The sequence below is a fragment of the Cyanistes caeruleus genome, unplaced genomic scaffold, assembly GCF_971803275.1.
Source record: "Cyanistes caeruleus unplaced genomic scaffold, bCyaCae1.hap1.1 HAP1_SCAFFOLD_140, whole genome shotgun sequence".
NCBI classification, from domain to species: Eukaryota; Metazoa; Chordata; class Aves; order Passeriformes; family Paridae; genus Cyanistes; species Cyanistes caeruleus.
In genome coordinates, this window is record NW_028255934.1 from 334,592 (window position 1) to 388,000 (window position 53,409).

Here is a 53,409-nt window from a genome sequence, read left to right on the forward strand (position 1 = left end):
CTCCAGTGGCCCATGGTGTGTCCATTCAACCATTGTTAGATTGTCCAGTTGGAGCTCAGCGCGGTGCAGCCCGGGCACAGGCACCAGGCTGGTCCATTTCAGCATCCCAAAGTCTTGGTGGCTCCCTGTGCACCCACTGTCTCCTGAATCCATTCTTGAATTCCCAGTTACTGCTGTGCAGGACATGAGAACACAGGAGCAGCTTGTTTGGCTCATTCTTGCCTTTGCTGCTCCTGCCTAAAGGAATCATCAGGACTATATGCTGATGGAATGGGATCGCCGAACAGCAGGGACTTTGTCTGTAGTGTCTGAAACTAAAACCTTGTCTGACTGTTCAGACACTCTAAAATCCAGGGTGAGAATGACAGCTTTGGTATGGAAGAATCCTAGAAATCTTGACTTGTGATTTTTCTAGTCAAGGATTTGAATGCCAATGTGGAAACTATGAAAGTATTCAAACTTGTTTTCATTGGCAACCCCTTTGAAATGGCATCATCAGACCTCCAGGGGACAGGGTATGACAGTGGGGACAGTACTTGGCAGCTCATGGCTTCAGATGTGGGAGGCAGATATTTTGCCTGGGTAGAGATCGAAGTTCAAGTTTTCCCATGGTTTGGATTGACTGGTCATTGCAGGTAACTTTAATCAATGCAAAAGGATGTAAAAGCACAGTTTCTGGAGAATGTGCACTAGGGAGGAAATAGGGAGAAAACCTTGAACACAGCCAGCAGGCTCTAAAAAAAATCTAAAAGTTAAAATTAAAAATAGATGTAGCTGTCTGACTGTTCAGGCAGGCCTCTTTGTATCACTCTGGAGGTGATAGTAAAACATTTTAAAATCTTAGGAAATTCGGGAACTCAGAAAGAAAGTTAGGTTTGGCAATCCCGGGGAAAGTAGGCCCTGAGAAATGTTAGGCCTTGTGCTTGCTAAAGATCATGTGAAACTGCACCTGTGTAATCAATATATGATAAATGATAGAATTGTTAGATGTGATTAGATATAATTTTTGTTTAAAGAACATGAGGAGCAATGTTAGGGGGCTGGGGTGGGATCACGAGAAATCCATGCTTGGGTAAAAACAATGCATACAATAGAACAATGTAAGTTTAATAATTAATATGTAAGTTGTATAACGATAGAGTATAAAACATGTTCAACTCAAAAACAAATCGGGTCAGATTTGGGTCTGTGTACCCCTGACACCCAGAGCTCTTCAATAAAGCACCTGCATATAATCATTGTGTGATGATGTGTGTTCCTGAACTCTAACATTTTGGTGACCCAGATGGGACCTTGTGAGTGCTGCTGAGTGAGCTCGTGACCCGATCCTGCTCCAGCCGGCACCGAGGGATTCTCGGGGAGCCCATCGGCCGCGACCGTCTGCGCTGCTCACAGCGTCCCCAGGAGAAGAGGTAAGGTGCTTTCACTTTGGTTTGGGTGCCTGCCAATAAGACGCAGCAAAAGCTGCGCTTGGTTGGGCTAAAGGAATTCCTGTTGGGATTGCCTGGGCGCCGTCCGTCAGACGACTGCGAAAGCGTTGCAGGTTCGGCATTTGTGGTGTATTGTAGTTGTGACATGGAGAAGCTTAAAGGGGTTTTGGGCAGCAATGCTCTCATAGCAGGTACTTCTCCTTTGGGGTGCTTATTAGCACATTGGAAACAAGGTCACTTTGGGGAAGAATTACATAAGGCTAAATTAATTTTGGTGAGATCTCCCCACGGAAAAAGACCCCTGTGACACTGTCTCATCTGTTGGTAGCTATAGTAGCTATAACCTCTCTCTTTCTTTACTTTGTTTTCTTTCTCCTCTCTCTCTCTCTCACTCCCTCTCCTCTATCACATAACACTTGTTATCACTAAAATAAAGGCACATTATTGGTGTTGTGATTTAAACTGAAATCCCTTTGTGTTCTTTTTGTCCTCTGAGATCAAAGAAACTTCTCGCGACTCCCACTGGCGTTAGCGAATCGTGACATTTAAACTGGAGTCACGGACAGGATTTGTGACAGACAGAAGGGGCTGCAGGTTTGTTGTGCAGTCTGTATTAGGGGAAAGATGTTATGCTCCAGCCGCACCCAGCCCAACACTCCCAAGAGAGTGAGCGGTGTCTAGAAAGCAAGGGGGGCAACTCGAATTTCCCACAAACTGCACACGCCGAGGTGAAAAGCACCCCACACTCACTTGAGGGCTCTGTCTGCAGAATTTCACAAATGATCTCTTAGTGCAAAAGGGTGGGAATGTTTTTGCTGTTGTTGTGTGTGTGAATTTTGAGTGCTTGGTGTAGCGAAGAGACAGTCAGAATTTTAAACTGAAAGAGTGCCTCCCGAGCAGATTTGGTCTTTTTACCCACACAGGGAAGCAAAAAGCAGTGTGTGTGTGTGTGTGTGTGTGTGTGTGTGTGTGTGTGTGTATAATTGAAGTTTATACCTCCCTGTAGTGGTTTTCCCTTTGTAAAAATGACTGAAAAGGGCAGTGCAGAAGTTAAAGCTGCATTTTATGCTCTTTATGTTAGCAAAACACAATGCCAGACCTTCTCCAAGAGGGGAAAAGTGGGCGCTTAGTTACTGGTTTAATTTGGAAAATGTGATTGATAGAGTGTGTTCTTTACAAGATGAAAGAAAATTTAAACTGGGCAAAAATCAAACTCTACTCTGCTCAGTTTTGGGAGCTTGTTTTACAGCAGATCCAAAAACTGGCTTTAAGCAAAGAAGTGAGGAAAGAACTAGAATAGACTCCTTCTAAAGCTTAGTTGAAATTTTGCAAAAACAATTCAATGAAGAAAAGAGTAAGATCCATCTGTTGCGAGCAGCCCTCCAGGATGAAAATTCAAAAATGCTGACTTGCTAAAAGAAACAGAAGAGGGGGAAACCCCTCTCCTGAATCAAATTTACCCTCCAAAAGAGCTAATTCATTCCAGTAGAAATGATGGACCTGTAAAAATGGCAGAAGAAAAATCAGAGAAAGCAAAGGTGTTAGATGCATTGGTTCTCTTAAGGAAAACCCAGACAAGAGAAAAGAAATCTCTCCCTGCCAGTATTGGTGGTCACTGGAGATAAAGAAGGGGGTCCCCAGGAAGGTAATAGATGGCTTCTCACTTCAAAGTTGAGTGAAGTTGTTTCTAATTGGCACTGTCCCAAGTTCATTGTATGGAATGCCCCATTGGATAACCCAGCACAGCTCCACGGGCTCTGGGCTGTGAGCCAAAGCCGTCTCCTTCTCAGCTTCTGGGAGTGGAGCCCAAAGAGCCTCAGAATCAGGGAAACTGGGAACTCTGCTTCTCCTGGGTGAGCAGAGAGGCAGAGGTTGCTTTTATTTCAAATGCTCACGAGAAATAACAAAACTGGAGACATACTGATTACAGCAATAGTGTGTAGAGAATATTTGAACAGAAGGTGGGCATGATATTTTAGTAAAGGCCTGTCTGCACAAACCAGCCTTTGGTATAAGTTGTGATATTAAAGGCTCATGTCCTTGAAACTTTCCTGAAGCAGAGAGAATGAAGCAAAACAATATCCTTGTGTATAAGAGAAAAACATAAACCTGTGTGGATTAACCAAGAGTAACTTGCTTAGCCCAGGGACCCTGTAAAACCCTATAAAAGTGTGCTGAAGTTAGAAATAAATGGTGTTCTCCATACTTCTGTGAAGGCTAGGCTGAATAGTCTGAGCGGTTTCTCCATAATAGCGGGTCCTATACATCCACTTTTTACTTTTGTAGTTCACACTGGAGCCCAAATTTCTGTGTTGACCAATAAAGACTAGTGCAGAATTTGAGAACAATAAATGGAACAACTAAAGATATTTACCCAGTGGTAGCTAATCCTTGCACATTGTTAACATCTATAAAAGAGAAAGAGAAATGGTTTACTGTACTTGATTTAAAAGATGCCTTTTTCTGCATACCCCTTGAGAAAGAAAGCAGGAAACTGTTTGTCTTTGAATGGGAAAATCCAGAAAATGGAAGGAAAACTCAGCTCACCTGAACACGACTCTGACAAGGATACAAGAACAGTCCAACCCTATTTGGAAGCCAGCTGGGGAAGGAGCTGGAGATTTGGACCAAGAACAGGCAAGTAGTGAGAAAACAATACCTGCTGTTACAGTATGTTGATGATATACTGATAGCTACAGAAGGGAAAACACCCTGCATAAAGGTAACAATTGAAATTTGAAATCAGCTGGGAATGGGAGGATATAAGGAGTCTAAAGAAAAGGCACAAATTGCCTGGCAGACTGTGATTTCCCTGGGATGTGAAATCTCACCAGGGCAATGTAAGCTGGGTACTAATTGTATTCAAGCTATTTGTGCTATTGCAGAACCCCAGAACGTGCATGAGCTGCGAGTCTTCCTTGGGATGACAGGGTGGTGCTGCCTGTGGATCATGGACTATGGACTAATTGCAAAAGCCCTGGATGAGGCCCAGAAGACGCAGCCATTTACCTGGGGCAGAGCACAGAAGGAGGCCTTCCTCAAACTGAAGGAGGCATTGACAACTGCTCCGGCGTTCGGATTGCCAGACTTGTCCAAAGATTTCCAGCTGTTTGTGCATGAAAGACTACACCTAGCACTGGGAGTGCTGAGCCAAGGTTTGGGAAGCTGGGAAGGGCCGGTAGGCTGCTTTTCCAAACAGCTTGACAAGGGGAGTGCTGGATGGCCTTCATGCCTGCGGGTAGTTGCAGCCAACGTGATGCTGACACAAGAAGCCAGGAAACTCACCATGGGTAGACACATAGATGTCTCTGTGCCACACATGGTGAGCACTGTTTTAGAACAAAAGAGGGGCCATTGGCTATCTCCAAGCAGGATGATGAAATTCCAGGTAATCCTGACTGAGCAGGATGATGTCACACTAAAGACAACTGACCTCTTGAATGCAGCTCTGTTCCTGGGTACCACAACTGAAGAAGGCCCATTAGAGCATGACTGTGTAGAAGTTATAGAGGACACCTATTTGGCAAGAGAAGACCTGAAAGACATCCCACTGGAGCAAGCAGAGTGAGAGCTATTCACAGATGGAAGCAGCTTGGTGGAGAACGGGACCAGATACGCTGGATATGCGGTAACAACAGTCAGTGCAATAGTGGAGGCAAAAGCATTATCAGCAAATGCATCTGCCCAGAGGGCAGAACTGGTTGCCTTAAGCAGAGCACTAGAATTGAGTAAAGGGAAAAGGGGAAACATCTGGACTGGCTCAGAGTATGCTTTGGAGTAGTGCATGTCCACAGAGTGCTGTGGAAAGAAAGAAGACTGCTGTCTGCTCAAGGTACACACATTAAACATCAAGATGCAGTCCTGCAATTGATAAAAGCAATACAAAACCTGAACAAGTAGCAATTATGCACTGCAAAGGACACCCATCAGGAAACTCCAAAATTGGTGAAGAAAATCGGAAAGCAGACTGGACAGCTTGACGGATTGCTTGAAAAGGGCAAAGAACAATGGCATTGATATCTTTAAAAGTTAATGTATCTCAATTTAATTTGCCTCCAAAACAAATATATTCAATAGGAGATGAGAAATTGGGGCATTTGCTAAATGTTTTGAGTTTTGAGACAATTTAGGAAATTTGGTGGGATTTTAATGGAATTTTTTGGGAAATTGAGGAGATTTAGGGAATTTCGTGTGATTTTTCTGGAATTTTGTGGACCTTTGTGTAGATTTTGTGGGATGTTTCTGGAATTTGTTAAGGTTTTGAGGAGATTTAGGGAATTTTGTGGGATTTTTAATGAATTTTTTTTATATTTGAGAACATTTTGTAGGATGTTGCTGAAATTTGGTAGGGTTTTGAAAAAAGTTAGGGATTTTTGTGAAATTTTCTGGGATTTTGAGGTAACTTGAAGAATTTTGAGGGATTTTTCTTAGATTTTCTGTGAACTGATGGAGATTTTGTGGGATGTTTCAGGAATTTGGTTGGGTTTTGAGAAGATTTAGGGGATTTGTGAGATTTCTCTGGAAATTTGTGAGGCTTATAAATTTCGTGGGATTTTTCTTAAATTGTGTGGACAATTGTGGAGATTTTGTGAGATGGTCCTGGAATTTTGTGGGATATTGAGGAAATTTAGTGATTTTTGAGGGATTTTTCTTGAATTTTTTGGACATTCGTGTAGATTTTGTGGGATGTTGCAGGAATTTGGTAGAAATTTGAGAAGATTTAGGGAATTGTGTGGGGCTTTTCCAGAATTTTGTGCGATTTGGAGGAGACTTGAAGAATTTTGAGGGATTTTTGTGGAGATTTTGTGGAAATTGGTGGAGATTTTGTGAGATGTTGCAGGAATTTGGTTGGGTTTTGAGAAGATTCAGGGAATTTTGTGGGATGTTGCTGGAATTTTGTGGAATTTCTCTAGAATTTTGTGGGATATTGAGGAGATTTTGTGGGATGTTTGTGGGATTTTGAGGAGACTTGAAGAATTTTGTGGGATTTTTCTTGAATTCTGTGGACATTTGTGGACATTTTGTGGGATGTGGCTGGAGTTTGGTAGGGTTTTGAGAAGATTGAAGGAATTTTGTAGCATTTTCCTGGAATTTTGAGGATTTCTCTTGAATTTTGTGAGATTTGGAGGAGACTTGAAGAATTTTGAGGGAATTTTCTTAGATTTTGTGGGACATTTGTGGAGATTTTGTGAGATGCCTGTGGAATTTTGTGGGATATTGAGGAAATTTAGTGATTTTTGAGGGATTTTTCTTGAATTTTGTGGACATTTGTGAAGATTTTGTGGGATGGTGCAGGAATTTGGTTGTGTTTTGAGAAGATTTATGGAATTTTGTGGGATTTTTCTGGAATTTTGTGAAAATTCTCTAGAATATTTTGTGATATTGAGGAGATTTTGTGGGATGTTTGTGGGATGTTTGTGGAATTTGGAGGAGACTTGAAGAATTTTGAGGGATTTTTAGTAGATTTTGTGGAAATGGTTGGACATTTTGTGGGATGTGGCTGGAGTTTGGTAGGATTTTGAGAAGATTGAAGGAATTTTGTAACATTTTCCTGGAATTTTGAGGATTTCTCTTGAATTTCTTGGAATCTGGAGGAGACTTGAAGAATTTTGAGGGAATTTTCTTAGATTTGGTGGAAATTTGTGGGGATTTTGTGAGATGTCTTTGGAATTTTGTAATGTTTTGAGAAGATTTAGGGAATTCTGTGAGGATTTTCCAGAATTTTGAGGGGCTTTCAAGAATTTTGTGGGAGTTTTCTTGAATTTTGTGGAAATTTGTTGAGATTTTTGTGAGATGGTTCTGGAATTTTGTGGGATATTGAGGAAATTTAGTGATTTTAGTGGGATTTTTCTTGAATTTTGTGGGCATTCGTGGAGATTTTGTGAGATGTTGCAGGAATTTGGTAGGAATTTGAGAAGATTTAGAGAATTGTGTGGGGCTTTTCCAGAATTTTGTGCGATTTGGAGGAGACTTGAAGAATTTTGAGGGATTTTTCTTAGATTTTTCTGGAAATTGTTGGAGATTTTGTGAGATGGTGCAGGAATTTGGTTGTGTTTTGAGAAGATTGAGGGAATTTTGTGGGATTTTTCCTGGAATTTTGTGGAATTTCTCTAGAATTTTGTGGGATATTGAGGAGATTTTGTGAGATGTTTGTGGGATTTTGAGGAGACTTGAAGAATTTTGTGGTATTTTTCTGGAATTTTGTGGCAATTTGTAGACATTTTGTGGGATGTGGCTGGAGTTTGGTCAGGTTTTGAGAAGATTCAAGGAATTTTGTAGCATTTTCCTGGAATTTTGAGGATTTCTCTCGAATTCTGTGAGATTTGGAGGAGACTTGAAGAATTTTGAGGGAATTTTCTCAGATTTTGTGGGACATTTGTGGAGATTTTGTGAGATGCCTGTGGAATTTTGTGGGATATTGAGGAAATTTAGTGATTTTTGTGGGATTTTTCTTGAATTTTGTGGACATTTGTGGAGATTTTGTAGGATGGTGCAGGAATTTGGTTGTGTTTTGAGAAGATTCAGGGAATTTTGTGGGATTTTTCTTGAATTTTGTGGACATTTGTGGACATTTTGTGGGATGTGGCTGGAGTTTGGTAGGGTTTTGAGAAGATTGAAGGAATTTTGTAACATTTTCCTGGAATTTTGAGGATTTCTCTTGAATTTTGTGGGATTTGGAGGAGACTTGAAGAATTTTGAGGGAATTTTCTTAGATTTGGTGGAAATTTGTAGACATTTTGTGAGATGTCTGTGGAATTTTGTAATGTTTGGAGAAGGTTTAGGGAATTTTGTGGGATTTTTTTAGAATTTTGAGGAGCTTTTCAAGAATTTTGTGGCAGTTTTCTTGAATTTTGTGGAAATTGGTGGAGACTTGAAGAATTTTGAGGGAATTTTCTTAGATTTTATGGAAATTTGTGGGGATTTTGTGAGATGTCTTTGGAATTTTGTAATGTTTTGAGAAGATTTAGGGAATTTTGTGAGGATTTTCCAGAATTTTGAGGGGCTTTCAAGAATTTTGTGGGAGTTTTCTTGAATTTTGTGGAAATTTGTTTAGATTTTGTGAGATGGTTCTGGAATTTTGTGGGATATTGAGGAAATTTAGTTAATTTTGTGGGATTTTTCTTGAATTATGTGGACATTCATGGACATTTTGTGGGATGTTACAGGAATTTGGTTGGGTTTTGAGAAGATTTAGGGAATTGTGTGGGGCTTTTCCAGAATTTTGTGGGATATTTCTTTGATAATGTGAAAATTGGTGGAGATTTTGTGAGACGTCTCTGGAATTTTGTAATGTTTGGATAAGATTTAGGGAATTTTGTGGCATTTTTCTGCAATTTTGTGGACTTTCTCTAGAATTTTCTGTGATATTGAGGAGATTTTGTGGGATGTTTCTGGAATTTTGTGGGATTTTTCTAGGGTTTGGAGGAGACTTGAAGAATTTTGTGGGATTTTTCCTAGATTTTGTGGAAATTGGTGGAGATTTTGTAGGATGTTGCAGGAATTTGGTTGGGTTTTGAGAAGATTCAGGGAATTTTGTGGGGTGTTGCTGCAATTTTGTGGAATTTCTGTAGAATTTTGTGGGATATTGAGGAGATTTTGTGGGATTTTGTGGGATGTTTGTGGGATTTTGAGGAGACTTGAAGAATTATGGGGGAATTTTTTTAGATTTTCTAGACATTTGTGGAGATTTTGTGGGATATTGCAGGAATATGGTTGGGTTTTGAGTAAATTTGGGGAATTTTTGAGATTTTTCTGCAATTTTGTGGGATTTTGTGGGATGTTTGTGGGATTTTGAGGAGACTTGAAGAATTTTGTGGGATTTTTCTTGAATTTTGTGGACATTTGTGGACATTTTGTGGGATGTGGCTGGAGTTTGGTAGGGTTTTGAGAAGATCCAAGGAATTTTAAACCATTTTCCTGTAATTTTGAGGATTTCTCTTGAATTTTGTGGGATTTCGAGGAGACTTGAAGAATTTTGAGGGAATTTTCTTAGATTTGGTGGAAATTTGTAGACATTTTGTGAGATGTCTGTGGAATTTTGTAATGTTTGGAGAAGGTTTAGGGAATTTTGTGGGATTTTTTTAGAATTTTGAGGAGCTTTTCAAGAATTTTGTGGCAGTTTTCTTGAATTTTCTGGAAATTGGTGGAGACCTGAAGAATTTTGAGGGAATTTTCATAGATTTTGCGGAAATGTGTGGAGATTTTTTGAGATGTCTGGTATTTTGTAATGTTTTGAGAAGATTTAGGGAATTGTGTGGGATTTTTCTGGAATTTTGAGAGGCTTTCAAGAATTTTGTGGGAGTTTTCTTGAATTTTGTGGAAATTTGTTGAGATTTTTGTGAGATGGTTCTGGAATTTTGTGGGATATTGAGGAAATTTAGTGATTTTTGACTGATTTTTCTTGAATTTTGTGGTCATTTGTGGAGATTTTGTGAGATGTTGCAGGAATTTGGTAGAAATTTGAGGAGATTGAGGGGATTGTGAGGGGCTTTTCCAGAATTTTGTGGGATTTCGAGGTGACTTGAAGAAGTTTGAGGGATTTTTCTTTGATAATGTGAAAATTGGTGGAGAGTTTGTGGGACGTCTCTGGAATTTTGTAATGTTTTGAGAAGATTTAGGGAAGTTTGTGGTTTTTTCTGTAATTGTGTGGGGCTTTTCCATAATTTTCTTTGATATTGAGGAGATTTTGTGGGATGTTGCTGGAATTTTGTGGGATTTTTGTGGGATTTTGTGGAGAGTTTAAGAATTTATGAGATTTTTCGTAGATTTTTTGGAAATTGGTGGATATTTTGTGAGATGTTACAGGAATCTGGTTGGGTTTTGAGAAGATGGATGGAATTTTGTGGGATTTTCATGGAATTTTGTGGAATTTCTCTAGAATTTTGTGGGATATTGAGGAGATTTTGTGGGATGTTTGTGGCATTTTGAGGAGACTTGAAGAATTTTGTGAGAGTTTTCTTGAAATTTCTGGGAATTTGTTTAGATTTTGTGAGATGGTTCTGGAAATTTTTGGGATATTGAAGAAATTTGGGGATTTTTTTGGCATTTCTGTGAACATTTGTGGAGATTTTGTGGGATATTGCAGGAATTTGGTTGGGTTTTGAGAATATTTAGGGAATTGCGTGGGGCTTTTCCAGAATTTTGTGGGATTTGGAGGAGACTTGAAGAATTTTGAGGGATTTTTCCTAGATTTTGAGGAAATTGGTGGAGATTTTGGGAGACGTCTCTGGAATTTTGTAATGTTTGGAGAAGATTTAGGGAATTTTGTGGCATTTTTCTGCAATTTTGTGGAATTTCTCTAGAATTTTCTGTGATATTGAGGAGATTTTGTGGTATGTTTCTTGAATTTTGTGGGATTTTTGTGGGATTTGAAGGAGACTTGAGGAATTTTGAGGGATTTTTCCTAGATTTTGTGGAAATTGGTGGAGATTTTGGGACATCTTGCAGGAATTTGGAAGGGTTTTGAGAAAATTTAGAGAATTTTGTGGGATTTTTCTGGAATTTTGTGGGAAGTTTGTGGGATTTTGAGGAGACTTGATGAATTTTGGGGGATTTTCCTTAGTTTTTTTTGTAAATTGTTGGAGATTTTGTGAGTTGCTGCAGGAATTTGGTTGGGTTTTGAGAAAATTTAGGGAATTGTGTGGGGCTTTTCTAGAATATTTTGGGATTTGGTGGAGACCTGAAGAATTTTGATGGAATTTTCCTAGATTTTGTGGAAATGTGTGGAGATTTTTTGAGATGTCTGTGGAATTTTGTAATGTTTTGAGAAGATTCAGGGAATTGTGTGGGATTTTTTTCTGGAATTTTGAGGGGTTTTCAAGAATTTTGTGGGAGTTTTCTTGAAGTTTGTGGAAATTTGTGGAGATTTTTTGAGATGTCTGTAGAATTTTGTGGGATTTGAGACGATTTAGGGAATTTTGTTGGGTTTTTCTGGAATTTTGTGTGTGTTTTCTTGAATTTTGTGGAAATTTTTGGAAATTTTGGGCGATTGTTCGGGAATTTTGTGGAATTTCTCTAAAATTTCCTTGGATTTAGAGGAGACTTGAAGAGTTTTGAGGGATTTTTCTTGTTTTTTGTGGACATTTGTGGACATTTTGTGGGATGTTACTGGAGTTTGGTAGGGTTTTAAGAAGATTGTGGGAATTTTGTAACATTTTCCTGGAATTTTGAGGATTTCTCTTGAATTTCTGGGAATTTGTAAGAGACTTGAAAAATTTTGAGCGATTCTTCTTGAATTTTGTGGACATTTGTGGAGATTTTGTGTGATATTTCTGGAATTTGTTGGGATTTTTGTGCGATTTTGTGAAATTTTTGGGAGACTCGAAGAATTTTATGGGATATTTCTTAAATTTTTTGGGAATTTGTGGAGATTTTATCAAATGTTTCTGGAATTTGGTAGGGTTTTGAGAAGTATCAGGGAATTGTGTGGGTTTTTTCTGCAATTTCCTGGGATTTTTCTTGGATCTTGTGGATGTTGAGAAAATGTGGAGAATTTTGTGGTGTTTCACTTGATTTTTTTCTGGAATATTTCTGGAATTTTTGAGAATTAGAGTAGGTTTTGTGGGATGTTTTTTGAATTTTCTAGGATTTTGTGTAATTGCATCAGATTTTTCTGTAATTTTCTGGGGGTTTTGTGGAATTTTGTGCATTTTTTGAAGAATTTTGGGGATATTCAAAAGCTTTAGGGATTTTTGTGGGATATTTCTATAATTTTGTGAGGTATTTCTGGAATTTTCAGGATTTTGAGTCTGGTGAATTTGGTGGTATTTTTCTGGAATTTTGTGGGAATTTCAGGAGGTTTTGTGGGATTTTTGTGGAATTTTGTGGAGTTTTTCTGGAATTTTGTAGGATTTTGAGAACAATTGGGGCATTTTTTATGAAGATTTTGATAAAAAAGCTGGGAAAAAAAGTGTTAAAATTGCTGAAATTTCAATAAACAAAGGAGAAAAGCAAAATCATATAAAGGGACCTAAACTGAGCGCTAAGTCCGCATGGTTTGGCCTAACATCAGCCAAATGGGGTTAAAATCATCCCAAGGGGTCCCAAGTGCAACCACCAGGGCATAAAAATGCCCAAAGAGGTGTCAAACCCACTCCAAATGGCCTAAAATCACCCTGGGATCTCCCAAATGGGTGCAAAGTCCACCCTGAAAGTCGCTGGTTTTGCCTCAAATCACCCAAAGGGCCCCAACATCAGCCAAAGTGGCCTGAAACGCCCAAAAGGGACCTGAAATCACCCGAAAAGGGCTCGGTTCGAGCGGCACCGGGACTGGGAGCGAGACCCAGATGGAGACCGAGACCGAGACTGAGGCCTAGAGCGGGCCTGAGACTGGGACTGAATCCGGCACCGGCACCGAGAGCGGCACCGCTCCGGGACCGGGACTGAGACCGGGACCGGCACCGCTGCGCCATTGAGATCGACACCGGGACCGGAATCGGCTCCGGGAGTGCCCCGGGACTGCTCCGAGACTGAGAGCGAGGCCAGCACAGGGACTGGGATCAACACCAGGAGCACTCCCAGAGCAGAACAGGGATCTCCGAGTGTTCTCAGTGTGGGAAGAGGTTTCCCAACAGATCCATTCCTTTCCGGCACTATCGGATTCACAGGGATGAGAGGCCTTTCCGCTGCCCCGACTGCGGGAAGGGCTTCAAGCACAACAGCAACCTGGTCAAACAGCGGCGCATCCACAGCGGGGAGAGGCCCCACGAGTGTTCCCAGTGTGGGAAGAGCTTCTCACAGAGCTCTCACTTGACCCGACACCAACGGAAGGGAAGCCCTGCGAGTGCCCCGAGTGCGGGAAGAGCTTCGTGCGCTGCTGCAGCTCCATCCCCCACTGGAGGAGCCACCTTGGGCACATTCCTGGGATCCACCTTGGCAATACACCTGGCTGCTTATCCTTCTCCTTTGGCCACAGTTTGCTTCTCATCTCCATCTCTTTGCACTCCAAAAGCCAGGAGGGATCCATCTGTCACCTCAAAACAACTCAATCCCACGCAAAACAGCTCCATTTGACCCCAAAAGGGCTCAATCCCAACTCCAAAGGGCTTGTTCCACCTCAGAAAATCTCAATCCCAGGCTAAAAGAATGGATCCGGAGAAATGCACAATGTCATTTATGACCTACACAACAGTAAGTGAGTAGAATTTTGCCCCTTGGAAGAAATGCTCCAGAGTATATAAAAATACAATATTGGGTTTCAATTACTTATGCTGAACAGCACTGGAAGAAATCCAGGCTGGAATTCTAATACCATTTCAGAGTGTCTTCGTTCTTGCTCCTCTAAGAACGTAAAAGCAATGATGCATTGACAGTCAAGGCAATGCAATATAAATGCAGTCTTAGGAAAAACCTAGAGATAATCCAAGTAAATTTGGAGAGCACACATTTCTCTGTATGTTGTACAGTTCCATACATATTGTTGTAATAAATATCTTTCTCATGGCATCAGTAATTACAGGAGCATGCAAGTAAAATGATCATTGCCTTCTCCCCCACCAGTTTTACTCTTTAAATAGATCTTTTAGAGATCAATATACTTATCCAAAAGAGGACTGAGGGGTTATTTGATCATAGTTTCTAACTGCCTTCTCAGGGTAAAAGTACAGGATATGAAATAACTCTTTCATCTAGCAGCAAACAATACTATGGGTACAAAAGATACAAAAATTCAGGAGAAAATACTTATCAAACTTTTTTTTTTTTTTTTTTTTTTTTTTAATATGGAGTGAATGGCCAGTAACTCAAAACATGAAGAAAAGAGTAGATGCCTCATAACTCAATGTCATCAAAGCCAGACTGAATGCTTCTGTGGAAAATCCCAAGCACTAGGTCTAAGTTGTGGCCTTGCAATCAAAACTAACCGATGTGACTGGCCCTAATCGCTTGTGTCTTTAAAACCAACTTCTCCCTCTAATTTGCATTTCTACCTTGCCTTGTATAATGCTGATAGTTTTCATTCACCTATTGAAATACTTCTTCCATTCAAAGCAATGGATGTACTTGACCGTGAGAAATGCACAAACAAGGCTGGGAAATATTTTCATATGTATCCTCTGATTTGGACAAGTAGATACACGGATAAAAGCTGAGATGGGCCAAATAAATTTAGCAGAAGCATGTGAGGACATGATCAGCAGAGTCTGCTGGTGATGCAGAATTGTAGAGGTCAACACTAAGAAAAAAGTCAAGCTGGACACAAGTATAGGTTTGGACAGAAGTGGGGGGAGAGCAGCCCTACAGAAAAGGATCTGGGGGTGTTGGCTAAAGAGGAGTCAGCAGTGTGCCCCCAGGGAACGTCATGCTGGGGCAAATGAAACACAGCATCATTAATTGGTCAAAAGGGGGAATTACCCAGCAGTGCTGGCAGCTGGGGGAAATGAGGCTGAGCAGCAAACTCTTTGCTCTCTCCAAACACCTGAGGAAGGCAAGGTGCTGATCTCTTCTCCCCGGTATCCAGTGATAAGACAGATGGGAATGGTTCCAAACTGAGCTAGATGAGGTTTAGCAAGCATTTTTATCAATAGACATGGGTCAAACACTTCCTAACAGGCTTCCTAAAGAGATGATTGATGGTTCCAAGCCTGTCTGTCTGAGAGGTACTTGGACAATGAGCTGAATAACATTCTTAACATTTTGCTCAGCCCTGAATTGATTCAAGCAGCTGAAGGAGGCCATGGGACTGCTGGAGACCATGGATAGGATCAGAGGGCTGGAATACCTCTCCTACGATGACAAGCTGAGAGAGTTTGGTTTGTTCAGCCTGGAGAACAGAAGGCTCTGGGCAACCTTAAAGCACCTTAAAGGGGGGCTCCAAGAAAGCTGGAGAGACTTTTAAAGGACATGTAGTGATAGGATAAGGGGAAATGGCTTGAAACCAAAAGAAAGTACATTTAGATGAAATGTTAGAAATTCTTTAGGGTGAGGCTGGTGAGGCACTGGAACAGGTTGCCCAGAGAAGCCGTGGGTGCTCCGTGCCTGAAAGTGTTCAAGAGCAGGCTGGACAAGGCTTGGAGTAACCTGCTCTAGAGGAAGGTGTCCCTGCCCGTGGCAGCGTGATTGGAACTAGATGATCTTCAAAGTCCCTTCCAACCCAAGCCATTCTATGATTCTGTCATTCTATGACTGGTGTAGGACTCTTCCAACTGAAATAGTTTTTTCCACTTTTTTTTGTTGTGTGACCTTCATGACTCACTGCTCAGCTCACTGAGGCAATCTGCCTTCCCAACAGGAACAGAAATGGAAAGCCCCATGAAACACTCATCTTAGATGATTTCACACAGCTCAGTCTCCTGGGAAAATACGGCTAAACAGCTTTTCCAGTCCGTGCACAGTTCTTCATTGACATAATGCATGAATTTGAAGCAGGGCCATCACCTCAGGGTTACTGTAAACTTCCAGACATGGGTGTCACAAGAAACATCGGACTCATATTTGTATTCCAAGTCCATCAGTCTAAGAAAACAGATCTCCTTGCAGAACCACTCTATATCTCAAATATTGAGCTGCCTGCCTTTGCAGGAATAGCTCAAATTGTTCCTGTGTGAAGAAATGCCCTCATACGTAACTTAAATATATACTTTTACAGGAACTTGATCTCAAAGTATGGCTGAGTGGAGCACTTGGTGCTTAAAATGGCAGCAAACTTGTGTTAGTGCTATTCACAGATAGATCCATCCCGAGCAATTCCTTTGATCCTTAACTCTTTCACACTCCCATCCTTGTCATCTCCCTACTTAGCTGCCTACAGACACTCCATCTTAAAATTCAAATAGTTATGTTATTGGAGACACCTTTAATTTTCTGACACCTCTACTTCTCTGACACCTCTCAATATTTTTCTTTACTGTTTGCCACAGACCCTGGAGCACTGTCCCATTCCTGCCCCTCCTTCCTCTCCTCCCCCCAATCCCAGACGAAAAATCCTATTTTAAGAAAAATCCTATTAAGAAAAAATCCTATTTTTTCTTACCTTCTATCCTCTTGTCTTTTTCCACCTCCAGATATGCATCTAGAGACATACACACTATTTTTGTTTGGCTGTGGAAAGTTTGTCTTTTCAGTTCCTTACAAAGTATTTGAAAAGGTAGCATTTTTTTACATTTTTTACATTTTATATTTAATTAAAGGCCATAAAATATCCCAAATGATGCCTTAGAGAAAAAGGCAGCAAACACTGTTGAAAGTCCTGGCTTGTGGTCACTGATGGAAATCCAGCCCCTTAGCCCAAGTGGAAGGGGCATAGCCCATGTATTTGGAATGACAGTTCTGTGTTCTCTTGGTTAGATTGTGCTCCTGTTATGGAATAAACTGATGAAGTCCTCCAAGAAAGATGAAGCTGTGGTTGGTTGTTTGGGCTTTTAAAAATGATGATTTTTAAATGACACATTGTGGCATCTCCCTATGGCCACAGACTTGCAGCCAGAAGTTACACAGAAAAAAAGGACTGTAGTCTGTCTGCTTTCAAATGTCACACCTGCACTGTGTGAAGAACTCCTGGTGACATTGAGGCCATTTAATTTTGGACCATCTATTCCTGTTATATGGCAGAGACTAATAACTTTGAACAGTAGCACAGGTCCCGGCAGGTGCCTTGTTTTCCTTGGGCAGCCTTGGCGAGGGGCAGGAGCTTGTGGGCACAGGTGGCTGGTGTGCTCTGTGTGCCTTGTGTGCCTGGCCTGGTGTGGGTTTTGTGCTTTGTGTGGCCTGTGTGCTGCTGGCTGTGGCTCCGAGTCCGCTGTGGCCATAGGCAGCCCTGGTGGCCGGGCTGTGTGCTCTGCGTGTCTGGGCTGTGTTGGTGAGGCTGCGGGGCACGGCAGGAAGGTGAGCGCTCCTGAGAGGGGAAGCAGCGCCTACGGCCAGAGCGCCCTGAGAGCGCCCGATCCCGCCTGATCTCGGAAGCTCAGCAGGGTCATGTAAATCATGTAGGACTTTTCTCCTAACATGAGTATCCTGGGGATTTCTCAGAGCTGTTTTAAAGGAAAATACAGGACAATGTCCTGGATTCCTTCTTTATGTTCCTAGAAAACCTTCTGCTAAGCTGCTTGCCTGTGTCTTCACTATCTAGCCTGAGACTTGGGTGACTAATCCTATTAATTAAGGCAGCATTATGATTAATAGCTCCTTGGATCAGTCAAAGGTAGATAACATGTTGGAGTCTGAGTGTGTCCCCTTGTTTTTAATACTTACTTCTAGGATTCAAAGAAACACTGAATTTCATATAATACGAAATTCATGAGCATGTTTTCATGGTGATACATGAAAACAAATGTTAAAGTTAGATAGGAAAAGTGTGAGTGTGTAGATTAGAAAGTTTTCTAAATCACTGGGTGAAAAAGTAGTTTAGAGAACAAGAGACAAGATGGAGGATTTAGGGTTTTTCTCTTGTCCTTCTTCTTTCTTCTTCATGTTCTTCTCCTAGGGGTTTTTGGGTAGTAGGAGGTGATTGGAGAGAAAATACCGTAGTGCAGCACACAGGTGTTGGGTCGTTGGGTCACTAAGAAAAATAACTCCCTGCAAAAGCTTACTAAATCTCCACCATTTCCCACTAAATCCAAGAAAAATCCCTCAAAATTCTTCAAGTCTCCTCCAAATCCCACAAAAATCCCACAAAATTCCAGAAACATTCCACAAAATCTCCTCAATATCCCACAAAATTCTGGAAAAGCCTCAAAAAATTCCAGAAAAATGCCACAACATTCCCTATAACTTCTCAAAATTCTACCAAATTCCAGCAACATCCACAACATATCCAAAAATGTCCACAAAATTTCACAAAATCCCACAAAATTCCAGTAAAATCTGATGAAATTGTTAGCGTTCAGGAACACACATCATCACAGAATGATTATATGAAGGTGCTTTATTGAACAGCTCCGGGTGTCAGGGGTACACAGACCCAAATCTGACCCATCTTGCTTTTGAGCTGAACATGTTTTATACTCTATCGTTATATAACTTACATATTAATTATTAAACTTACATTGTTCTATTGTATGCATTGTTTTTACCCAAGCATGGATTTCTCGTGTTCCCCTCTCAACCCCCTAGCATTGTTCCTCATGTTCTTTAAACAATAATTATATCTAATCACATCTAACAATTCTATCATTTATCATATATTGATTACACAGGTGCAGTTTCACATGATCTTTAGCAAGCACAAGGCCTAACATTTCCCAGGGCCTACTCATCTTGAGCTTTCCAAGCCTAATTTTCTTTGTGAGTTCCCAAATTTTCTATGATTTTAGAACCTTTTACTATCATTCCCCTCTTTGAAAGCATTTTCACTTCACTATAAGTGCAAATGTTTTCACTTGACACAGTCCTTTGTTTCTGAGTTTACACTCGATGTTCTTCGAATCCTTGAATGATGTAAACGTTGTCCTGGATGCCATCAGGAACTGGAGAACCAGAAGATGGTGGGGGTGGATCTCGTGTCAGTGCCTTTATTATTTTCTGGTTCCAGGATGTTTTCTTCTGTATTTCTCCCTTGAAGATGCTGTAAATTAACCAAATTGCTAAGAATACAATTAGTAAGATTATCACACTCTCAATGATAGATTTAATCCATGAACTCACATTCCATCCTAACCCTTGGAAGATTTTGCCTAACCAATTTATACTCAAATCCTTTTGCTCTTCCTGTGCTTGGTGCTCTATTTGTTGCAACTGATTGTTGTCATATTCTACATCTGCAGTCCCATTTGGGATGTGGACACAGCAATGATCAATCCATCCATTTAAAAACCCACACACTCCATGCTCTTTCAGGAGTAATAAATTGTAATTGTACATTTAGTTCTTTAAATCTTTCCCAGCTCACTCTTGCCAATTTATCTACCTGACCTGTAGGTTTGTACAACATTTCTTTATTCTGATACTTTGCTCTAGGACCAAGCAAAGACTCTAGGGCCTAGCCAAATTTCACTCTACAAGAGGGTTCTTGCCAAGTGTCATCCTGATTCTGTTCCTATCCTAATCTTCCCTGGCTATGCCTGTGTCTAGCCACTGAGTTGTTTTTAAGCACATTTCACATTTTGACATTACTGATTTTACCATTGTTAGCATCCGTACCGAGATTAATTTTTGTTTCATCCATTTTACCAATGCCTCTGCACACCAATGACATTTGTTATGTTTCATTTATAGAACTTCTCTCATTATCAAGAGGGTTAACACTATTTGTCTTTGTGCAGTTACATACCACTCTTCTGAATTCTTTTGTGCATTTAGCAAATGTCCCAATTTCTCATCTCCTACTGAATATTTCGGTTTTGGAGGCAAATTAAATTGAGATACATTAACTTTTAAAGACATCAATGCCATTGTTCTTTGCCCTTTTTGAGCAATCTGTCGAGCTCAAGTCTGCTTTTCCATTTTCTTCACAAATTTTGGAGCTTCCTGATTGGTGTCCTTTGCAGTGCATAATTGCTACTTGTTCAGGTTTTTGTATTGCTTTTATCAATTGCAGGACTGCATCTTGATGTTTAATGTGTGTGCCTTGAGCAGACAGCAGTCTTCTTTCTTTCCACAGCACTCTGTGGACATGCACTACTCCAAAGCATACTCTGAGCCAGTCCAGATGTTTCCCCTTTTCCCTTTACTCAATTCTAGTGCTCTGCTTAAGGCAACCAGTTCTGCCCTCTGGGCAGATGCATTTGCTGATAATGCTTTTGCCTCCACTATTGCACTGACTGTTGTTACCGCATATCCAGCGTATCTGGTCCCATTCTCCACCAAGCTGCTTCCATCTGTGAATAGCTCTCACTCTGGGTGCTCCAGTGGGATGTCTTTCAGGTCTTCTCTTGCCAAATAGGTGTCCTCTATTACTTCTACACAGTCATGCTCTAATGGGCCTTCTTCAGTTGTGGTACCCAGGAACAGAGCTGCATTCAAGAGGTCAGTTGTCTTTAGTGTGACATCATCCTGCTCAGTCAGGATTACCTGGAATTTCATCATCCTGCTTGGAGATAGCCAATGGCCCCTCTTTTGTTCTAAAACAGTGCTCACCATGTGTGGCACAGAGACATCTATGTGTCTACCCATGGTGAGTTTCCTGGCTTCTTGTGGCAGCATCACGCTGGCTGCAACTGCCCGCAGGCATGAAGGCCATCCAGCACTCCCCTTGTCAAGCTGTTTGGAAAAGCAGCCGACCGGCCTTTCCCAGCTTCCCAAACCTTGGCTCAGCACTCCCAGTGCTAGGTGTAGTCTTTCATGCACAAACAGCTGGAAATCTTTGGACAAATCTGGCAATCCGAACGCCGGAGCAGTTGTCAATGCCTCCTTCAGTTTGAGGAAGGCCTCCTTCTGTGCTCTGCCCCAGGTAAACGGCTGCGTCTTCTGGGCCTCATCCAGGGCTTTTGCAATTAGTCCATAGTCCATGATCCACAGGCAGCACCACCCTGTCATCCCAAGGAAGACTCGCAGCTCATGCACGTTCTGGGGTTCTGGAATAGCACAAATAGCTTGAATACAATTAGTACCCAGCTTACATTGCCCTGGTGAGATTTCACATCCCAGGGAAATCACACTCTGCCAGGCAATTTGTGCCTTTTCTTTAGACTCCTTATATCCTCCCATTCCCAGCTGATTTCAAATTTCAATTGGTACCTTTATGCAGGTTGTTTTCTCTTCTGTAGCTATCAGTATATCCTCAACATACTGTAACAGCAGGTATTGTTTTCTCACTACTTGCACGTTCTCGGTCCAAATCTCCAGCTCCTTCCCCAGCTGGCTTCCAAATAGGGTTGGACTGTTCTTGTATCCTTGTGGGAGTCGTGTTCAGGTGAGCTGAGTTTTCCTTCTATTTTCTGGACTTTCCCACTCAAAGACAAACAGTTTCCTACTTTTTTTGTCAAGGGGTGTGCAGAAAAAGGCATCTTTTAAATCAAGTACAGTAAACCATTTCTATTTCTCTTTTATAGATGTTAACAATGTGCAAGGATTAGCTACCACTGGGTAAATATCTTTAGTTATTCCATATATTGCTCTCAAATCCTGTACTAGTCTTTATTGGTCAACACAGAAATTTGGACTCCAGTGTTAACTACAAAAGTAAAAAGTGGATGTATAGGACCCACTATTATTGAGAAACCGCTCAGACTATTCAGCCTAGTCTTCACAGAAGTATGGAGAACACCATTTATTTCTATCTTCAGCACACATTTATAGGGTTTTACAGGGTTCCCGGGCTAAGCAAGTTACTCTTGGTTAATCCACACAGGTTTACATTTTTGCTCTTATACACAAGGATATTGTTTTGCTTCATTCTCTCTGCTTCAGGAAAGTTTCAAGGACATGAGCCTTTAATATCACAACTTATACCAAAAGCTGGTTTGTGCAGACAGGCCTTTACTAAAATATCATGCCCACCTTCTGTTCAAATATTCTCTACACACTATTGCTGTAATCAGTATGCCTCCAGTTTTGTTATTTCTAGTGAGCATTTGAAATAAAAGCAACCTCTGCCTCTCTGCTCACACAGGAGAAGCAGAGTTCCCAGTTTCCCTGATTCTGAGGCTCTTTGGGCTCCACTCCCAGAAGCTGAGAAGGAGACGGCTTTGGCTCACAGCCCAGAGCCCATGGAGCTGTGCTGGGTTATCCAATGGGGCATTCCATACAATGAACTTGGGACAGTGCCAATTAGAAACAACTTCACTCAACTTTGAAGTGAGAAGCCATCTATTACCTTCCTGGGGACCCCCTTCTTTATCTCCAGTGACCACCAATACTGGCAGTGAGAGATTTCTTTTCTCTTGTCTGGGTTTTCCTTAAGAGAACCAATGCATCTAACACCTTTGCTTTCTCTGATTTTTCTTCAGCCATTTTTACAAGTCCATCATTTCTACTGGAATGAATTAGCTCTTTTGGAGGGTAAATTTGATTCAGGAGAGGGGTTTCCCCCTCTTCTGTTTCCTTTAGTGAGTCAGCATTTTTGAATTTTCATCATGGAGGGCTGCTCGCTGCAGATGGATCTTACTCTTTTCTTCATTGAATTGTTTTTGCAAAATTTCAACTAGGTTCTGGAGGGAGTCTATTCTAGTTCTTTCCTCACTTCCTTGCTTAAAGCCAGTTTTTAGAGCTGCTGTAAAACAAGCTCCCAAAACTGAGCAGAGTAGAGTTTGATTTTTGCCCAGTTTAAATTTTCTTTCACCTTGTAAAGAACACACTCTATCAATCACATTTTCCAAATTAAACCAGTAACTAAGGGCCCACTTTTCCCTTCTTGGAGAAGGTCTGGCATTGTGTTTTGCTAACAGAGCATAAAATGCAGCTTTAACTTCTGCACTGCCCTTTTCAGTCATTTTTACAAAGGGAAAACCACTACAGGGAGGTATAAACTTCAATTATACACACACACACACACACACACAGACACACACACACACACACTGCTTTTTGCTTCCCTGTGTGGGTAAAAAGACCAAATCTGCTCGGGAGGCACTCTTTCAGTTTAAAATTCTGATTGTCTCTTCGCTACACCAAGCACTCAAAATTCACACACACAACAACAACAAAAACATTCCCACCCTTTTGCTCTAAGAGATCTTTTGTGAAATTCTGCAGACAGAGCCCTCAAGTGAGTGTGGGGTGCTTTTCACCTCAGCGTGTGCAGTTTGCGGGAAATTCGAGTTGCCCCCCTTGCTTTCTAGACACCGCTCACTCTCTTGGGAGTGTCGGGCTGGGTGCGGCTGGAGCAAAACATCTTTCCCCTAATACAGACTGCACAACAAACCTGCAGCCCCTTCTGTCTGTCAGAAATCCTGTCCGTGACTCCAGTTTAAATGTCACGATTCGCTAACGCCAGTGGGAGTCACGAGAAGTTTCTTTGATCTCAGAGGGCAAAAAGAACACAAAGGGATTTCAGTTGAAATCACAACAACAATAATGTACATTTATTTTAGCGATAACGAGGGCTATGCGATAGAGGAGAGTGCGGGAGAGAGAGAGATAAAGAAAACAAAGTAAAGAAAGAGAGGAGAGGAGGTTATAGCTACCAACAGGTGAGACAGTGTCACAGGGGTCTTTTTCCGTGGGGAGATCTCACCAAAATTAATTCAGCCTTATGTAATTCTTCCCCAAAGTGACCTTGTTTCCAATGTGCTAATAAGCACCCCAAAGGAGAAGTACCTGCTATGAGAGCATTGCTGCCCAAAACCCCTTTAAGCTTCTCCATGTCACAACTACAATACACCACAAATGCCAAACCTGCAACGCTTTCATAGTCGTCTGACGGACGGCGCCCAGGCAATCCCAACAGGAATTCCTTTAGCCCAACCAAGCGCAGCTTTTGCTGCGTCTTATTGGCAGGCACCCAAACCAAAGTGAAAGCACCTTACCTCTTCTCCTGGGGACGCTGTGAGCAGCGCAGACAGTCGCGGCCGATGGGCTCCCCGAGAATCCCTCGGTGCCGGCTGGAGCAGGATCGGGTCGCGAGCTCGCTCGGCAGCACTCACAAGGTCCCATCTGGGTCACCAAAATGTTAGAGTTCAGGAACACACATCATCACACAATGATTATATGCAGGTGCTTTATTGAAGAGCTCTGGGTGTCAGGGGTACACAGACCCAAATCTGACTGTTGAGGGTTAGGTGTCCTTTTTTTTTTGTTTTGTCCTTCTGGCCTGCCCAGGGAATTTTTACCCATTAAAAGGTTGTGCTGGGACAACCTAACTACCGGTACTTAGGGGTGCTCACAACGGACAATGAGTGGCCGGGCCCAGGGCGGGGAAGGGGGCAGAAAAGGAGGGTGGGGACAGTTTTTGGGCTGGTTCTTCTTTGGTTTTTCGGGGAAGGACGTTTGTGTGCTGGGTTGCAGAGCTGCTGCGGTGGAGAGAAGGGAACTTTACCATCACCCAGACAGAGCGGCTGCTTCTTCTCCTTCTCCCCTCTTTGTTGGTGGCCTTGCACCCCCTGTCCTGCCGGGACGTGTAGCAGTGCCAGCCACCGCCGCAGAGCTGCTGATACACCTCATCCACCAGCCCAGGATCTCAGCTCATCCCTGCTGTTCCAGCCGACTGTTCCTCGGAGCCCTGCAAGAGCACCGGGACTGACTGCCCGAGGAGTTTGTGAAAACAAAGCCTCTCCTCCATCCCATCTCAGCCGAGAAGGCTGTCCCGGGGTCCCTGTTTCTGTCTTCTTGTTATTGCTGTAGTTATTGTTTGTTTGTTTGCCTGGTTATACTAGTAAAGAACTGTTATTCCTATCCCCAGATCTCTGCCTGAAAGCCCCCTTGATTTCAAATTTATAATAATTTGGAGAGAGAGGGTCTACATTCTTTCATCCCAAAGGAGGCTCCTGCTCTCCCTAGCGGACACCTGTCTTCTAGAACCAAGACAGATTTTGGCGCCCAACGTGGGGCACTGAGAAGAAAAGGGCAATAAAGGAATAACAGTTCTTAAATAACCTAACTTTTGTGTGCTGGATTTAGAAATCTTGTTAGGTAGAACCATGCTGTTGAGCTTACCCAGGTTCGCGGGGCATGTGGTCACATCTATATTTCTCCCATTTTCTGTACCTTACCTAAATATGGGTCCTATAACTAAGGCTACTGTGGCTATTATCCAGCTTGTTTTGTGGAATGATAAGGTGAGGAATTCATGGATGTTTAACGTCCTCTGGACGGCGGGCTCATGGATTCAGAGCTGTCACACACTAACTGGATGGTTTTGGGGTTACTTTAATAATGGTACCTACTGGGAGAAAAAGACAGTTGGGGAAATTTTCTCCCAACCTTTCACCCAGTTCCTTGGGCCTACACAGCCAGTTTTCGAAGGGTTAAAATCTTCTCTGAATGCTAATGACATCGTACAGTGGCTGGTGTTGCTGATAGGCCTGTTCTACTTAGCCTTCAGAGACAAAGGGAAAGAGACAGGGGGTAATGTCCCAGAGCCTGGCACAGCCCCAGAGACAGGGGGTAATGTCCCAGAGCCTAGCACAGCCCCAGAGACAGCGAGTGCTGCCCCAGAGCCTGGCACAGCCCCAGAGACAGGGGGTGCTGCACCAGAGCCTGCCCCTACCCCACAGCCCACCTCAGAAATGAACCATCCAGAGTGGGTGGGGGTTCTGGTCAAGGAGATACGTGAGATGCTAAAGGGATGCATTTCCTCAGCTGCTGGGAAACCCTCCCCCTGCCTCGAAGAGAGAGAGTCTGATAGTGCTGCAGTGGAACCCACAGATGTTACAACCGTCCAGGTTCCAGCTGAACCACAAGAGCAGTCACAGCCAGCAGCTGTTGCTCCTGTGGAAACGAGGAAGTCTAAGATGAAATCACAGCACCCTGTTGATAAGGATAAGAAAGGAGGGTCCTCACAACCCACGGGGGAACCAGAAGTTGAAATCATCACTGAGTCTCTGACATATGACAGTCTCCGTAAGTTACAAAAAGACATTGTGAGGCGGGGGCTTGAGCCTTATACAACCTGGTTACTTCGGGTCTGGGACCTTATGGGTACAGGCGTGCAGCTGGATGGTGGTGAGGCAAGGAATGTGGGACCCTTGACGCAGGACTCAGGTGTGAATCAGATATTCGTCAGGGAGCAAGGGCCCCTTTCCCTCTGGGAGCGGCTTTTGATGAGTGTAAGAGAGAGGTTTGTCCACAGAGAGAGAATGGAAGAGCACTATCGTAGAAGAGAATGGAAAACCATTGAGGAAGAGATCCAACAGCTGAGAGAAGTGGCAATATTAGAGGTCCTTTTTGGGAAGGGTGGACAGCATGATAATGACCCCGACAAAGTCAGGTGCACTGGGCAGATGTTGTGGAGTCTGGCAAATCTAGGGCCACGTGACTACACCACCTATATTGCAACGATTAATGCCGATAACAGCCGAGAGACGGTGAGTTCTGTCTCCACCAGGCTTAGACATTTCGCCAGTATGGTCCATGGCCCACATCAGGCTAAGATTTCTGCTGTGATTAAGGAACTCAAAGAAGAGATGAGGGAAATGAGGGAAGAGATGAGAAAGAACAGTTCCCATATAGCACCAGTGCGAGTCACAAGCCCAAAACTCCAAGCCCCACGTCCCCCAGCTAGAGAGAGAGGGTACACCTCACGAACTGAGCTGTGGCTCTTTCTACGTGACCATGGGGAAGACATGGGAAAGTGGGATGGGAAACCCACTTCTGCCCTGGCAGCACAAGTGCGTCAACTCAGGCAGAGAACCAGTAACCAGAAAGGTTCCACTAAAGTGAAAGTAGCCTCAACCTCCCGTCACCAAACTGGCAGATATTACAGAAAAGAAGATGATCCCCTTGAAAGAACCTCTAGCATGTATGCCCAAAAAAGAGAAGATGACCAGTGCTAGAGAGGCCCTGCCTCTAGCCAGGAAGAAGCACGGGAAAACCGGGTCTTTTGGACGGTGTAGATCCAATGGCCTGGCACATCAGAGCCACAAAAATATGAAGCTTTAGTTGATACTGGTGCACAGTGTACCCTAATGCCATCAGGACATGTGGAGGCAGAACCTGTTTCCATTGCTAGAGTGACGGGGAGATCGCAGCAATTGACTCTGTTGGAAGCTGAGGTGAGCCTGACTGGGAAGGAGTGGCAGAAACATCCCATTGTGACTGGCCCAGAGGCCCTGTGTATTCTGGGCATAGACTTCCTTAGAAATGGCTATTACAAAGACCCAAAGAGACTCAGGTGGGCTTTTGGAATAGCTGCTGTGGAGGCAGAAGACATTAAGCAATTGAACACCTTGCCTGGACTATCAGAGAACCCATCTGCAGTAAGACTCCTGAAGGTGGAAGAACAGCGGGTACCAATTACCACCTCGACAGTGCACCGCCGGCAGTATAAGACAAATCGAAATGCTGTGATCCCCATCCACAAGATGATCAGAGAGCTGGAGAGCCAAAGAGTGGTCAACAAAACCCACTCACCCTTCAGCAGCCCCATCTGGCCTGTGCACAAGTCTGACAGAGAATAGAGATTAACTGTGGACTATCGTGCATTGAATGAAGTGACTCCACCGCTGAGCGCTGCCGTGCCGGACATGCTGGAGCTCCAGTACGAGCTGGAGTCCAAAGCAGCGAAGTGGTACGCCACAATTGATATTGCTAATGCATTTTTCTCCATTCCCCTGGCAGCAGAATGCAGGCCTCAGTTTGCCTTCACCTGGAGGGGAGTGCAGTACACCTGGAACCGACTGCCCCAGGGGTGGAAGCACAGCCCCACCATCTGCCATAGACTGATCCAGGCTGCCCTGGAAAAAGGTGAGGCTCCAGAACATCTGCAGTACATTGATGACATCATTGTGTGAGGGAACACAGCAGTGGAAGTATTTGAGAAAGGAGAAAAGATTATCCAGATTCTGCTACAAGCCGGCTTTGCCATCAAGAAGAACAAAGTCAAAGGACCTGCTCGAGAGATCCAGTTCCTGGGAGTAAAGTGGTAAGACGGACAGCGTCAGATTCCCACTGAGGTCATCAATAAGATCACTGCAATGTCTCCACCCACCAGCAAGAAGGAAACGTAAGCTTTCCTAGGTGCCATAGGTTTTTAGAAGATGCACATTCCTGAGTACAGCCAGATCGTGAACCCTCTCTACCTGGTTACCCGAAAAAAGAATGATTTCCACTGGGGCCCTGAACAACAACAAGCCTTTGCTCAGATCAAACAAGAAATCGTTCATGCAGTAGCCCTTGGCCCAGTCAGAACCGGACCGGATGTGAAGAACGTGCTCTGCTCTGCAGCCGGGAACAATGGCTTGTCCTGGAGCCTTTGGCAGAAAGTGCCTGGGGAGACTCGAGGCCGACCACTGAGATTCTGGAGCCGAAGCTACAGAAGGTCTGAAGCCAACTACCCTCCCACAGAGAAGGAAATCTTAGCTGCCTATGAAAGAGTTCAAGCCGCCTCAGAAGTGATTGGCACAGAAGCACAACTCCTCCTGGCACCCCGACTGCCAGTGCTGGGGTGGATGTTTAAAGGAAAGGTTCCTGCTACCCACCACGCCACCGACGCTACATGGAGCACGTGGATCACCCTCATCACACAGCGCGCCCGTATTGGAAACCCGAATCGCCCTGAGATTTTAGAGATAATTACAAACTGGCCGGAAAGTGAAAACTTTGGTCTCACTGATGAAGAGGAGCAGGAACAAGTGACACGGGCTGAAGAAGCTCCACTGTACAACCAACTGCCAGCAGAAGAAGCACGCTATGCTCTGTTCACTGATGGTTCCTGTCGCATCGTAGGGATGAACCGGAAGTGAAAAGCAGCCGTATGGAGCCCCACACGACAGGTCGCAGAAGCCACTGAAAGAGAAGGTGGATCAAGCCAACTTGCTGAACTCAAAGCTGTTCAACTAGCCCTGAACATTGCTGAAAGAGAGAAGTGGCCAAAGCTCTACCTCTACACGGATTCATGGATGGTAGCCAATGCTCTGTGGGGATGGCTGGAAAGATGGAAAAAGGCCAACTGGCAACGCAGAGGAAAGCCAATCTGAGCTGCTGATGAGTAGAAAGACATCGCCACCAGGGTAGAGAAACTGTCTGTGAGGGTCCGTCATGTAGATGCCCATGTCCCCAAGAGTAGGGCTAATGAAGAGCACCAAAACAATGAGCAGGTAGATCAGGCTGCAAAGATAGAGGTGTCAAAGATAGACTTAGATTGGCAACACAAGGAAGAGTTGTTCCTAGCTCGATGGGCCCATGATGCCTCAGGTCATCAGGGGAGAGATGCCACCTATAAGTGGGCACGAGACCGAGAGGTGGATCTAACCACGGACAGTATTTCCCAGGTTATCCATGACTGTGAGACGTGTGCCACGATCAAGCAGGCCAAGCGGTTGAAGCCGCTATGGTATGGTGGGCGTTGGTCCAAATATAGGTATGGAGAAGCCTGGCAGATTGACTACATCACACTGCCCCAAACCCGCCAAAGCAAGCGCTACGTGCTCACGATGGTAGAAGCCACCACTGGATGGTTAGAAACCTACCCTGTGCCTCATGCCACTGCCCGGAACACCATCCTGAGACTTGAAAAGCAGGTCCTTTGGAGGCATGGTACCCCTGAGATTGAGTCAGACAATGGGACTCATTTCAAGAACAGCCTTATAAATAGCTGGGCTAGGGAACATGGCATGGAGTGGGTGTACCATATCCCCTACCATGCACCTGCTGCTAGAAACGTTGAACGGTGCAATGGCTTGCTTAAAACCAGCTTGAAGGCACTGGGTGGGGGAACTTTCAAGAACTGGGAAATTAATTTAGCAAAAGCCACATAGTTGGTGAACACCCGAAGTTCCACTAACAGAGCAAACCCTGCCCAATCTGAGCCCTTTAGAGCGAAAGATGGAGATAAGGTTCCAGTGGTACATATGAGAGGTATGCTGGGAAAAACTGTTTGGGTTAATTCTGCCTCCAGCAAAGACAGTCCAATCCGTGGAGTTGTCTTTGCTCAAGGACTAGGTTGCACTTGGTGGGTGATGCAAAAAGATGGAGAGACCCGGTGCATACCCCAAGGGGACCTGGTTTTAGGGTGAACTACCCATGACACTGTGCTTGTATCTGTATCTGCATGTACATATGTATATAGTTAAAGTAGTATGTGTTCGTGTATAATTTAAAGGTTTAATATTTGATGTAACATTTTGGTATGGGAAAAAATTCGGGGTGGATAGCGTTGAGGGTTAGGTGTCCTTTTTTTTTTGTTTTGTCCTTCTGGCCTGCCCGGGGAATTTTTACCCATTATGTGCTGGGACAACCTAACTACCGGTACTTAGGGGTGCTCACAACGGACAATGAGTGGCCGGGCCCAGGGCGGGGAAGGGGGCAGAAAAGGAGGGTGGGGACAGTTTTTGGGCTGGTTCTTCTTTGGTTTTTCGGGGAAGGACGTTTGTGTGCTGGGTTGCAGAGCTGCTGCGGTGGAGAGAAGGGAACTTTACCATCACCCAGACAGAGCGGCTGCTTCTTCTCCTTCTCCCCTCTTTGTTGGTGGCCTTGCACCCCCTGTCCTGCCGGGACGTGTAGCAGTGCCAGCCACCGCCGCAGAGCTGCTGATACACCTCATCCACCAGCCCAGGATCTCAGCTCATCCCTGCTGTTCCAGCCGACTGTTCCTCGGAGCCCTGCAAGAGCACCGGGACTGACTGCCCGAGGAGTTTGTGAAAACAAAGCCTCTCCTCCATCCCATCTCAGCCGAGAAGGTTGTCCTGGGGTCCCTGTTTCTGTCTTCTTGTTATTGCTGTAGTTATTGTTTGTTTGTTTGCCTGGTTATACTAGTAAAGAACTGTTATTCCTATCCCCAGATCTCTGCCTGAAAGCCCCCTTGATTTCAAATTTATAATAATTTGGAGAGAGAGTCTACATTCTTTCATCCCAAGGGAGGCTCCTGCTCTCCCTAGCGGACACCTGTCTTCTAGAACCAAGACACTGACCCATCTTGGTTTTGAGCTGAACATGTTTTATACGCTATCATTATACAACTTACATATTAATTATTAAACTTACATTGTTCTATTGTATGCATTGTTTTTACCCAAGCATGGATTTCTCTTGATCCGCCCCAACCCCCTAACATTGTTCCTCATGTTCTTTAAACAATAATTATATCTAATCACATCTAACAATTCTATCATTTATCATATATTGATTACACAGGTGCAGTTTCACATGATCTTTAGCAAGCACAAGGCCTAACATTTCCCAGGGCCTACTTTTCCTGGGCTTGCCAAGCCTAACTTTCTTTCTGAGTTCCCGAATTTCTTAAGATTTTAAAATGTTTTACTATCACCTCCAGAGTGACACAAAGAGGCCTGCCTGAACAGTCAGAGAGCTACATCTATTTTTAATTTTAACTTTTATAAATTTTTCCAGAGCCTGCTGGCTGTGTTCAAGGTTTTCTCCCTATTTCCTCCCTAGTGCACATTCTCCAGAAACTCTGCTTTTACATCCTTTTGCATTGATTAAAGTTACCTGCAATGACGAGTCAATCCAAACCATGGGAAAACTTGAACTTCGATCTCTACCCAGGCAAAATATCTGCCTCCCACATCTGAAGCCATGAGCTGCCAAGTACTGTCCCCACTGTCATACCCTGTCCCCTGGAGGTGTGCTGATGCCATTTCAAAGGGGTTGCCAATGAAAACAAGTTTGAATATTTTGGTAGTTTCCACATTGGCATTCAAATCCTTGACTAGAAAAATCACAAGTCAAGATTTCTAGGATTCTTCCATACCAAAGCTGTCATTCTCCCCCGTGATTTTAGAGTGCCTGAACAGTCGGACAAGGTTTTAGTTTTAGACACTACAAAGTCCCTGCTGTTTGGCGATCCCATTCCATCAGCATATAGTCCTGATGATTCCTTTAGGCAGGAGCAGCAAAGGCAAGAATGAGCCAAACAAGCTGTTCCTGTGTTCTCATGTCCTGCACAGCAGTAACTGGGAGTTCAAGAATGGATTCAGGAGACAGTGGGTGCACAGGGAGCCACCAAGACTTTGGGATGCTGAAATGGACCAGCCTGGTGCCTGTGCCCAGGCTGCATCGGGCTGAGCTCCAACTGGACAATCTAACAATGGTTGAATGGACACACCATGGGCCACTGGAGACTCCTACTCCTAGTTCTGTGAGCTACACTATTCACCTGTCATTCACCAGATGATTTTTTGATCTTTGCTTGAAATCCAGGAGAGGAAAAGGTCAACATGGAAAAGTGTTCTCCCAATTCTAGTGACACCTGTGCCTGCACACCACCTGTGCCCATGGCAGGGTGGCTGGAGACTGGATGATGTTGATGATACTTTGCAACACCAAGTGCTCAGGGATTCTGGGATTGCCCAAGTGGAGAGCAAAACTGAGCCGTGTAAGTCCCTGCTTTTTTTCAGCGCATGCTGCTTCTTCCTTTGTTCCAAGCAAGTCCAGGATTTGGTTTCATGTGTCTTTAAGGTGTCTGGACAGAAGAGAGGGAGGGCAGCTGCAGCACAGGGCTCCTGCCCCGTCAGACTCTCTCTCTCTCTCTCTCTTTCTCAGGATGGCGCCAATGCCGCTGCCTTGGGACACCTGAGTGTGGAAGGCGAGCTCGCCCTCAAGCACGGCCATCCAAGTCAGTCACGGGCACAGGCTGCAGCTGAAGCTGGCAAGCGTTGCTGTGAGGCTGCAAGTGAAGAGAAAGCCATTGTGGCCAACTCTGCTGAAGCCTTTTGCCAAAGCAAAGGCAATTGTGCCCACAGCCTCCCCCTGTTTGGCACTGGGCTGCTGCGGACGCCTCAGTGCGCAGGTGCCGACGTTGGGGCTGCTGCTGTTCCTGGGCACACTCTGCTGCTGTTTCTGTGGGCTCCAGAGCCGCTTGGGCAGCAGCCACTGGGCAGCCCTGCCGGAGGAGACATCGCCACCCTCCCCATGGTGGCAGCAGCTCTGTGGGCCCCGAGCTCTGTGTCAGGGGGGCCTCGGTCACAGCAGCGTGGCCTGGGCAGCCGCGAGGGCCCGGGCTGGCCGCCAGCCCTGCCTCTGCCCACTGCCCCTTCCTGGAGGCACCCAGTGGCCGTGGCCTGGCAGCACCCCCTGCCCTCCATGTCCCCAGCCAGTCCAGCCTGGGCACCTCGGGCTGTCCCCACCCTCCCGCTGGGGTGATGTCCCAGCCTCCAGGCCTTCTGCTGCAGGCCGGGGGGACATTTTGGGGAAGCACCGGAGCAGCCGGGTGTCAGGGACCAGGCGGCTGCCCAGGGGCTGCTTATGGCCTCTGACACCCAATTCCTCAGGGCTTCCCACCACCCCGGCTCCTCCAGGGCCTTCTGTCCCCTTGGAACCTCCTGCCACCCACTCCCTCACACATCCCCCTCGTGCCTTCCCACTGCCTTGTCCCGTCTGGGCCTCCGCAGCCCCTCATCCCTTCACGGCCTCCCAGCACCCCGTGTCCTCAGGGGCTCCCCCAGCCTGGCCCGGCAGCAGCGCCGCAGCCCCACAGGAGCTCCAGCAGCTCCTCAGCCATCACGGCACCAACACACGGGCAGCAGGACACAGATGGCGCTTCCTGCCTGCCACAGGGCTTGTGGCTTCAGCACAACCACCAAACGCCAAGGGGCTTCTGGCCATTTCCCCTGCACCACCGCATGCCCCGGCAGGTTGCTGAGCACAAGAACCCTTTTCCCTCTCTTCCCCTATGCCCCACACAACCTGGGCAGCAAAAGAAAGGTCTTGGGACTCTTGTGGTTTATAACATATCCTATATTATTTACATACTAGATGGAAACGAAACGAAGAAAAGAATAATCTCTATGAAAAAAAAAATAACAGATGGCCCATGTGGCCCCAGAAGATAGAGCCTCTCAGCCCTAACATATCCTATATTATTTACATACTAAAAAGAAAAAAATAGAAGAAAACAATCCTTATGAAATAAAAACTCCCGGCTGGCCCAGGTGGCCCCAGCAAACAGAACGTCCCATATCAGCCTTGAGCACATCTCCAGCAGCGCAGCCAGCCCAGGCCCGACAGACGAGGCCGTGTCCTCCATGCCCTGAGGATTTGGTCTTGCATCCTCTGCAGGATGGAATATCGGGCACTCTGGATGGCCCGGAGGACATACAGCGTCTCAAGTGCCAGGTCTGACACGGCACCGCTTCTGTCCTCCGTCAGGCGTTCGAGGGCTGCAAGAGAGACAAACAGAGCCAGGGTCAGATCCCAGAGCTGCGGGGGCCCAGCGAGAGCCCCCTGCCAGGGCCATGCCAGCCAGCTCTTGCCTTGGCCAGGAGGGAGCAGGGACCAAGGGGGTCAGCCCGAAGCTGCTGGCCACAAATGCCCCACGTGGCCCTGAAATCTCACTGTGCTCTGCTCACGCCGCCCCTCATCGGCACAGGGAGCAGAGCCCTCCACAGCCTGGCCAGGGCTTGCAGCTGCCCCGACAGCCACCGCTGTCAGCCCGCTGCCCTGGCTCACCTCTGCACAAAACCTGGAGCTCTGCGTGCTGCCCCCTCAGCTGCTCCCCGGCCATCCCTGAGAACACAGAGCCTGTCAGGGTCCCAGCAGCACAGCTCCCTGCCAGCGGCGCTGCCAGCCCTGTGGCCACACGGCCTCCTGCCCCGGCAGGGCTCAGCCCGGGCCCTTGCCGCATCCTGACCCAGCCCAAGGGCACGGCTGCCAGAGGCCGGCAGCAGCAGCCCCGAGGGCAGCCGGGGCTCCAGGGCGCCGGGCCCGGGTGCCGCTGCCGGGGCAGCAGCCGGGGCTGGGGCCGAGCTGCGGCGGGGCGGGGAGGGAGCCCGGGCTCGAGACTCACCGATGACCCTGATGGCCGCCGCTCGCAGGGTCTCCTGTGGGTCCTGCAGGTACTGCAGGGCCCGACGCAGGTGCTCGGCCAAGGGGATCCTGTGGTCGGCCAACTGGAGAGAGCGGCAGGAGGGAAGGGTTGGCGCGGGCTCTGTCCCTCGGCCGGGCGCTGCTGCCTGCGGCTAGCCCCGGCCTCCCGTGCCCGGCCAGCCCTGAGGCCCGGCCAGCAGCCGCTGGCGCCGGGCTCTGGAGGGGGCAGAGGGCCGGCTGCTGCCCGGGGAGCCGCGGTGCCGGCCCGGCCCGCAGCCCCGCTGGGCTGGGGCTCCATCGGCACCCGGTTCGAGGCCACAGGGGGCTGGAGAAGAAGCCGTGCGGCCCCCGGCTGCAGCAGTGGGCAGGGGCACAGCTGCCAGCCCCACACACCGAGCACCGGGGCCAGGGGGCTTCTGTAGCTTGAGGCTGGGACTTCCAGGCTGTCCTTACCACGAGCTTGGCAAACTTCCACAGCTTCTCCTTCCTCACAGCTTTTTCCAGGTCTGTCCTCTTCAGGAAGCCAGCCGCGCGAAGGAGCGTTGTCCGAGAGGCCTGGGGAGCAGCAGAGCCGCAAATGGCCCCACAAGGCAGGGCACAGGAGTGTCCCAGTGCCAAGGGCTGGAGGAGGCTGCAGCCTGCAAGCCTGCGTCAGGGCAGGAGGCAGCTGAGCCCCCTGCCAAGGCGCAGCAGCAGCCCAGGAGTCCTCACCTCTGCCACATGCCGATTCTCATCTTGGCAGTGGAAAAAGAGTGGGAGCAGGCTCTGGTACACTCGTTCCTTCAGGGGCTTTCTTCCTTCTTCTTCTGCCGAAGACATCACTCTTCGAAGGAGAGACATGGAGAGCAGCTGCACGTGGCTATCAGGCTGTATGAAAGGAAGGAAGGAAAAATGACCTTATCATTGGCTTCTTATGGCCCACATCGGCGCAGGCCTGCAAATGCACAGGGCACAAAGTGTCCGGGCAGCAGGCAGTGGCTGTGGCTGGGGCACAGAGCCTTACATTGTCCAGGAGTTTCAGGAGCGGCTCAGCCAGCTGCAGGGCCCTGCGCCAGGATATTGGGGTGTCTTCTTTCAGGAAAATATGGCTCAGAAGAGCAGTGCTCATCCTGGCCACGTCACTGTCCAAGTCCCACAGGAGGTGCACTAGTCTTCCTGTCAGGCTCTGCATTCTTTCGGCCTGTGCAGAACACAAGGGTGTGAAAGCCCGGGCAGCTGCCGCAGGGCCCAGAGGCCAAAGGGCTGTCCCAAAGCACTCGGGCAGCTGAAGCAGGAGGCAGGAGAGCTGGGAGGAGCTGCCTCAGTGCCCAAGGCAAAGGCCAGCCAAGGCCAAGTGACAGCATTGCCCAGCCTCATGCTGCCCACACGGCTTCAGCTGCTGCCCCCTTCTCACCATGGAGGGATGGTCCTTTAGCAGGAGGAGAGCCCTGAGAACCTGGTGATGCATCTCTGTGGAATTGTACCACAGGTACTTATACAAGATCTCCATTAGGCTGTCACCACAGTCACTCAAGTCCAGGCAATCTAGGAGCTGAAAGGCACAGGGCAGTGAGAGGGGAGCCGGCCGGCAGGAGCCTGGAAGTGCGCAGGGCTGGGCCCAGGCAGCAGCACAGGGCGGCGGGTGCCGTCCCAGGCAGCTGTGGCTATGCCCAGGGGACAGGGCTGGCAGGGAGCTGAGCGAGGTAGTGCTGGCCATCAGACTCACCTCCACAAGGAATGCCATGGCAGAGACATCCCAGAGTGGCAACGGTTTGCTGAGCACCTCAAGCAGGTAGCTTAAGATGCTTTTGCACAAGTGGATGGATGCACGGCGCATTACCCTGGAAGGCGGAAAATGGCAGAAAGAGTCTCAGCAAGGGTGCGAGAAACCTCTCCCAGGACTGATGGACACAGTTGTCCTATTGCCCCAGCACCCTGTGAGGCGATTTGGGCCCTTGAGATGTGGCTGCTCCTGGACAGGTTCCTCTCGCAGCCTTTTGCAGTCTCCTTGGCCATCCCTCGGTGACGAGGCCCTCAGGCCCATGGCCACGGGGACTGTGGGGGCATCCCGGGCAGGGGGCACAAATGTCAGAGGCAGTGGGGAGAAGGGGGGCTCACCTGGCCAGCAGACCCACGGCATAGTGGTGGGTGTCAGCACAGAGCAGCGTGTCCCAGCCACGCTTGCGTTCCATTGCCACCACCACATGCTCCAAGTGGAGACTGCAGAGCAGGGCCTTCAGGGTCTGCACTGCAAACCTGTGTGCACAGCAAAGCCCAGGTGACGCTGGGAGCGCTGGCTCTGAGGCTGGGGAAGTGGCAGGGACAGGAGGAGTGGCATGGAGCACCTGTTGGGGCTGGTGGAGAGGCCGTGTTGCTCCTGGCATTCCTTCCAGAAGGTATGGACGTCCTCTGTCATATACAAAGTACTGAAGTATGTTTGGAAGAGGAGATGCACAAAGAGGCGGGGGAAATAGACTGTGAGGATCTGTGGGCAACAGGGCCCCTGGAGGATCTTCCACATCACCAGAGTTGCCTGTAGAGGACAAAGCAGCCCGAGACAGCGCTCAGTGCCGAGGTGTCCGTGTGGCAGGGCCTGAGCGTGGCAGGGAGAGGCCGGGGCAGACGCAGGGGGAGCAGCGGGCCTGGTGGCCCTGAAGCTGCCCCTAGGCCAGGTTTGTGGCCAGTGCCTGAAGCAGGGAGATGCAGTGGGGGAAGGAGGCAACAGAGCTGCTGGAGAGGCGGCCGGCCTTGCGGTGAGCAAAGGCCAGCTCCAGAAACTCACAGTCAGGGAAAAGACAGCCGTCTTGTCCCCATCAGAGGTGCCCAGGTTTTTCTGCGGCCAGCTCCCCACCACATTGATGAGGAGCGGTGTCACTTCCTCTGAAATCCAGGGCGAGAGCAAGATGGTCGTCCACATGGCCATAGCAGCTCTGCGGGGTCAGACACAGCACCGTGGGCTGGGCAGCAGCGGGGAGCTGAGCTGGCCGCCAGCTCTGCCTGTGCCCACTGGCCCTGAGTGGCAGCAGCAGCCAGGCAGCCCAGCCCTGTGGGGACAGGCCCCTGAGGGGCAGGCTGGCAGCACGGCAGCGGGCTCGGGGGCCGACTTTGTAGCAGGGCTGGCAAAGGGAGCAGCCAGAGGGCCCTGCAAGTCTGTGTTGCTCACAGCCCAGGGCCAGGCTGTACAGGGTGATGGGCTGGGGAGCCCTGAGGCCTCGGGGCAGCTGGGCCCCATACCTGTCACACGTTGGGGCCACCCGCAGGAGAGTGATGGCCACATCATCGGGCTCTGCCTCGGCCACTTGCATCAGGGCCCAGTCCATCCTGTGCTCAGCAGCCTCATTGGCCATGAGCCACTGGTGGATGTACCTCACCACACCGGGCACCTGGAGAAGGCACAGGGAGACTTGGAATGCCAGCAGAGGGAGTCAGCAATGTGCCCAGCTTCTTCCTCAGACAAGTGCTTCTCTTCCAGCACGCTGCCATGGCCTCAAAAGCTCCAAGTGAGCAACAGGCGTGGCTTGGGAAAGCCAAGCAATTGCTGGAGGATCAAAGGCTGGCCACAGGCTGCTTACTTGCTCTGGATTGAAAAGAGCCGTCTCTACAAGCAGATCCAGCTGGGCAGCGCTGCTCTGTTCTACCAAGACCTCTGAGGATGCTTTGACCTCAGTGTCCATAGGTCTGGTGTCTTCCTTGCCAATTCTCTTGATGTATTGGTAAAGAAACTGTAGGAGAAGGGCAGGAAGGCAGGGAAGTTGCATGGAGTGCTCCAAGTGCGGTGCTGGGCTGAGCAGTGCCAGCAAGCCCAGCGCAGGTGGGGATGGCTGCAGGTACCTGCGCTGCTCTGCGGAAGCGGCCACGGGCGGTGTCCTGCTCTTGTGTGCCGTCCATGGCTGCATCTGGCAAAGAGCAGCCAGAGCTGAGGGGCTGCGGGAGAGGCCGGAGAGCACAGCCCAGCCCTGCGTTCCCCAGGCAGGGACAGTCCCGGGATGCCCCAGGGGATGCAGCACGGCCACTGCTGCGGGGGCAGCCCCAGCCCCTTTTTTGTGCTGTCCATGGGTGTGTGTCCACAGGACAGTGTGGGATGGGATGAGATGGGATGCAATGGGATGGGATGGGGCCAAGATGGCCGCAGGCACCAGCCCTGTGGCCCAGCTCTGCCACTCACCCTCCTCCAGTGGCTGCAACTGCTGCACCTCTTCGGTCTCTGGTGCTGGGGCAGCTCCAGGGCCTTCTTCCTCTTCTTCCTCTTCCTCCTCCACCCAGGCCAGCTTGGGCACTCTTGGGGGTCGCTGCTCCGTATCTTCTTCCAGACTCTCCAATCCTTTCCATAGGAACAGCACCAGGGGATGGCATGGCATGGAATGGGATGGGGCCAAGCTGGCAACAGGCACTGGCCCTAAGGCCGAGCTCTGCAACTCACCCTCCTGTGGTGCCTGGAACTCCTGCACCTCTTCAGACTCCTGTGCCAGGACAGCTCCAGAGCCTTCTTCTTCCTCCTCCTCAAGCCAGGCCAACTTGGGCACTCTTGGGGGTCGCTGCTCCATGGCAGTGACTGGATTTCTGGCTACTTGCAGGAGAGATGGCTCGGAAAAGCTCGGAGTCAACAAGTCCTGCAGTCGTGCCTGGAAGGCACCTGCAAGACTCAAGTCCTGGCAAGATTGCAAGACAGCGAGTCCTGCACTTGGGTCTTGAGGGCTCCTGCCACAAGGACAGGAGGCTCCTCGACAGGGATTGTGGTCTGGTCTCAAGGGCAGAGACTGCAGGGATGGGCGACACGTCGGAAAAGCTCCGGGTCACCAAGTCCCACGGTCTGCCCTCAAGAGAACCTTAAGAAGGAAGGCTCAGCAAGGCCACAGGTCAGCAAGACCTGTGGTCTGGCCTCGAGGTCACCTGTAGTAATAGTGCTTCAGAAAAGCTCCAGGTCCGACACAAAGGAGTGCGCTGTGCGGGGGCTCCTCACAGCACCGCTCTGGCGTGTCCTGACCCGTCGCGTGCACCGAGCACTGTGGCGTTGCCCTGTCACCGCCAGCTCCTATGGCAGCACGTGTCACAAAGGGCCCTTTGACATCTGCTCCCGTTGCCACCATCCCACGGTGACCGTGCTGCAGCGTGTCACAAAGGGCCCTTGCACACCCTGCCCTCTGCCCTGGGGCCGCCCCCATCCCCCCCCCAAGTGGCCCAGCTTGGAAGGAATCCCTTGCCCAAAGTGTCTAAGACAGCCTGACGGGATCTTTAGGAACAGCTTGTTAGAAATGAAATGGAGGCAAATTTATCAATAAGAATTTTATTGAAAACTTTGTAAAATTTACTCATGGAAATGTCTCAGTGTTGAGAGACAGGTGTCTGCTAGGGAGGGCAGGAGCCTCCCTTGGAATGAAAAATGTAGACCCCCCTCCCTCCGAATTATGATAATCCTGAAATCAAGGGGCTCTCAGGCAGAGATCTGGGGATAGGAATAACAGTTCTTTACTAATATTTATAACCAGGCAAACAAACAACAATAACTACAGCGTTAGCAAGAAAACAGAGCCAGGGACCCTGTGACAGCTTTCTGGGCTGAGACGGGAAAGGATGGAGGAGAGGCTTTGTTTCACAAACCCCCTCGGGTTGGCAGTCAGTGCTGGTGCTCCTGCAGGGCTCTGAGGAACACTCAGCTGGGAACAGCAGGGATGAGCTGAGATCCCGGGCCAGTGGCTGAGGTGGATCAGCAGCTCCGTGGCGGTGGCTGGCACTGCCACACGTCCCGGCAGGACAGGGGGTGCGAGGCCACCAAAGAAGAGGGAAGAAGGAGAAGAAGCAGCAGCTCCATCTGGGTGATGGCGAAATTCCCTTCTCCCCACCACAACAGCTCTGTACCCAAAGTGTTCTTCTCCGAAGCTGAAGAAGCCACCAAACTGTCCCCACCCTCCCCTTTTCCTGCCCCCTTCCCCCCCTGGGCCCAGCCAAACTCTTTATCTTTCCTCAAGCACCCACCAAGTACCCGCAGTTAAGTTTTCCCTGCAAGTCATGAGTAAAAATTCCACAGGCAAGCCAGAACTAAATAGAAAATAAAGGACACCGAACCCCCAACACCTGTAAGTTGTATCTTGAGAGTCAGACAGGATCTTTGTTTGCCAGAAACACCTCTGAAGTTTAATCAAGGCATTAGTCATCAAAATTATTTTGAAAATTTAAAGATCAAAGTAGCCAAAATACTCAATGTAACTAATTGCTGGGTATGTTCTCAGCTCAGGTTGGGAGGAATGGGGTTCCCTCGGAGGGCTCACCCTGTGGGGTGGCCAAAACTCTGTCAATGGGCTCTGACTCGTAACGGATCCAGTGCAGGGACACTCAGAGAAAACTGTGCTGTGGAACACAGGAATGCAATTATCAGTTTTACAGGATTGACTGAGCTTTCCCTTCCGGTAGAAACCAAGCCCTGTTCTAGCTGGAGGCCACAATGTGAAAGGATTTCTGTGCTTTACCATCACAAGCTTACTCATCCTTTTTCCTCACCCTCATTCACGTTAGGAACAATAATTCTGTTGTCCATGGAGCTGGCACCTTTTGAATTCCAGAATAATGTCCCCAAGGTCCTTTGCTGTTCAGCTTTACCGCGCTGTCTGTGGCTAACAAGGCTTGCTGGGGTCCTTTTCCCTTTGGCTGGAGAGGTGCCGGGTCCCAGTCCCTGAGGGACAGCCAGGCTCCTGGCTGGAATTGGTGTGGAAGTCCCTCAGGGTCACATCAGCCTTCACATGGAGCCCTGTGGATCTGAGCATTCTCCAAAGGGGCCGTTGGGGCAAACAGGGAGATTTGGTCTGGCAGGGTCTGTAAAACAATATCCCATCCCATCGACTTGTTCTGGCAGAGAACACTTGGCTGCAGGGACATATTCCCATTGTTCCTGCCCAGGTCTCATGATTCAAACAGTGTTGTTTTTGCCCAGAGCTGTTCCTTCAGCTGGCTTGGGAGGGCCATTTGGCCTCTGGACCCACACTCTGGCTCCTTTATTAGGACTGCTGGGTCCAAACTCTTTTTATCCACAAATGGAGGCAATTTGAAGTGGATATTCTTTCTTCACAATTATTTTTCCAATTGCGATATCAATATTTCTTCTACCTTGTCATGGGGTTGAACAATCAAATCTTGTTCACTATTGTTTAACAGACTTACTTCAATTTCTCCTTGATAATCTGCATCAATTCCTCCTCCCGTGACATGAACCCTTTGCAAGGCCAAGCTCCAGTGAGCAGTTATCAAACCAAAGTGTCCTGGAGGAATCTGAATTCTTATTCCTGTATTGTAAACTGTCATTTGCTTCTGATTTCTCCTAATGAATTCCAGTGCATGAAGGTCCAGCCCTGCAGCCTCTGGGGTGGCCCTGGCAGGGGCCATCACACCCAGAACAATTTCCCAGGCAGTCCAAGTCTCACTGTCCATGGCTGTGTTTGCAAATTGGGTGCAGCCGTGCACACCCAGGGGTTTCCATTTCCCAGTGGGCCCATGGTTAAGGGCATGGAGCCCATCTGGGAGATGGGTTCTCCACCGGGACAGGTTCCCATCTCCCCATTTTATCAACTGCTCTTTTAACAATTGTTCAACCAATCCTGCAGCTTGTAGATAGTGTGTTACATGAAAAACCCAGCAGTCTTAATCACTGTGTTTTTCCCAGGAACAGACAAAGCATTCCACATCACAGCATTGCCAAACCCTATAAAAATTGCCAGTTTTATCCCTTCCTCCTTTATTCCTTGTATACAGTTCACAATGTTTACCATTGACATTTGGGTCTTTGCTAGTCCTTTTTTGTAGGGTATTTTAGTGTTACAGTGAGCAGCCAAAGGTAACAAATTGGAATTGTCAGCATTATTTCACATTATCGATTTTTAGTTATATATATAAATATATATTATTGTGTTGTTATTACTATTATTATTGTTATTGTTATTGTTATTTTACTTGGACAAACAAGCCTAGGGTTGGAGAGCCACTCCAGACACTGGGAATTCCTGCAGGTGCCTCCAGCCACAGGTGAGGCTCCAACCCCGCTGTGAGAGAGGGCCCAGCTTTGATAGTGCTGAATAAACAAACTGACAGCACTTCTGGTGTGGGAACATCTGGTTTCGTCCTCCTCTTGCGTCCCTGCCAAAGTCTGGCCAGGCCTCAAGGAGGAACCAAGGGGGTTGTCTCTGACCATACACCCCAAACAAGGCCAGATGTCAGATTTCATGGCCTTGTCTGGCTTCTAAACACAGAAAGGTCAATCCATGTTTCATTGATGAGTGGATACATCTATCACAGTGTTCATGACCATGAGTATTTCAGTAATGAGCAGATGGACAGATAACCCTTGGTTGGAAGGTTCATTCAGAGATCACCTTTGGCTCAGGGCCTGTTGTTCAGGCCTCACTCAGGGCCTGTTGTGCAGACCTTGGCACTTCAGAAACGAGGTTTAGTGGGGGGCTTGACACTGCTGGGTGACTGGCTGGACTGGATGAGCTCAGAGGTCTTTTCCAGCAGAATGGATTCTATAATACCAGGATTCTATCTGCTGCATTCAGCTAGGTCCATTACTTAGCAGCATTACTTTAGTCCAAAAGCCCCCTCTTGCTCAGCTCTTGTGGCCTGAGGCTTCAGCTCCTTCAGCTCCTGGTGCTGAGCTGCTCAAGCTGAAGGAGACAACTGGGAGAGAAGAATAAGTTCATCCAATTCCTTCTGGGACATGGAGAGGGGAAATGTGAAAACAGGAGCATTGTTTGGTGTGGCCTCCTCTCTGCCCTTCACACCTTTCAGTGCTTTGACCCAGCCAAGAGCTTTCTCCAGGATTCAATGAAGCAGCTGTTCCTGCTCCCAGCTCTGGCTCTTCCCAGTCTCTGACCTTGACTGGTTTTGTCCCTCTTGCTGTGCCCTCTGTTCCCCCAGGGGGCTGCCCCAGACGGAGGGATCAGATCCAGGCACTGCTGCTGCTCCCTCGGGACCAGCCCCAGTTTGGTTGTTGCTGTCAGTGCCAGCAGAAGCCGTGGCTGGAGCAGCGGGTGCTGACAGTGCCCCAAGGCCCGGGGCTGGAGGGGTCCCTGGGCTGGGGCTGGGAGGGAGCTGCCCCTTGTTCTCCCTCTGCCTCCCGCAGAGCTGGGCCGGGCACAAGTGGGGCAGCAGAGCCAACAGGGAGCCTGCGAGTCTCTTGCAGCCGTGCCTGCTCAGAGTTTGGCCTTGGAGCTTCAGGTGGGCAAAGGCAGCTGCTCTGCTCCCTCTGCGTGTCCCCGTGTTCAGCAGTGCTGCTCCATCAGTCTGTGCCCAGCAACGGGGAAAAGCCTCAGCCCTGCAGGGCCAGGAGCTGCCGGGCTCTGCCTGAGCAGCTCAGCCAGCGGGAAGGGAGCTGCTCCACACGGGAACCAGGAGCAAAGGACATGCCTTTTCTAGGACATGTTTTCTGTAAAAAAAATCAACAAAAACATCAAAAGCAAACAAAAAAAACCCCCCCAAAAATATGAAAGATAAAAATTACCCCCAAATGTGTAGTGAAAAATCTTCTATAACACTGGAGTAAGAAAGAGGTAACTGATCTTTTGAAAAAGAGAACTCAGCTTTGATTTTAGTTCCTTAGTTTGTTCACATGCTAGTGAAAAGGATCCATTAGCTGCCTTCCTTGAGAGATTTTATGGATGTTTTCCAATATTACACTGCAGTTAAAGGAATAGGAAATTGAAATACATGTTCTTCATGACTGTGTCTTGAGTGTGAAAATTTGCAGTTTAGAACTTGGACATAAATGATGAGTTTGGCGGGAGAAATGCAGCACTCAATATGAATGATCAGCAAGTCTCATTTATTGGTAACTCTAAAACCACTTATATAGCATCAATAATTAGGCTCATACATAGTGCAAAAGCAAGCTCATTCTTGGATATTTTTATTTAAGGTCAACTCCACCTAATTCCACATTCCTGTGATCGTTCTTCTATGCTGAATTCACATTCTTCTGATCACAGCGTCCTGTTCTCAGTTAACAGTTATCACTAAGGCCTTCCTGACCTTGCAACATCTCACACCAACTGTACTCTATTGTCTCATTCTTTCCCAGCTAACTGCTGCATGGGAACATGACCTTTGCTCTCTAGCCATTCCTCTACAATTCCCCTGTTTTCTTTTTGTACTAACAAAACTGCAGAAGTAGCCCTTTTCATCATGTTTTGCAAGCATTGCAGTATGCAAGGAATAAACAGTAGCACAATCACAATGATCAATATAACAACAATTGCCATTTGTGCCAAATATTTTAACCATCCTGTGAGACCTAGGGATTGAAACCATTCCTCTAATGGATTTGTTTCCATGGTTAATATTTTCATATTGTTCTGTAGTTGTCGGAGATGAGCATGAATAGACACTGAATGGTCAGAAAGATTCATGCAACACATCCCATCAAAGTCTTCACAGCCATGGCCCTGTGCTAATAGCAAAAAATCAATAGCAGCTCTATTCTGCAATACAGCATGCCTAACACTCTTCATATCCAAAAGCAAATCAGACAAAACCTTTGATGTAATATTAAACTGTTTTCCTGTCCAACATGCCAGTCGTCGTAACTGTGTTAAGGCTTGAGCACTAGATACTCCAGGTGTAAAAACAGATGACACAATCACTGTAGGACGTTCCCAAAGTTCAACCTGATCCTTGCATTCTGGCCCCAATTGGAACACACTTCTCTTTGTTCGTAACCTGGTTCTATTGGCTCCTCATAGTTGCTGTATAGTGGGTGCAAACAATGTCAATTTCCCAAAATAACAAGGCCCTCCATAAATGTTTGCTGGCAGTCCTTGCCATGCACGATCTCCACAGATTAGAAAAATACCAGGTGGTAATTGTAGAGGTGAACTGCTAGAATTTACCTTGTGAGACCAATTGCCACAGTATGCATCATTATTTTGCAAATACAGCAAATTTTGTGGAGAAACATTTGTACCATTTGGCCCATGAGACCTTTTTGCATGATTGTTCCTAGCCCAATTGACAAAAGTTAAACAATAATTGCTAGGGGCTGAGCCTAACAGTCTTAACTCTTGTGGCTCTGACCCGGTAACATTTAAACCTGTAGCAATGTACCAAATTTGAGCACCAATGGGATTTGCTGGGATTAAACCTGTGTCACAGATATTGATCGTGAATTTACCTGATGGGATTTCACATAATGTTTTCTTTGCTTCCTTGGGCATTTTCCAATTCTTTGTCCATTTTTTAAACATTGTGGCATTGAGTGAATCCTCTAAAGGTGCGCCCACTAAACAAGTTCGAAAAGGATCTGAAAGGGTAGCCATTGAAAGGCAAAAATTATCTTGTCCAGTTTGATTGGCCCACATTATCCACATATTTTGTCTCTCATCTATGTCAATCAAGAGCCCCTCATTTCCCTTTATCATGGTAAACCAAAACAACAACCTGATCAGAGATAGTCACTTAAGGACTTTAAAAAGATTGTGGCAGTTCAGCCAGCATCTTGGCTGGATCCCATGTGAGATCTTGCTTCCCTTTTCTTTTACCCCTCTGCCTCACCCGTCGATTCGTTTGCTTTGAACCACAGGGTGTTCCATCTTCTCAGCAGCAGGGATAACTTTCAGGGAAAGACCCTTTCTCTCGAGACTGCCGTTTTAAGAATTGCTCCCAATTTTTATTTTTTACCCCTGGAATATCACACCTGACCTGTGTAAGTGTTTTATGACAGCGCATTGTGGTTATTTCAATAATATACGGTAAAGGGGTATTAGGATGATAACAATAATTTTCTGGGTTTATCCCAAAAGCAAAAATCTCCCACCATCTATCAGATCCTTTTTCAAATTGTCCTGTTTGTATACCTTCCTGTAATGCAACCTCAGTGAAATTTCTTTCAAAGTTGTAACACTCTGTACAAATCCCTCTTGGGGATCGACCCCACTTAGAATGTGCCCACCACTTTTCTTTACACACCTTACACATGTAACATACAAAAGAATAACATTCACACTCTGGTACTGTATACAAGATTTGCATGTGAGAGTTCATCAGATCCCGTCTCTATGTTGATGGTAGAGAGCGAGAAGTATCTGCAGAATTTTCTGGATCAGCTGAAGGTAAATCCCTGGGATCAGCAGGTTTAGTCCATCGGCTCGGCACCCAGACAGGCCCTGTGGGGGTAGACACACAAAGATAACCACGTCCCCAATACAGTACCTTGCTGGGACCTCCCCACAGTCCTGTTTTTGGATCTTTATAGACCAATCGGTCTGCCCTAGCATTTCTTTCTCCTAAACCCACATCCCATTTGTGACTACAAATATGGATAATAGCAAAGGCAGCAGTCCTCAACTTTACTGCTCTTTGAAGCTGCAAAAACAGTTCATATAAACGAGGATTTTTTACTTCCTTTATGTCTGCTTTTTCAATACGTTCACTCACTCCTGCAACATATAAAGAATCAGTTACCACATTAACAGGACCCTTAAACTGCACCAAAACCCAAACAACAGCGACTAATTCCAGAGTTTGTAATGTGTCCTCCTTTTGAGCTGGAATAATGTGATGATTCCGTTGTCCTTCTGAATTTTGCCATGTAGCAGCAGCTGTGCGAGATTTCTTTCCAGCATCAGTGAACACCGTTGATGCCCCTGGTAACGGCAAAATGATCGTTTGGGCTTTTCAATCCAATTCTGCTGGCCTATCCATCGTAGTGGTATTCGAGGCACCTCCTCAGTACTGACCACACTGCTGTTGTCAAGCAATGCTTCTTGCAGTGTGGAGCTGTGAATTAAATACCAGTCTAAAGTGTCCTTTTTTATTGGTATCTGAATTACAGCTGGATCTGCACCCATAATTTGTCACAATCGCTTCTACCTTTGTTTTATTAAATCTGCTAAAATTTCAATTTTTTGAATTAAGGTATGTCTCTGTAGTAGTGGTGCTAATAACCACTCTAATACCCATATCTCCCCTGTTTTCTTTTGTTGCTGTGTTAAAGCACCGATGAGATGTTGATGTCCAAACCGTACAGTAAAGTTAATGTCCAAGTCTGGATCTCGCCTACAAACAACACCTGTCTGGATACCGTCCATTATTTTATTGAGAGCTTCTTGTTGTTCACTGGTGACCTGTATAGGTGCTGTAGGATCAGTACCTTTTAACAAAGGTCATAAGGGTTGTAAAAGTTCATTAGGAATACCCACAACAGGTTTAAGGCATTGCAAATCCCCCAGCAATCGCTGAGCATCATGAACAGTATGAAGTGACATGTTCAATGACAGTTTCTGAGGGGCAACATACTGCTCAGTTCAAGTCCCCCCGAGATATTTCCATGGGGATGACTGCTGTATTTTCTCAGGTGCAACAACCAGTCCATTCTGAAGTAGTTGTGTTTGAATGTCTTTAACTTGTTTATCTGCAAAAGGTTGTGACTGAGCAAAAAGAATATCATCCATATAGTGATAAATAATGGCTGTAGGCCATCGAACACGTAGTGGCTGCAAAGCATTATCAACATAAAGCTGGCACAAGGTAGGAGAATTACGCATACCCTGTGGTAAAACTGTCCATTCAAATCTCTTGTCTGGTTCTGCTCGATTTAATGAGGGCAAGGTAAAAGCAAATCTGCAAGTATCCTGTTCATGCAGTGAGATAGTGAAAAAACAGTCCTCTAAATCAATTATTAACAAGGGCCAATCTCTTGGCAACATTGCAGGATTGGGCAAAGCAGATTGCAGTGCCCCCATTGGCTCCATTTGTTCATTTACTGCACGTAAGTCGTGCAGCAATCGATATTTTCCAGATTTCTTTTTAATAACAAAAATAGGGGCATTCCAAGGACTTGTTGACAACTTTAAATGTCCTTGTTGATATTGTTCCAGCACTAATTGATGAGCTTGCTGCAGACTTTCCCTTTTTAAAGGCCACTGTTCAACCCATACTGGTTCCTGAATTATCCATTTAAGTGGGATTGGGAAAGTCCAAACAATGGCCTCTACTCTAAAGGGTGCTCATTGGTCAAAGTAACACCAAGTTGTGACAAAATATCTCGCCCTATTAGACATTGAACCTTGTCTGGTAATGGAACAATTGACAAAACAGAATTAATGACCTTCCCATCTAATTGAATCTGGATTTGTGGAGACCTTTTTGCCAAAGTTAAGCCTCCCACCCCTGTAACAGTAACCATACTAGGCAACAAAGGCCATTCCTGGGGCCAATACTGTGGAGCAACAATACTTGAGTCTGCCCCAGTATCCAATAGTCCTTCTAATTGGTGGGATTCTCCGTTGTAATTGAGAACAACTTTTTGCTTGGGTTGAGTCTTTAAGCCCAGGGTAAGCAATGTAAGTCCTCCTGTAGAACCAAATCCACCCGTACCCCGTGACTGATTTTTCAATGGTGTCAATTGATGGGTATATTGTGGTACTGGCACCAGTTGTGCAATTTGCTGTCCCTTATCAATTCTGGCTGGTGGTGCCAGTGTATATGCCATGATATATATTTCACCAGAACAGTCCACATCAATTACTCCAGGTAAAATAAACAATCCCATTAGACTAGCAGATGAACGTCCCAACACTATTGCACCCACAGCTTTTCCATTTATTATCACTGGTCCCATAATTCCCGTGGGAATCTTGTAGGGCTGAGATGTCAATAAATCCACAGTCACTGAGGCTGCCAGGTCCAGGCCGAGGCTCCCTGCTGTGGCAGGCTGGAGGGAAGTTGCACTGATGTTCTGGCAGCTGCTATTTGTGTCCTGGCGCGGCGGCTTCTCGCGCTGACCTTCCCGTTTCCTGATCTCTGGCGGCAAACACTATCAGTGTGGGTATTGGAGCGACACTGATTGCACCAAACAGATGGTACAGTACATTCCTTCCGAATATGTCCAAGGTTGCCACAGCAAAAACATTTGAGTCGGGAGGCTGGAATCCTGCCATTGTTGGTTGTAGCTGCTTGTAGGGGTGCAAGAGCTGCTAAAACCTGACTCTGATTCGATGCCAGTTCTTTAATTGCCTGGGTTAACATTGCCTGTGAGCCCACCGGTATATTAGACATCCTCTCTAATGCCTCCTCAATAGTCCAATTAGCATTTAGGGAATTTAAAACTGACCTGGTTGCTGGATTACAATTCTGTAATGCACATTGTTTTAATAATGCTCCCCTCATATATTCAGGAACACCTGCCCGTTCTATAGCTGCAGCTGCTTTATCAATAAATGCTCCAAATGGCTCATCTCGCCCTTGTTTAATACCCATATAAGATGGAATACCTCCTGGCTCCTTAATCCGATCAAATGCAGCTCGCACTAACCGCATTCCTTCTCTCAACTTATCTGGTCCCAAAATAGCTTGTGCTTCCACTTGACTATATGCTCCTAATCCCCTAAGTTCTTCCAAAGTTAGCCCATGCAGTGGATCACCTGCCTGTCTTTGCACATTTACACTTTCTTGGCAATAAGCTTGCCAGTGTGCATTAAACAACAACTGCTGATGCTGACTAAGAATCAATTTCATAATACTCCTACAATCTGCAGGCAACAAAATCTGTGTACCCCACAAATAATCAATCATCTGTCTAACCGGTTCACTGGTCACTCCAAACTGACTGACTGTAGATCACAACTGTGATAACCATTTCCAATCTAAAGCTGTAATTTGAGCTTGTATTCCTCCCCCTTGCATCGGTGCAAAGGTTACAGGACATGCTACTTCCAATACAACATCTGCTATTTCCTGATCTCCCTCTTGCAAAATATTCCGTGCCAACGTAGCCCATGTCTCCCTTCTTTCCCGTGCAATAGCCTCACCTAACTCACGCCCTACCCCAGGGACAGATTTATTTTCCATAGGGGAGGATGGTAACGGTGCCGAAGGCTCCGTTCCAGAATCAAGGTTAGTAGGTGAAGGAATTGGAGATGGCACAAAAGGATTAGCAGCGGCAGCAGAGGACAGTGACTGCGTGGGGGGGGTCAAGATTACTGTGTTCGTGGCGGGTGGCAATGGACACTCATTAATTCCCTCTAATAATCTATTTTTTGACATAGGTGCAGATGCTTTTGTGGCAGCTGCCTGTTCAGCCTGATACTGCAAAAGAACATTATGAACTGTCCGCCACAGTTTTCTCAATTTTTTAGCAGTTTTATCATCATCTAAAGTAGCTTCCCACAATTTATCTCCAAATTTTCGCCACTCATTTAATTCATGGACTGTATGGGGATTCTGAAAACAACCCTGAGCATACCCATAAGCAAGAAGTCGAGGGAGCTCCTTGCGCAAATCAAAGTCTTTAACCTGTCGCTTTTCTAAAAAGCAGGTAAATAAATCATATGCTGCTTGCCTTTCCATCTTACCGTCAGCGCTGTTGCAGCCCCTACAAGGTTTCGGCAGCACGTTACGGCAGGACTCTCCTCTGAGGTCGCCTGGGCACGGCACCGTTGCTGTGTGATCAGGACTCTCCTGTGAGGTTGCCTGGAACGCGGCACAGCTGTTGCGTTTCACCGTCCTTGCTGCAGAGGACCCGTCCCCTGTCACCAACTCCCTTGGCCGACTCCCAACTCCTTTTTAAAGTCCCAAAGGTTCCAAAGGTCCCAAGGGTCCCAAAGGTTCCAAAGGTCCCAGAGGTCCCAAAGGTCCCAAAGGTTCCAAAGGTCCCAAAGGTCCCAGAGGTCCCAAAGGTCCCAAAGGTTCCAAAGGTCCCAAAGGTCCCAAAGGTCCCAAAGGTCCCAAAGGTCCCAAAGGTTCCAAAGGTCCCAAAGGTTCCAAAGGTTCCAAAGGTCCCAAAGGTCCCAAAGGTCCCTGCTGTTCGGGCGCCATTTGATGAGTTCGGCGGGAGAAATGCAGCACTCAATATGAATGATCAGCAAGTCTCATTTATTGGTAACTCTAAAACCACTTATATAGCATCAATAATTAGGCTCATACATAGTGCAAAAGCAAGCTCATTCTTGGATATTTCATTTAAGCTTGACTCCACCTAGTCCCACATTCTTGTGGTCTCTCATCTGTGCTGAATTCTCATTCTTCTGATCACAGTGTCCTGTTCTCAGTTCACAGTTATCACCAAGGTCTTTCTGACCTTCCAACATCTCAAACCAACGGTACTCTATTGTTGTTTAATTCTTTCTCAGCTAATTGCTGCATGGGAACATGACCTTTGCTAGCTAGCCATTGCTCTATACATGGCCAATCACAGAACACAGAGATCATCTGATTGAGGTGAAATTTCATTCACTGGAGACAAAGTCAAATTGCCTCTTATTTGCTCAGCACTACAAATCCATTTGAAGCTGGTTGCCAAGACTTGCTGCAAGTGCTGAGTGATGGGATAAAGCCCTGCAATGGCACCATGAAATGGGAGAGCTGGAGAGAAATCTCAAAGAATGGCATTTCCAAGCATTTTCAGGCGCTGATGTTCTGCTGCTGGCTTGGTGCTGTCCAAGGGGCTGATTGGAATGGTTTTAGAGGAGCTACGCTGGGCAGTGAAATGCACCTCAGGCAGAAAATGCATCTCTGGTGTCTGCAAGTGCCTTTATCTCCCATCATGTTCCTCAGCACTGAAATCCTGCAAGGACTGAGTGAATCTGAGGCTTTGGGAATGCCCAAGAGTGAGAGATTTTGGTGAGACTTGACTCAGGAGATGGAAGCAGCAGCAGCAGAAGGTGCTGTCATCTTCATCCTTGTGTTCTCCTGCATGCTGATGCATCATGAAGGAGGCAGGGATTCCATCAAGTACCTTCTGTATCTCCTGTGGCAAATTCTTTCATTTCTCAGAGTTTCAGGCATGTGTTGTGTGGCTGTGCTGCACCCCAGGGCCAGGCTCTGCCTCTCTTGGCTCTGGGTGCTGCTTCCAAGCTGTCCTCTGTGATTTGGATTTGCAAGCCACCTCTCTGACCAGCTTCCACTTTGCTTGAAAAATTCAGCACCATGTTGGCGGCTGAACAAGTCCCAGAGCTGGGGAGAAGGATTTGAGATGCAATTTGCATCTCAGAGTTGTTACAGTGGGGAAAATGTCACATCCCTCCTGTGCCTGGAGCTGCTAATCTTGTTGCAAATATTGAAAACCTCTTTAGCTTCTCTCATTCTACCTAAATTTGATGACTGCTTTGATTTCACACCTCTTCCATGCAGGTTTTTCCTCTGTCCTTGGCTAGAATTGTCAGGACTGAGAATTTTGGTTGAGCCTTGGGACAGCTCCCATCATCACTCCCTGCTCCTAATGCTGCTTTGAATTCTCTTGGGAATGTGAGCATGAGGGAAACTGGGGGGACTTTAGTGAGAGGAAAAGTGAGGCACAGAGGCTGAAGTGCAAATGCAGAGTGTGCAGGGTCAGCACAGTCTGCAGTGTTGTGGGGATTTGGGCCATGCAAACAGATGTTTCTTTTCTGAGAATGGCTGATTCCTTTGGTGTGTCTCCTCCTGAAATTGCTGTGCACCAGGGCTGGTGCTGGAGCTGCAGCAGCACCAAGTTGCCAGGGAGCCGTGTGGGAGCCAGTGGGAATCATTTCTTTGCTGCTTTGGATGAAAAGTTGTGACATGAATCTCAGTGTCAGGGAGGTGCCACGTTCATGCTGCTGCAGTGCCCACACACGGTGTCTGGAGACAGCTCAGGAGAAAAGGAAGAAAAGCCAGGATGAAATCCCATGTGCTACTGAACTCTATCAGAAAGTGCTTGGAGTGAAGTGTGTGAAGTGACTGGGGAGAGCTGGATAGAAGGGACAGCTCTGAGCAGTGTGTGGTACATCATGACATCCTTGCAGTGATCTTTGCACAGAGATGAAAAAGTATCAGTTTGCAT

At 46.7% G+C, this 53,409-nt stretch overlaps 1 protein-coding gene across 1 annotated transcript; it reads right to left on the minus strand.

The window, feature by feature from the left end:
• Nucleotides 1–33,572: 33,572 nt before the first annotated feature.
• Nucleotides 33,573–39,707, minus strand: LOC147645977 (maestro heat-like repeat-containing protein family member 7). The gene is made up of 16 exons (XM_086874048.1): nucleotides 39,058–39,707; nucleotides 38,803–38,958; nucleotides 38,469–38,533; nucleotides 38,210–38,359; nucleotides 37,872–38,020; nucleotides 37,420–37,567; nucleotides 36,983–37,170; nucleotides 36,756–36,893; nucleotides 36,364–36,478; nucleotides 36,052–36,189; nucleotides 35,662–35,838; nucleotides 35,370–35,525; nucleotides 35,112–35,213; nucleotides 34,639–34,741; nucleotides 34,302–34,358; nucleotides 33,573–34,012 (listed from the first exon to the last, which is right to left on the minus strand). The coding sequence occupies exons 1-16, from the start codon at nucleotides 39,179–39,181 to the stop codon at nucleotides 33,813–33,815; spliced, it is 2,166 nt and encodes a 721-aa protein (XP_086730174.1). The 5' UTR covers nucleotides 39,182–39,707; the 3' UTR covers nucleotides 33,573–33,812.
• Nucleotides 39,708–53,409: the final 13,702 nt, after the last annotated feature.

Bases quoted from the DNA above. Each gene is read 5' to 3' on its own strand.
- LOC147645977 (XM_086874048.1), bottom strand. From the start codon at position 39,181: ATGGAGCAGCGACCCCCAAGAGTGCCCAAGTTGGCCTGGCTTGAGGAG. The intron at 38,360-38,468 runs GTACCTGCAGCC...CTTCTCCTACAG, and splicing joins GCTTCCGCAGAGCAGCGCAG to TTTCTTTACCAATACATCAA. The intron at 36,894-36,982 runs GTGCTCCATGCC...CTGTGCACACAG, and splicing joins CTCTCCACCAGCCCCAACAG to GTTTGCAGTGCAGACCCTGA.